This window comes from Perognathus longimembris, chromosome 26 (genome assembly GCF_023159225.1).
Source record: "Perognathus longimembris pacificus isolate PPM17 chromosome 26, ASM2315922v1, whole genome shotgun sequence".
Lineage (NCBI taxonomy): Eukaryota > Metazoa > Chordata > Mammalia > Rodentia > Heteromyidae > Perognathus > Perognathus longimembris.
The window spans coordinates 11851984-11924072 of NC_063186.1; the positions used below are offsets into that span (position 1 = coordinate 11851984).

The 72089-nt window shown below is 40.6% G+C and overlaps 1 protein-coding gene and 1 long non-coding RNA gene across 2 annotated transcripts; both read left to right on the forward strand.

The window, feature by feature from the left end:
- Positions 1-5448: 5448 nt before the first annotated feature.
- Positions 5449-24510, forward strand: LOC125342517. The gene is made up of 3 exons (XR_007209237.1): positions 5449-5577; positions 15948-15951; positions 24500-24510. It is a non-coding gene; the product is annotated as an uncharacterized LOC125342517 (long non-coding RNA).
- A 1672-nt stretch (positions 24511-26182) lies between these two features.
- Positions 26183-31043, forward strand: LOC125342375 (vomeronasal type-2 receptor 116-like; the record flags this gene model as incomplete). Its single annotated transcript, XM_048334492.1, has 4 exons — positions 26183-26353; positions 27117-27344; positions 29116-29239; positions 30271-31043. Coding segments are annotated over 4 exons (1296 nt in total), but the record flags the coding sequence as incomplete, so codon positions are not given.
- Positions 31044-72089: the final 41046 nt, after the last annotated feature.

The following is a 72089-nucleotide window of genomic DNA, read 5'->3' on the forward strand; positions in this document are numbered from 1 at the left end:
CCCCTATGACCGAGCAGGCCCACTTTTGGGTATCTATCCAAAAGCCCACAAACAAAATCCCAGTAATGCCACCAGCACAACAATGTTCATAGCAGCACAATTTGTCATAGCGAGAATCTGGAACCAGCCCAGATGCCCCTCAGTAGACGAATGGATCAGGAAAATGTGGTACATATACACAATGGAATTTTATGCCTCTATCAGAAAGAATGACATTGTCCCATTTGTAAGGAAATGGAAGGACTTGGAAAAAATTATACTAAATGAAGTGAGCCAGACCCAAAGAAACATGGACTCTATGGTCTCCCTTATTGGGAATAATTAGTACAGGTTTAGGCAAGTCATAGCAGAGCATCACAAGGCCCAATAGCTATACCCTTATGAACAAATAGGATTATGCTAAGTGAAATGAACTCCGTGTTATGGAAACAGTTGTAACTACTTTCAACGTCCTATGTGTATCTGTAGCTTCTATTATTGATGATGTTCTTGTATCACCTTCCTGTGGTTGTACCTACACTATCTCTGTAATCTTATCTGAGTATATTGGAAACCGTGTATACTGATATTGGAAGTAGGAAATTGAAAGGGAATACCAAATTTGAGAGACACAGGGTAATAAAAGACAAACAACTACAAAAGCAATACTTACAAAACTGTTTGGTGTAAGTGAATTGAACACCTCCGGGGGGGGGAAGGGAAAGGGGGAGGAGAGAGGGGGGTATGAGGGACAAGGTAACAAACAGTACTAGAAATGTATCCAATTCCTAACGTATGAAACTGTAACCTCTCTGTACATCAGTTTGATAATAAAAATTTGAAAAAAAAAACATTATAAAGAAAACAGAGATCTTTATTTCCTAGTGCCCAAAACTGTTCTAAAACAGAGCAAATACTCTAGTTTGGTACAAGTGTCATGCAGGGCATGACTCTATAACTTCAAAGAATGATTTTTACCCCTGTTCCCTACTGCTTTACAAGTGAGTAGGAGAAAAAAATATCACAACTGCAAGGAAGATCGACACTGCTCCTATCTATAATGAACAGAAACACAGAGAAAAGCACAAAATCTTCTAGTTATTTTGAATAAGGACATTGACTTGTACACAAAAGGCTCAGAATGTTATTTGCCAGACCTGAGGCTTGAACTCAAGGCCTGAGCATAGTCCATGGCATCCTTTTGCTCAAGGCTAGCACACTGCCATTTGAGCCATAGCACCACTTCTGGCTTTTTCTATATATGTGGTGCTGAGGAATTGAATCCAGGGCTTCATGTATGCGATGCGAGCACTCTACCACTAGGCCTTATCCCCAGCCCTAAGGGTAAGAATTATTATGGAAACATGAAGAGATGTTTAAAATTATTGTCAGGGCATTACAAATGGCATGAATGATAGAATATGAATGATAGTCATTGCAAATAAATAGTTTGAACTAGACTTGTGGAAATGAGAGTAGGAACATGAGGAAGGTATAAAAAATACTAACTATGTCTGGTAATATTTGATCATGAGAAATTCATGCTAGTAATTATTGATATGTCATAATTTTCTCTAGGTAGAGATTTCCTAATTTCCTTTGTAGTAGTGAGAAGGGAATAATGGTATTTGACATCCTCACCATACATGGAGCAGTGTGTAAAGTGCCAAGATCATCAGTATGCCAATTCACTGAGAAACCAGTGCCTACAAAGAGATGCAACTTTACTGAATTATGGGGAGCCCCTAGGGATGAACTTGTCCTGCATGGCTCTTGGTTTATTTACACTCAGAGCACTTGCTCTGGGGGTCTTTGTGAAACATCAGAATACCCCTACTGTCAAGGCTAATAACCTGGCTTTCAGCTACATCCTGCTTATCTCCCCCATCTTCTGTTTTCTCTGTTCCTTGCTCTTTATTGGCCATCCCAACACAGTCACCTGCATTCTACAGCAAAGCACATTTGGAGTTGCATTCACTCTAGCTGTTTCTGCTGTGTTGGCCAAAATGGTATCTGTGGTTCTGGCCTTCAGGGTTACTTTTCCAGGGAGAAGTATAAGGTGGCTGCTGGTATCAGGGGCTCCTAACTTCATCATTCCCATTTGTACCCTGATCCAGGTGACTCTTTGTGGACTCTGGCTGGCAACCTCTCCTCCCTTCATTGACATAGACGCACACTTTGAACATGGCCACCTCGTAGTCTTATGTGAAAAGAGGCCCCTCACTGCTTTCTACTGTGTCTTGGGACACCTGAGCTCCCTGGCCCTGGCCAGCTTTTCTGTGGCTTTTTTGGCCAGGAACCTGCCTGACATCTTCAATGAAGCCAAGTTCCTGACCATCAGCATGCTGGTGTTTTGCAGTGTGTTGCTCACCTTTCTGCCTGTCTACCACAATGCCAATGGAAGGTCATGGTGAGTGTGGAGGTCTTCTCCATCTTGGCCTCCAGTGCAGGCCTCCTGGGCTGCATCTTTGCTCCCAAGTGCTACATCATCTTGTTAAAGCCAGATAGAAATTACACCATGGCTTCCAGGACAAAACATGGATGGAAAGAAATAAGCCCTCCAGAGATGAAAATTACATGGTTAACGAAATACATTAAAACTGTAGACTAGGGCTGGGGATATAGCCTAGTGGCAAGAGTGCCTGCCTCGGATACACGAGGCCCTAGGTTCGATTCCCCAGCACCACATATACAGAAAACGGCCAGAAGTGGCGCTGTGGCTCAAGTGGCAGAGTGCTACTAGCCTTGAGCGGGAAGAAGCCAGGGACAGTGCTCAGGCCCTGAGTCCAAGGCCCAGGACTGGCCAAAAAAAAAACAAAAAAAAAAACTGTAGACTAAATATACTACCTTTATTACTTTCAAAGATTAGTTCACATTGGTGGTTTCACTGGTTGAATAAGTAAAGCTTACTCATTTCTCTCAAAAATGTCATCATATCCAGCTAAATTTTAATATTATACAGCATACTTTTGGTTCTTCCTATTTACTCTGCAGTTGTCCCATTATTTACACTTGTATATTTTCACTGTGGGCTTATGTCGTAATTTTTCTTTCTTAATCATGTGCCTTAAGTTTCTTCTTTGGTTCCAGTCTTGGGGATTGAACTTAAAGTCTGAGTACTATCCCTGAGTTTATTATTCAAGCGTAGATCTTTATCACTTCAGCAAGAGAATTACTTTTGGCGCTCTGGTGTTTAACTGGTGATAAGATTCTCTTGGACTTTCCTGTCCAGGTTGGCTTCAAACCATTATCACCAAGTCACAGCCACATGAATAACCAAGATTATGGGGATTAATTCAAAATTTTAACGTACATTAACTTCCTACTGGGAGGTCTAAATTCATAAATCTCATTTTTGTATAACTGAAGGAAGATCTCAAAACCTGGAAGACAATCTTTCACAGAACCCTAAGGGATTTAGGATGGAGAATCTGTAGATGGCTGTCCATCCCATTTCTTTCCATAATGCCTTCCCAGTAGTGTTGCATCCTAGGTACCAGCTCTTGGCACCCTTTATCCAGAGAGTGCAGTTTCTGCTAGCCATGGTAAGGACACGACCCTTAGATTTAAAATATTGTGGGGGGCAGAGCCTTTCCTTTCTATCTTTCTCCTGCTACAGGGGTCCCGTGTGTAGAGAGTTGGCGAAGCTTGGGTGAAAGCCAGGATCAAGAAATCACTGAAGTCTACCTGGGAGGGGAATGGAGACCAGTTTCATATAAGGTGTCTTCAAGCCTGTTATGCATTCTCAAGGAATCTGCTTTTCTGTGTTTGAACTCTCCTTTCTACCACTGCTACCATTTCTGATATCAATATTCTGACTGCATGACAAATACACACGGGTGTGGGGAAGGAAGATGAGAGTGTATCTTGGTCATAGAAGGATGGAGAAGTTCTGTAGGAGTTAAGCCCTGTTTGAATCCTACAGGGCCAGATATAGGGTGACACACAGAGGACAATGAGGGCTTTGTAGATTGGACATCCAGGAAGTGGTGGGACCTGACTTACAACCTGGGTATCCCCGAGGGTAAGAGGAGCTGAAAAACCAAAGACAGAGGTTTTGAAAAACAGACCTGAGTGAACTCACCTGAATGGGGCCAAGACCTCCTCCAGGAGCATCCATCTTCTTTTCACCCTGCAGGAAAGGGTGAGGAGGCTGGATCCTCAGTGTATATGGCAATGATGTAGAGGGTGGGGTTCCTAGAGGGGTGGATCTTCCATTAAAGTGGGTTGTGCTGGCAGGGGAGTGACCAGAGAAAGGGAAGGCCTCTTTGAGATTGGGTGAAGCTTGTGGGACATCGCCAGAGAGAGGTGGAACAGAGGTGAAGAAACAGCTTATGGAGAAATGGGCCTGCTTGTGGGATGTTGAACCAGAGACAGGTAGAACTTCCAGGAAAATGGTGGCACCTGCTCAGGGACAGAGGTAGAGAAGGGTAGTACCTTGGTCAAAATGAAGCATGCTTCAAGGGAGGCTAGTGGAGCCCCCTGTTGGTTGGGCAGGCTGGAGAGGTTTGGGAACCTGATGATAGTGGCAGATGTTGGCTAGCTGGGCCTGTAAGGAGCAAATCACTACCCTAGACAACTGAAGAGTTTCCATTACCAGTAGTTGGCTGTGGAAGTGAAGGCGAGACTGAAGTTCTGGAGACTTTTGTACTGGACTTTAAAAAAAATCACAGATTTAGGAGAACCTCACCGAACAGAAAATGTATAGGACCCCCAGAAAGAAACAGAAAGAAACTACAATAGCCAGAGCCCAACAGGAAGAGCAGCTCAATAAAGACAAGAAGGAAGGGAGAGTTGCAACAGCCTAACAGGAAAATGTAAGGGAAAAAAACACACATATCCATGATCTCTTTGAATATAAATGGTATAAGCTTTCTGATAAAGAGGAGCAGACTAACAGAGTGGATCCATAAACAAAAAGTTGCTATATGCTGTCTTCAAGAGACCCACCTTACAGCAAGGGACAAAAATAGGCTCCAAATGAAATGATGGAGCAAGATCTTCCAAGCAAACCCACCTACCCAAACGGCTGGGGTGCCATCCTGATTTCAGACAAGCTGGACTTCTCATTAAAATCACCTCAAAAAGATGAAAAAGGGCAGTACATTTTAATATAAGGAAAAATCCAGAATCAAGACATCACAGTGAAAAATCTATACTCACCAACCAAAAGAAGGCCTAAATATGTCAAACAAATTCTCCCAGAACTACAGAATAAGATAGACCCAATCGCAATCATAGTGGGAGACTTTAACACTCCACTATCTCCAAGAGACAGATCCAACACACAGAGGATTAGCAAGGTAGCAGAAGACCTAAGTAACACCTTATCCCAAATGGATCTGACAGACCTGTACAGAGTCTTTCACCCTACAGAGACCCAATACACATTCTTCTCAGCAGCCCATGGAACATACTCCAAAATAGATTATGTCATAGTCCACACAAAGAACCTCAGCAAATACAAGCATTTTCGGGGTATGGGCCCGAGAGCTTAAATTAGCTTACCTTACTAGAATTTAGTGTAATTGGTAGCACTAAGAATTTTGAGTTCTTAAGTTAGGTTCGAGTCCTATAATTCTAGAAATAAAAGGGCTAGTACCTTTATACTTTACTCTATTGACTTCATCCCATGTATTATATCTGATCACAGTTGAATCAAGTTAACCCTCAATAACAAAGGATACCACAGAGACTATACAAATACTTGGAAGCTAAACCCCTCACTGTTATCTAACACTTGGGTCACAGAGAAAATTAAGGATGAAATTAACGAATTCATAAGCCACAAAGACAATGAAAATATATCACAAAGAAACCTATGGGATACAGCGAAGGCAGTGCTGAGGGGCAAGATCATTGCACTCAGCACTCACATTAAAAGAATGGAATCAGAGCAGGTGAATAACCTCACGATGAAACTAAAACATTTGGAGGAACAAGAAATAATTGAATCTAAAATGACTAGTACGGGGCTGGGGATACAGCCTAGAGGCAAGAGTGCCTGCCTCGGATACACGAGGCCCTAGGTTCGATTCCCCAGCACCACATATACAGAAAAAACGGCCAGAAGCAGCGATGTGGCTCAAGTGGCAGAGTGCTAGCCTTGAGCGGGAAGAAGCCAGGGACAGTGCTCAGGCCCTGAGTCCAAGGCCCAGGACTGGCCAAAAAAATAAAATAAAATAAAATAAAATAAAATGACTAGTAGGAGAGAGATCATAAAGATTAAAGAAGAGATAAATCAGATTGAAAATAGAAAGAACATTCAACAAATAAATAATACTAAAAGCTGGTTCTTTGAGAAATTAAATAAAATTGACAGACCCCTTGCAAGACTTACAAAAAAAAGAAGAGAAGAGACTCATATCCATAAGATCAGGGACTCCACCAGAAAAATTACAACAAATACACACGATATTCAAACAATCATAAGGAACTATTTCCAGAACCTCTATTCACTAAAGAACAATAATTTTACAGAAATGGATCAATTCTTAGAGAAGTACAAACTGCCCAAACTGAATCAAGAATAAATACATCAACTAAATAAACCAATAACTTACAGCGAGATACAGGGGGGTAATGAAGAGCCTCCCAACATAGAGAAGCCCAGGCCCAGATGGATTCACCAATGAATTCTATAAAACCTTTAGTGAGGAGCTAATACCAATACTCCTCAAACTCTTTCGCGAAATAGAAACAGAGGGAGAAATCCCAAACTCATTCTATGAAGCTAATATTATACTGATCCCCAAAGACCCACCAAAAAGAACTACAGAAAAATATCACTAATGAACACAGATGCAAAGCTCCTCAACAAAATATTAGCTAACAGGATCCAGAAACTGATCAAGAAAATGATACATCATGATCAAGTAGGCTTCATCCCACAGACACAAGGATGGTTTAACATCCGTAAGTCGATAAATGTAATTTACCACATAATCAGAGCTAAGACCAAAAATCACATTGTCATCTCAGTGGATGCCCAAAAAGCCTTTGACAAGATACAACATCCATACATGTTAAAAGCCCTGGAGAGAACAGGAATAGATGGAACATTCTTTAAAACAATAGAAGCCATACACAACAGACCAACTGCTAATATCATATTAAATGGGGAGAAATTAAACCATTCCCCCTAAACTCAGGAATAAGACAAGGGCCCACTGTCCCCACTTCTCTTCAACATAGTGCTAGAATCCCTAGCCATAGCAATAAGGCAAGAGGAGGTAATCAAAGGGATCCACATTGTCAAAGAAGAAATCAAACTATCCCTATCTGCAGATGACATGATCTTATATCTGAAGGACCCAAAAAACTCAGTCTCCACACTCCTACACCTAATAAACCATTTTGGCAAAGTAACAGGATACAAAATCAAACCACAAAAGTCAGAAGCTTTTCTGCACACCAGCAATGTACAAGCAAAAAAGGAAAATATGAAAATAATACCATTTACAATAGCTAAAAAAAGAATAAATTACCTAGGTATCAACCTAACTAAAGACGAGAATGATATATTTAATGAGAATTATAAAAATCTAAAAAGGGAAATCAAAGAGGACACAAGGAGATGGAAAGGCCTTCCATGATCATGGGTAGGCAGAATCAATATTGTGAAAATGGCCATATTGCCCAAATTGTTACACAAATTTAATGCCATCTCCATCAAGATCCAAGCTACATTCTTCACTGAAATAGAGAAAGCAACCCATAAATTCATATGGAACAGCAAAAGACCTAGAATAGCCAAAGCAATTTTAGGCCAAAAAAGCAGTGCAGGAGGTATCACAATATCAGATTTCAACCTCTATTATAGAGCCAACATAACAAAAACAGCCTGGTATTGGTATAAAAATAGACCTGAAGACCAATGGAATAGAATAGAAGACCCAGAAATAAAGCCACATTCTTAGAGTCAGCTGATATTCGGCAAAGGAGCTAAAGACATACAATGGAAAAATCATAGCCTCCTCAACTACTGGTGTTGGGAAAACTGGGCAGCCATATGTAGAAAACTGAAAGTAGACCCTAGCCTATCACCATGCACCAAGATCAACTCAAAATGGATTAAGAACCTAAACATCAGACCTGAATCTATGAAACTACTGAAGGACAGAGTAGTAAAGATGCTAGAACTTATAGGCACAGGTAGGAACTTCCTGAATAGAGTCCTAGGGGCACAACAGATAGGGGAGGGTCTCGACAAATGGGACTACCACAAAATAAAAAGTTTCTAGACAGCTAAAGACATAGCCACCAAACTAGAAAGACAGCCAACCATATGGGAAAGGATCTTCACCAGCACAACAACAGACAAAGGCCTAGTATCCGTCATCTATAGAGAACTCAAAAAACTAACCCCCTCTAAACACAGTATACCAATTAGGGAATGGACAAAGGAGCTAAAGAGAGACTTCACAGGAGAAGAGATAAAAATGGCAAAGAAACACATGAGGAAATGTTCAACATCCCTGGCAGTAAAGGAAATGCAAATAAAAACAACCCTGAGATACCACCTCACTCCAGTTAGAATGGCCTATACTCTGAACTCAGGCAAGAACAAATGCTGGAGGGGATGTGGGGAGAGAGGAACCCTTCTCCACTGTTGGTGGGAGTGAAAACTAGTATGACCACTTTGGAGAACAGTATGGAGGTTCCTCAAAAAGCTCAGCATAGACATCACGAATGACCCAGCCATACCACTCCTAGGCATCTATCCTGAACCACAGGTCTCAGGATATCAAAAAAGACATCTGCACATTCATGTTTATTGCTGCACAACTCACAATAGCCAAAATATGGAAACAACCCAGATGCCCCTCTACAGATGAATGGATTCAAAATATATGCTACCTGTACACAATGGAATACTACATAGTGATTAGAAATGATAAAATATTGGAATTCACAGGGAAATGGTCAGAACACGAACAAATAATGTTGAGCGAGACAAGCCTAGAACACAGAAAACAAAGGGGCATGATCTCCTTGATATATGACTGTTAAGGTGGGGGGGGGGGGACACCAGAGACCAGGTATGTGAAACAAAAAACTTCTTGTCAAATGGTATTTCCTACAGGTTTGGGTCAGCGACCTTAAATTAAGTAACTAAAACAAAACAACTACTAAACATAAAAATGTCTAAAATAGACTTCTCAGTGGATCACAATAACTCAAAAGCTATATATGTGTGATCATATGAGACAAGAATAAACAAGCTCTATTGTTGACATTACATTTAAAGTTCTAGATCAATTTCCTTTGGCGTATGCCATGTGGCTACTGTATGTGTTTTTGGTACACTGGATATTGTATATATGCCTACCTTATCTAGGGAAGGGAAAGAAAAACGAGGTTGTAAGATATAACAAGAAATGTACACACTGCTCTATTATGTAACTGTACCCATTTTGCACAACACCTTGTCAACAAAATTTAATTAATAATTTAAAAAATCACAGATTTGGTGGTTTCAGACCTTATTGAAAGGTCGTACTATGCCTCTGGGTAATAGGCACTCTGAATCTGGTAGTGATCTATACACCATTCATCTGCCCATTGGGGAAGTCCGTTCTTCTGAGAGGGGATTCCCTCAATTGTTTTCCCATTGAGGAGAATGGTCCCAAGAGGAACTGAAAGATTTGGGGCAGAAAAGGATGTGGAGGGGTCTCTCTCTCTCTCTCTCTCTCTCTCTCTCTCTCTCTCTCTCTGTGTGTGTGTGTGTGTACAATATAATAAATAAGGACAAGCACTCCATAATCATCCTATTTATGTAATGAGAGTTGTGCTAATATATAACAACCTAAGGGTGATAGAAAGCTGCTATTTCAAGGACTTATGATCCTGTTCCAAACTCAAAGGGGTGAGAGTTTCGTGGTAGCCTTTGGGGTAGGACAATATACTGGTTGTCTTTTTATATCAAGATCCATTCTAAATTTCTAACTATCTTTTGGACTTCCCCCCAATTTTCTGTGAATGTATTCATGAAATTTTAGTAGTGTATGAGTAAATACCCCAAAACAAAATAACAGCAGGCTTTTCTATTCAGGACTTAGTTTATTCTGGGAGAAACTATTCTAACAGAAAGCTCAGAAAAGGTGAGAGAAAATACCTTATGTCAGAACTATAGTTTTAACTGCTCAGCTTTCAAGTTGAAGGGGTAGCAAGAGGCAGAAGCATCTGAGCAGCCAGGCACTCATAGATTATGCCTATAATCCTAGCTACTCTGAATGTAAGGATGAAAGTTGAAAACCAACCTGGGAAATAATTTCCACACTTATTTCTAATTAACCACCATATACGGAAGTAAAACTGTGGCTCAAAGGTCCAAGTGTCAGCCCTGAGCAAGAAAGCCAAGGGTGAGGATCTAGGCCTTGAGTTTAAGTCCTAGTTTAAGGAGGAAAAGAAAGTCACACAACTATGTTCACTTTGGATCTTTCAGTCCAATTTAGGGTGTGAACATTCTAAACTGCACTTGAAGACTGGGCCTGATGACCACTCCTATTTTATCTATAAATCAAGGCTTCCAAACCTCAGTAAAGAGTGCACACCTCGATAGAAGTCTTTATGAATCTAGGGAGAGGAGAGGCAAGCTGTGTGATTGAAGAAACCTAAGTGTGTAGCCCTTAAAGCACTGGTGGACTGCTGTCTGTTGTACATGTGGCAACCCCTGGCCATAAAGGAATTGTAAATGAAAACACCTCTGAGATTACATCTCACCCCAGTTATGAATGATTTTGCTATCTGTGTAGGATGGAGGCAATGGAAAGGTGAGGTATAAATGGCCATTTTTACAAAAGTCACATAATCAGTGCATGCTTTTAAAACAGAGTCAACCCTTTCATAGCTTTCTTCTTTTATTTCCCTCTCTATCCTCCCATAAGTTATATAGTTCATTTACAACATAGGGTTTACTGAGTATCCTGGTTGCATTTGCTCACCCTTTGTCCCACCATTTTCACCCTTTATCATCCCCCAAACAGATAACGTTATAGTCAATAAAAATTGGCCACAAAATAAAAAGAAAACAAAGGACATAAAAACTCTTGTTTCCATTTCTTTATGTTCATATGTACCTAATTGTCGAGCCTTTGTTGTCCCCTTCTAAAAATATCAAACGTTGGTCTGTGGTGTGAATGTCCGGAGTCCTGCATAATTTATCATATCAAAGTATGTATTTTTGTTTTTTTAACCATCCAGTGTGTATACATCTAGACATACATATTCTATTTACAATAAATGAGGGAAACCATGCTATAAATGTTTCTATAAGTCTGGCTTACTTAGAATGATATAAAAATTTCCATGTTTCCATTTCCTTCCAGACATTGCATAGCATGTTTTTCTGAAGGAAGCTTAAAATTCCATTGTGTATGTATACCCAACTACCAAATTGGAAAATAGTAAAGACACAACTCAGAAACAAAATTATAAGTGTCTAAACAAAACACACAATGACATATTCAACATCCTTAACATACGTGAATGCAAAGCCAAATGGCACTGTATTTTATCTCACTCTAGTGACAATGTCTATCATTAAGAAGACTAATTTAAGAAATGCTGCCAAGTATAAAGGGAAAGGGGACACGTATACACAGGTTCATAGGACTGTAATTCCATGTACCTATTAGGGAAATCGTTATGTAGCTTTAACATATGAAACAGTGAGACTACCTTGTGAGACTGAGGCCCAATACATGCATACATGGACAGATCTAAATAAGCCTGCTGTACAGCTAATACATACTATTAAATTGTCAAATTAAGTGAGAAAAAACCAGGGGCAGTACCATTAGAAAGTTTTTGTCCTCCTGAATATTAAAGTACATTTATGGTTAAGTCCTTCAGCCCTGATTTATATTTTCTAATATCCAGTGCATGATTGTGGGTAAAGGTACCAAAATGCATGTCCAATCCTGCAGCTGTGTACAGAGTAGTTCACTGGCCTGAAGTAGCTCAGCTCTTCAGGGACATTGAGGTCCCTGCTTGGAATTTGGGTCTATTTTGACAAGTAGAAAACAAAGATGTTTGTGCTATTAAGTTTGCGATAGAGAAGAATTTCCTCAAACACCACCTATTCTCAGACAAGCACATCTTGAGAATGACTTGATCTGTGTTACAAAGGTTAGTAAAATTAATCGTTGAAAGGTAAAAGTTTCAAAGTGCAAGTGTATAAGTCCATTTCTGCAATTGACCTTGACTAACTGAGGTGTTACTTGTGGTTTCAGAAGCGCCACTGTTCCCTTAGGCAATTGTAAGTGAGTGCATTTGTAGAGGGCTCTGAACATTGAATTCTTAGTGAAACCTACCTGGATCCACAAGCAATGTTCTATGGCTATTACGTACACTGATTATGTAAATTGATGATGTAGATATGATACACTAATAGCTTCAGATGACATCTCACCAGCATAGAGTTTTTTCCTGTCCATTTCACCATATGCCTAATATGATATGCTCTGATGCAATCCAATTGCATCATCCATATTTGCTTTTGCGCAAATAGTTTCTTGGCACAGATGTTGGACCAAATATATCAGCTATAACTTCATCCCTGGGGCCTCACTATCTGGTCTTGGAGGAAATCATAGCACCTGAGATGAAGAAGAAGAATCTGCAATCATGTTGTCCAACTCATGTTTTCCTCCTGGACACAAGGCCACAGATGCAGAGCCCCAGGGAAGAGTTTTACACATTCTTCCTGGGGATTCGCAAGAGGCTTTCATGAAAGGTGTACAGTGTACATCTATGTCAATAAAAAGATACCTATGTACCCATGTAAAGGTATATGAATATATATACCTTACACTGTGGGCCTCACTTCAACAGAGAATTTTAAATTGGCAGATGTTTCAGGGATGTGTCCTTTGATTTACACACTCTTTCTTGTCCAGTTTCCCCTCCTTGTCGGGTCCTTGGCTGACACTACCTGCTTTTCTACCATGCAGCACCAAGCGCACATGGATGGAGATGTGATGATTGCTGGGTTTTTCCCTCTCTACACTTTGGGAGCAGATCACAATAACAAAGGTGCTTCTGGAGATGAACAAAACAAGCCGTAAGTCACTCCTCATTTTATGTGTAGTTTATCTTTGGTTCTCAGGATGGGCAATGGATGTGGAAACTCTGGCTGCATAGATGAATGCGCTCTGTCTTCTCTCCCCTGACCTGCCATCCCTTGGCACCATAAACAGCTCAGTTTCATTATTTTACCTTGCATCTGGTGTGGAGTTATTTCCTACAATGCTAGTAGGAAAGGACTTTGGTTTCATTCTGTTCCACAGCTGTAACTTCTTCACTTCATTACAACATCCCTGCATCTCCTCCATCCCAGCTGTCATAGCAGAGGATGAAGTGATGATATTACAAACAACCTGAGTCAGTGGCATTAGTTCTGTATTAAAAGGCTGCAGACACATTTCTTATCCTATGCACCAGTAGTCTGAAAATATTATTTTCCCTGACACATTTTGCAGAGATTGATAAAAAAATCTTATTTTAGAATGGGGGCTCATCACTCTAATCCTAACTACTTAGGCACCTGCTATGTGAGGACTGGTGTTTGAAGCCAGTGCAGACACAAAAAGACATGCGATTTTTATCTCTTATGATCAATCAGCAAAAAGCTAGTAAGTGTATCTGTAGCTTACATGGCAGCATGCTAGCCTTGAGCCTAAAATTTCAAGGGTAGTCAGCAGATTCAGATTTCAAGCCATAACATACACACGCACCCACATACACACTCAAACACAGAGTACATATATGAGTTCTCTCTCTCTCACTTTACTGTAGACTAGTAGATATTTTCAAACTAAGCACTATGTCATTATTCCATGTCAGATATACTTCACAATCTGGCTGTTAAAAGAGATTATCATAGATTCCTTATGGGAGAATGTTATTTGTTGAAGAACATCTCTACTTACAGTGTACACATGCCTATCTTTGGTTTTTGGTCTGGATAAAATAGCAGATGATCTCAGTAATAAATGGCTGTAAGAAAATGAAAAGAAAACAGTGTCTATGCAGTATTTCAAGAAACTTTAACCTCCTATTTGATAACCTATTGCAAGAGAAAATGTAACTGCCTATGTCATTTCTACTCTTTTTCAAGTGCTGGTGTGACAAGTGTAGCCTGAGGTAACTGTCCACAGCTGGCAGCCAAGATCCATCTATTGGCTGGTTTGTTTTATACAGAACTAAATCCAGGTAAAATTGTGCATAGATGACTAATAGGGCTATAAGTTATCCACCTATGAGTAGATTCTAAAAGTCATCACTGAAATGAGAAGCATATAGGTCTCCTGGAGTTAATGAGAAGAAATTTACCAAGACAGAATAAGCAATGAAAATATGAACTCATTCTAGCTGCATGGGAAACTTTAATGTAATAAACTTCAGGCTCTTTTCTTACAGCAGATTTTTTTCCTAAAGTGGATGTTGCATATGTTTAATTAAAAAATTAATCAATATATCTGAAGTAGGTACTTCTTCTACCACAAGGGAACAGCACTAAAATGCCTAATTTTAGCATAGATCTCCTGCTCAGACCTTATCTCTTTGAGTATTTATATGCTTGATATCATCATTTAAAAACCCACATTTCTCATGCCCACATTACCATCTTCCAATTAGCAACTGAGACTTCAGCTTAAGTTTCTCTGGCCCTAAATTTTCACTTTGATATTTTGCATTCTTTCACTGACCAGGTCCAGTTTTCAGAACCAATACATCTTCAATTATTTGTCTGGGTTGATAGGTTATTCATTATAGCTTTGACTTGGTTATTCCTGATTATTCAAATGATTATTTTTCCTGTACTGATTTTTCATTTGTATGTTTTAATTTTTAAAGTGTATACTCATGTGTCTTTTCTTTGTTCAGATCTTTTCCTACTGGTATTTACATTTTAGAGTTGTTTTCCACCATGCTGTTAATCCTCTGTGAGATGAGGAACAAGCAAGATTTTCAACCATTCATTTGTCTGTCCCACTTTTTCTTTCATGGTGTTGAATCTTTTCAATTTGATGCAACCATGGCTACTTTACATTTCCAGTGCTGGGGTGAGCCTTGTGAATGAGAGAAAGGGTGTTACTACTTCACCAAGCCAGAGCTTAGCTCTTGCTATTATTATATGAGCTATTTGAATTGTATTAAAATGTATGTATGTTCCCCATCCTTTTCTCTACTGCATACAACCTTACAGTCTTTTATGAACAACTGAACAAATTTGAGGTTTTTTTTTTTTTTTTTTTAAACACAGGTTGAAGGTCTACTAAAATACTGGATAACAGTTGACAGTTGACTAAGGGTGCCATTTTAAGACCATGTATTATTTGTCAACTTCTCTAAGAATAAGATATCTATAGTTTTTCACAATTATTTTTTGATCAGTGTTTCATTGTTCCATGTGCGTTTGCATCCCAGTAAATTTGTCTACTAGAGCGCTGCAGTACAAGAAAAAAAAAACAGGTAGAGTGATACTTGAATGTATAAAGATAGCTGTGGATAATTGTTCATGATTTTTCTTCAGTCTTATCATCCTTTTGTTTATGTACAAATCTGGTCTTTGGTTTGTTGATTATTGCTATTGTGTTTTTGTTCTCTTTTTTATGCTTGATTATTCCATTCCTTTCACTAATTTGGAGTTTGTTTATCTAGTTCCTTGAGATGCAGTGGCGGTTGTTTAGTTCAGTATCTGTCCTCTTTGATCCAAGCAAACACTGTTACAGTTTCTTCCTTTTTGTATATCCATAGATATTTTTTCATTTGTTCCAAGGATCTGTTTCTTCTATGAAATTTTCCTTCAGAAACAATTCAGTTATTCATGTATTAATAATTTAATTAAATCGAGTACTTAATTTAGCTATTACATTATGTAACTAGTTCATTATGATTGAAAATAATTCATTTAATTTTCATGTTATGTACATGTTTCCCTTGTTAATATCTGGCATCAGTACAGTGTCGTCTGCATGTGTACTCAATATACTTACAACATTTAAAAAATCTGGGTGCTTTTATGTTCCATCACATGATCTGTCCTGGAGGACTTTATATTGATGAGAGATGTTTTATTCAGAAGTTGGTTGAAATATTGTGTTGGCGTTTGTGAGGCTCACCGGATTTATGGTGAAATTTAACTCTGATGTCTCAATTTCATTTATGCCTAGATGATTTCTCTATAACATCTCCAGCTGTTATTGTATTGAGGACTCTTTCAAAGGACTGTTTAACATTGTTCATTGTTTGGATCATGTATAAATGTTGATTTGGAATTGCTATTTCCTTTTGTATATTGTATCCCTTCATCATTACACTACAAACTCCCTTTTCATTGCTTGATTCAAGTCAATTTAATGCACTGTGTCATATAGATATTCCTGCTTTCTTTCAGCTTTTATTTGCAAGGACTGTCATTTCTTAAACCCATTGAGAGCCAATGGTGGAAAAGTGAATTTCTTGACATCACCTTATTGATTGCCATTGAGTTTTTATTCACTCGGCCATTCTAGCTCTTATTGGTACAATTTCCTGCATTTCATTTCCCAGTCGTTGTTAACAGATCACTTCTCATTGCTGCCATTGTGTAACAGGTTCTCCAGGTTAACTGAAATTTCTTTCACTCTTTCTCTTCTTTTAGAGACTCAGTGGTTAGGAAGAAAGTTCAATAGTAAGGTGTTTTGATTTCTGGATTATGAATTTCATTTGTCTCTTATACATCATTTGGTAATCAGGTGGGTTTAAATAGATCACAGTGAGATATTTTGGAAAATGAGAACTATCTGGTATAATGAGGATGAAAAGAAATCAGAAAACATACACAGAAGAAACAGAGGATGATGATCAAAGTCCATATGTAAATGTTCAGAAATGATAAATGAAATATTTTCATTTAAATTTTTTTTTTTTTGGCCAGTCCTGGGCCTTGGACTCAGGGCCTGAGCACTGTCCCTGGCTTCTTCCCGCTCAAGGCTAGCACTCTGCCACTTGAGCCACAGCGCCGCTTCTGGCCGTTTTCTGTATATGTGGTGCTGGGGAATCGAACCTAGGGCCTCGTGTATCCGAGGCAGGCACTCTTGCCACTAGGCTATATCCCCAGCCCCTCATTTAATTTTTAATCAAAACTTTTCATTTAATTTTTAAGGTGACATATTAAGGACACACAAATGAAAACTGCAACTGTGTTGTATTCCTCCCACCATTTATAATACTGGATAAACAATTTTATCTTGTTCTACAATAATTACTGGATATAGTTATATTAATATTTTCCCTTTTTATAAAAATTGTGTAAGATTTTCATAGCATGTTTTCAATAATAAACATTTTCATTGTGCTTATATACTCACCTGACCATTAAATTTTATACATTTTTGTATATTTTTCTGTCTTTCAATGTTAAAACATTCTCATTATGCTTCTATAGATGCCTTATAATTTTTATACATTCTTGTATATATTTATTATTCTCTAATGGATCTATCATTTGATCAGAATGCCTTTGTATTTCTTGTAGAACAGGTCAGGGGAGATATATTTTCTTAACAATGCTTGTGTAGAGACATCTGTATCCACACATATGTATGTTTATATGATTTCACTTGTGTAAGCTTGATCATAAGAGAGCTAAATGTACATGTGTAGATGTTATGGTCAAACATTTGATTGAACTCTTGTCTTTAGATATCCTTGTTTTTTTTATTATTGTCAAACTGATATACAGAGCGGTTACAGTTTCATACTTTAGGCATTGAATACATTTCTTGTACTGTTTGTTGCCTCCTCCCTCATTCCCCCCTCCCTCTTCCCCTTTCCTTTTCCTCCCATGACTTGTTTAGTAGATTTACACTAAACAGTTTTGCAAGTATTGATTTTTGAAATCTTTTGTCTTTTTTACCCTGTGTCTCACGTTTTGGTACTCCCTTACAGTTTCCTAGTTCTAATACCTGTATACACGGTTTCCAATGTACTCACATAAGACACAGAGATAGTGAAGGTATGACCACAGGAAAGGCGTACAAGAGGATCATCAATAATAGAAGCTACGGTTTCACATCGCATATTGAAAGTAATTACAACAGTGATATAACAGTCGTTTTCATAACAAGGAGTTCATTTTACTTAGCATCATCTTATGTGTTCATAAGGGTATAGCTATTCGGCTCTTGTGATCCTCTGATGTGACTAGCCTAAACCTGTGCTAATTATTCCCTATAAGGGAGAACATAGAGTTCATGTTTCTTTGAGTCTGGCTCACTTCACTTAGTATAACTTTTTTCCAAGTCTTTCCCTTTCCTTACAAATGAAACAATGTCATTCTTTCTAATAGAGGCATAAAATTTCACTGTGTATATGTACCACATTTTCCTGATCCATTCGTCTACTGAGGGGCATCTGGGTTGGTTCCAAATTCTAGCTATGACCAATTGTGCTGCGATGAACATTGTTGTGCTAGTGGTTTTATTGTGTTCTTGTTTGTGGTCTTTTGGGTAGATGCCCAAAAATGGGGCTGCTGGGTCATAGGGGAGCTCTATGTTTAGCCTTCCGAGGAATCTCCATACTGCTTGCCAGAGTGGCTGAACCAGTTTACATTCCCACAAACAATGAAGTAGGGTCCCTTTTGGCCACATCCCCTCCAACATTTGTCATTGTTAGTTTTCTTGATGTAGAACATTTTTACTGGGGTGAGATGGAATCTCAATGCTGTTTTGATTTGCATTTCTTTTATGGCCAGTGATGTAGAGCACTTTATCATATGTCTCTTGGCCATTCTCATTTCCTCATCAGAGAAGTCTCTTTTTAAGTCTTTAGCCCACTTTTTGATGGGGCTATTGGTTCATTGTGGTTTTGTTTTGGAGGAATGTAATTTTTTATTTAGTTCTGCATATATTTTAGATATGAGGCCTTTGTCCGTTGTATGGCCGGTAAAGATGTTTTCCCAATCTGTGGGCTTTCTGTTTATCTTGCGAGCTATGTCCTTTGCCCTGAAGAAGCTCTGAAGTTTGATGCAGTCCCATTTGTCTATCGTTTTTTTTGATTGTAGGATTTCTGGGTCTTTGTTATTGAAGTTCCGTCCTGTGCCAAGGACAGAAAGTGTTTCTCCTCCTTCCTTTAGTGTTTTCAGGGTATCTGTTTTAATTTCAATGTCTTTGATCCATTTGGAATTGATATTGTTGCAGGGTGATATATAAGGATCTAGTTTTAGTTTGTTGCATGTATTGAACCAGTTTTGCCAGCACCATTTGTTAAAGAGGCTGTCTTTCTTCCATCTTATTTTTTTTAAGCTCCTTTATCAAAGATTAAGTAGGCATAGTTCTGTGGGTTCATTTCTGGGTCTTCAATTCTGTTCCATTGGTCTTCAGGCCTGTTTCTGTGCCAATACCAAGCGGTTTTTATTACTATAGCTTTATAATACAGCTTGAACTTGGGTATTGTAATTACTACAGCACTGTTCTTTCATCTTAGGATTGTTTTTTGCTATTCTGGGTCTTTGGTTGTTCTATATAAATTTCTGGATTGCTTCCTCTATTTCATTAAAAAATGGTGTTGGGACATTTCTGGGTATTGCATTTCATTTTTAGATAGCCTTTGGCAATATTGCCATTTTGATTATATTAATCCTCCCAATCCAGGAGCAGTGGAGGATTTTCCATTTCCTTAGTTCTACCTTAATTTCATTTTTCATGTTTTTAAAGTTCTCATCATAGAGGTCTTTCACTTCTTTGGTTAAGGTTATTTCAAGGTATTTTACGTTTTTGGAGGCTATTGCAAAAGGAGTTGCTTTCCTGATTTCAGCCTCAGCATTCGGGTCATTAGCATTAGGGTTTATTTTATATCCTGCAACTTTGCCAAAGTTTTGGATCAGCTCTAGTAGCTTGGCAGTAGAGTCTATGGGCTTCTTTATGTATACGATCATGTCATCTGTGAAGAGATTAAGTTTAACTTCATTTTTTCCTATTTGGATCCCGTTTATATTTTCTTCTTGCCTAATTGGTCTGACTAAGAATTTTAGTACTATGTTGAAGAGGAGCGGAGAGAGCGGATATCCCTGTCATGCTCCTAATTTTAAAGGGAATGGCTTTAGTTTTTCACCATTTAGAATTATACTTGCTGTTGGTTTGTCATGGACTGCGTTTATTACATTCAGGAGTGTTCCTTGGAATCCCAGTTTTTCCAGGGCTTTTATCGTAAATGGGTGCTGGATTTTATCGAATGCCTTTTCTGAATCCAAAGATATAACCATGTGGTTCTTTACCTTGCTCCGGTTGATGTGCTGGATTATATTAATTGACCTGAGTATATTGAACCAACTTTGCATCCCTGGGATGAATCCAGTTTGATCATGGTGTATGCTATTTTGATGACCTGTTGAAGTTGATTGGCCTGATCTCTGTTGAGAATTTTTGCGTCTATGTTCATCAGGGAAATCGGTCTATAGTTCTCTTTCCGTGATAAATCCTTGCCTGGTTTTGGGGTGAGGGTTATACTGGCTTCAGAGAATGTGTCTGGTAGTGAACTTTATCTTTCAATTTCATTGAAGAGTTTGAGACACATTGGTGTGAGTTCTGTTTTGAAGACCTTGTAGAATTCTGCTGTGATTCCTTCTGGACCTGGGTTTCTTGAATGGGAGATCACTTATTGCCATTTCTATTTCAATGCTGGATATGGGTCTGTTCAGAAGGTTTAAATGTTCATGGTTGAGTTGGGAATATCAATTTTTTTCTAGGAAATCATCCATTTCTTCCAAGTTCTCAAATTTGTTGGCATAAAGGTTTGCAAAATAGTCTCTTATTGTGTTCTGAATTTTGGTTATTTCTGTGGTGATGTTACCTGTTTCATCTCTGATCTTGTTTATCTGGGTTTGCTGCTTTCGTGTTTTGGTCAGGTTTGCTAGGGGTCTGTCTATCTTGTTAATTTATTCAAAGAACCAACTCTTTGTTTTGTTGATTTTTTCTATGGTTATTTTTTGGCTCTAATTCATTTAATTCAGATTTGATTTTAATTGTTTTTTTCCATCTGTTGACTTGGGGTTTGGCTTGTTGTTCTCTTTCAAGGAGATTAACGTGCTTCCTTAAGTTGTTGAGTTGCTGTTTCTCCAGTTTGTTGATATATGTACTCAGAGATATAAATTTTCCTCCGAGTACTGCCTTTGCTGTGTCCCAAAGGAGCTGGTACTTTGTGTTCTCACCTTGGTTGAATTCCATAAACATTTGAATTTCTTTTCTAATTTCTCCAATGACCCACCGATGATTCAGCAGTGTGGTTTTTAGTCTCCATGTATTGTAGAATTTTCTGCGGTGGCTGTTTGAGGTGAGCTCCAATTTTATTCCATTGAGTCTATGTGTGTTTTTAGAGTCAATAGCGTTTGTTTGATGAGGTTGGGTGCTCTTGTATTTGGTGTGTAGATATTTAAGATGCTTATATCTTCCTGTAGGAGAGATACCTTTATTAGTATGTAGTAACCTTCTTTTCCTCTCATTACCGTTTTCTATTTGAAGTCAATTTTATCTGATTGCAATGCCAGCCTGCTTATGGGGGCCATTTGCTTGATAGATTTTTTCCCAGCTTCATTTTGGGCTGGGAATTGGGCTTTCTATGTGATGGGACTGTTTACCTGTCTCGGGAACTGTTTTTTCTCCCATGTGGTTGTCCAGTGCTGCTGGTAGGTGCTGGCCACTTTCGGTTTTAATTAAAAAATTTTGGCGGGCAGTGCGGGGCACCTCTGGCTGAGTTCACACGAGTGTCTAAGCCACAACCCAGGATGAGCCTTCTGCCTTTGCAGGGGGCGTTCTACTGGGTGGAGCTGGCTCTCACTGGTTGGTCCCTCTTGCCCTTTTCAAAGATGGCTTTTTTGTTCTCGCTTTCCCCAGGTCCACTTTAGTTCCAGTCTGGTCTGACCCTATGCCAGTGTCAAAGTTGGCCTTTGCTCTGGCGGTGGGGGAACGGCTACCTTCAAAAAGCTGCTCTGTGGTTGCAAGTGAAAATGTCTTTCGTGGTGTACTCACTCTTTCTTTGCGATTTCGGCCCATCTGTGCTCAGCCTGTGATGCGCATGTGTCTGCCACCCTCTGGATGATTTCTCCCTGGTCACCATTGTGTGCTTTATGTGCGCAGAGTGCGGGGCGCTGTGCCGGTGCCAGCATGGCGGCTGGATGCTGCCCGGAGCTCACACCTGTGTTTTTAGGCCAGCAAAATCGATTTTTTTCCTCTCTGACCAGAATCCCTGTACTTTTATAACTTACTTGGGCTGTCTTTCTAGGAGTAAAAGTTTCTCTGGAGTGGGAAAACTGTGATGTTGGAGGAAGCTCAGCTAGGGCTCTGCTGTTCCTCTGCCGTCTTCCCGGAAGTCTCATTCTTGTTTTTATCATTAGACACGTTGGGCATTTTAAGTTGTATCACTAATTAGAAGAAGAATTTTAACTTTTTGGCATTCAAAACCCACTTACTACCTCCCTCAAACACTAATATTTGCTTTTTAAACACTGTTGCCAGCTTTTGCTCAATTTCTTTCCATGTCTTTGTTCTACTTTCAGGTTACTCCCCCATGTTTGAAAATTCAATTGGGTTTTCTTCATACCATTTACTTCTATTTAGAAGACATCACTAAGCTTCCACAGTGAAATTTCACATATGCATGCCCTATATGTTGTAAGAGTTCATATCTCATGTCTATTTCCATCTTGCCTCCATTGTTTCCTTTTGTAAACAATATGTGTTGATTTCAAATTAATTTCTGTAGGCTGGGGATATGGCCTAGTGGCAAGAGTGCTTGCCTCTTATTCATGAAGCCCTGGGTTCAATTCCACAGCATCACATATATAGAAAATGGCCAGAAGTGGTGCTGTGGCTCAAGTGGCAGAGTGCTAGCCTTGAGCAAAAAGAAGCCAGGGACCATGCTCAGGCCCTGAGTCCAAGGCCCAGGACTGGCAAAAAAATTAATTTCTATAGAATGTGTATATACACACACACACACACACACACCATTGTACATACATATATGAAAGAGAGAAAGAAAAGTATCCCATGTATTATTTATTTTTTGGGATCTCAATCTAAAAATATTGGGAAGATAGTAGTGATTAGTGCATTTTACCATGGTGGCCTTGGAACTTGGGATTTCAATGTGAAGCTTGCTCACAATTCATGCCCTCTCCATTATGAGTTCCTGGGAGTTGAATGCAAACCTTTGCTTTTGTTATATAAATAGGAATAGAATTCCCTTACCTCATATGTAACTTCTTGTTCTGGGTGATGTTGCAGCAAGAGCTGTTCTATATGTTGGGTCTGTGAGCAGAATTGGCTATAGAATCTTCTCTTTTTTTGGTTCAGAGCTTTTAAAAAATTTATTGTTAAACTGATGTAGAGAGAGGTTATAGTTTCATACATTAGGCATTGGATACATTTCTTGTACTGTTTGTTACCTCCTCCCTCATTCCCCTCCCCCTCCCCCTTTCTCTCCCCCCATAGTTATTCAGTTCATTTACACCAAAGAGTTTTGCAAGTATTGCTTTTGTAGTCTCTTGTCTTTTTACCCTCGATTTTAGCATTCCCTTTCAGTTTCCTAGTTCTAATACCAGTATACACGTTTTCCAATGTACTCAGATAAGATACATAGATAGTGCAGGCAGACCACAAGAAGGGGATACAAGAAGATCATCAATAATAGAAGCTACAGTCACACATAGCACGTTGAAAATAGTTACACCAGTGATATAACAATCGTTTCAATAAAATGGAGTTCATTTCACTTAGAATCTTCTCTTAATGCCACTTTGGCTTTGAAAAATGCTATTAGGTGGAAGCCTTGTTAGTTAGCCTGGCTTGATGTATAATCACATGACATAACCTGGGTAACTTAAAATAAAAGATTTTTCACACAGATGGAACTAGCTACTCCAAGATAAATGCAATAGAATACTTAGTGTCTCATGAAAGCCTGTTCAATGTTTTGATGCACACTAGCTTCTTGCCGTGGTGCAAGTGGTAACGAAGACGTATCTAGCTCTTTCTCAGTTAAGTAAGTTCCTGAATCTCATTCATGACAAAATCCCTTCATGTCCTTACTTGTTCCTGGAAACAAGCCTAAGATTCTACATTTGCATTCCATCCCAATTAGGAGTACTGTGTTAACAAATTCACTGGCAGAGAAGCAAACATTCAATCAATGAAAGTCATAAGTTTTGAAATACTCCTAAATTTTTGTGCTTGTCACACAGGTTCACCTTCAATAACTACCAGTTTGTTTTGGCCTTGACTTTTGCCATTGAAAAGATAAACAAAAACCCTGATCTTTTATATAACTTGACTCTGGGATTTGATATCTTTAATGCTCAGTTTGAAGCTGTCGAAGTATTTAAAAATCCCTTCATTATCCTCTTTGGGAAAGACAAAATTCCAAACTACTACTGTATGAGAGACAGCAAGTCTATAGCAGTACTTACAGGACCATATGGATTAATATCTGCCCAGATTGGCATCTTGATGGACCTCTACAAGATTCCACAGGTGAGGATAGGAAGAGTGGGGAGATATTTAAAATGTCTAATTTGGTGCCATTTCAGGTGTTACAAGAGAATGAGAGGAAGGACCTGGATTTAAGAACTCTTCCAATTTTGTGACACCCAAGACTAAGAACTCAATGTAATGGGAAATCTATAGTCCCACCATTTGTAAAAGGGGATGGAAAAGTTGTACCAAGTGATGGGATTATTTGGAGTTTTAAGCCCTATCAATGATTTTCTGTAAAATATCAGAAAATGGAAATTGCCTTTAAAGTGTAAAGATATGTTCAAGTGGGTGCTGGTAGCTCACACCTGTAATCCTAGATACTAAAGAGACATATCTAATTAACCCAGAAGTAATAGGTATTTCAAATGGTACAGTGTTCAACTGGAGGGAAAAAGTCAAAGAAGTACATGAAGCCATTAATTCCTGCCCTTGCACTATCACACACATGCACACACACTCACACACATGCACACATGTGCAAGATCATATGTTGAATGAAGTAATTCAGGCTTAGAATGAGAAAGTGGGAATGTGTTCTCTCATATATGAAAGAAAAATGAAAAATAAGAACATAAAATATGAAATCAATATGAAAAACACATATCCCTTCCCTTTACACATGCACATGGTTTATCTTTAAGCATGATACATATAAGGTTGGGATTCCTGGTATAACCTACCTGATCAACTAACAGACAGTATGAAAAATGAACACCTGAAAACTGAGGCATTAATCATGTGAGAGGGGTAGATGTCAAGGTATGTGCAAATTATTGGTGGGCAAATACAACATATAATTCAGTGCACATCTGTGACTTTGGAACTAGGAAAGCCACAGGAAGGGTGTATTTGATGTAGATGGGAGGAGTTGATGGGAAGAGTGACACAGACCAAGAGACATTGTACAAACAAATTGGTAGGTGTAGAAAACTAAAAACAAAAAGTACCTTACACTGACTTCAACTGGTTTTATATTATACATTATGACTGAGATTTTGATGGAAAGAAAACATATCATTCATGGAACATCCAATTTTCATTCCCTTTAGCTTACCACTGGGCCTTTTGATCAAGCCCTGAGTGACCATAATAACTTTCCTGGTCTCTACCAGATAGCTGCAAAGGACACATCTATAGCCACTGCCATGGTCTCCTTACTGCTTCACTTCAACTGGAACTGGGTGGGATTATTGACCACAAAAGATGATAATAATTTGTGGATTCTTCCTGAATTAAGAGAAGAGATGGAAAAGAACAAAGTCTGTGTAGCCTTTGAGCTAGCAATCCCAAACAATGGCCTGGCATATGTATTAAATGTGATGTCACTTTATAATCAGATTAATAAATCTTCAGCAAATGTCCTCATCATATATGGTGATAATGAATCCATACTTGATTTAATGAGGTGTGTTGAGAACTTTATAATAAAAGGTAAAGTTTGTATCATGAACTCACAGTGGAATTTCAGCACGAGGAGGAGGTATTTTTTACTAGGTTCATTGCATGTACCTCTCATTTTTTCATGCCATTGCCCATATGTTTCCGGATTCACAGATTTTGTCAAGGCAGTGAACCCTTCCAAATACCCAGAAGACTTTTTCCTTTCTAGGCTGTGGCTTCTCTCTTTTAATTGCTCAGATCCTGAGTCTGACTGTGTAACATGGGAGAACTGTCCTCATGATGCCTCCTTGGATTGGTTGCCTCGGCATAACTATGATATGACTATGTCTGTACACAGTTACAATATATACAATGCTGTGTATGCTGTGGCCCAGGCTCTCCATGAGATGCTTCTTCATCAAGCAGAAGTACAAAAAATGGGAAATAGGAAAGGGACAGTGCCTTCCCCTGCACAGGTAAAGCCTTCTGTGTTAGGTAGCAAACACCACAAGCAAATTTACTTCTTAGATGTTTTTTTTGCCATGTGAATTTAATATTTCCGGTATTCCCCTAAAATCCTAGAAATTATACTTGTTTAAATGTCTGTGAAATACTCTAGACATGTGTTCATGTGCTATTAAGGAAAAGCAGGTTCATGACTAGGATAAAATAAATTCAATGCTCTGTAAGTACAAAATAATAAGTACATATAAGTATATATGTATGAATGTATGTATGTATGTACGTATGTGTGCATGCATGTATGCATGTATGTATTATACCCCGAAAATACTCACAGCTGATGTTTGGAAAACTGGAAATTCATCTATTTCCAATGAATTTCTTAATAGCCAGTAATGACCAACTAAACATAATTATCCATATTTTCCATAAGTGGTCCAGTTTTATTCTACTTTAGGTATTATTAGAAATTTAGCACTACCAAACTAAAGATATTCATAAAATCTGTGATATGGCAAACTGTAGCTTGGCAGCTGAGAATGGTGCAATTCATGAGTATTTATATGGAATTAATTTCCCTTGCAAAGAGGCCTTATACTCCTTTGCTGAGTAATCAAGATTCAAAAAGTTTATTATTATTCCTGCATAGATTTTCTTCTTTAATACTCTATTAGAGATTTATTGTATTCTTGAATTCTGAATCAGATATTAAAGACAATCACGTTTTTGGTCTTAACTGTGGGATATACATCACCATACAATTGCATGTCTTTTTAGCTACACCATTTTCTGAAGAACCTCCAATTTGAAAATCCCGCTGGAGGTCAAGTGATTGTGGATGACAAAAGGAAATTGCAAGCAGACTATGACATTGTGAACATATGGAATTTTCCAGATGGTCTTGAATTTGAGGTGAAAGTAGGAAAGTTCTCTCCATATTCTCTACAGGGTCATCAACTGTCTTTACCTAAAGATATGATACAATGGGTTACAGGAAATGCAGAGGTAGGTTGTATTTAATCCTAATGTTTTTAAGTACAGATAAGCAAGCAAAATTCACTCTTAAAATGTAAACCTGGTCAGATGTCAGCAACTTACTCATATAATAATATATACTCAGGTGGCTAGGATCTGAATGGCATGTTTTGAAATCAGTCCAAGCATGGAAGCCTGGGAGACTATTGTCATCATTTAAGCACACAAAAAGCAGGGTTGGGCACTGGTAGCTTATTCCCACAATCCTATCTACTCAGGAGGCTGATATCTTCAGATCTAAGATTTAAACAGCTTAAAGATTGGTCCGGTAGAATCATCTGTGAGACTCATCTCATTACAAAGGTCAGGTAGAGCTCTGACTCAGGTGGTAGAGTGCTATCCTAGAGCAAAGAAAGACCAAGGACAATGCAGAGACCTGACTTCAAGCCCCAGGATCAGAACCCAAAACAAACAACAACAGAAATGAACAGTTTGTTCCTAAATGTTAACTTCAAATAGTGCCATGAAATTTGAATTTTATTTTTCTTATCAGATTTTTAACACTGTGACAAGATACCAGAGGAATCACTTTATGTAGTTGAAAGGTTTATTTTGCTTCCTTCTATGGAAGTTTCATTCAATGGTTCATTGCCCTGCTATTTAGGGCACCTTTGCTGAGAGGAATCATAGCGAGAGCCTGTGTGAGGAGATTCTCACTTCATGGTCACTGGTAAAGTAAAAAGAAAGACAATAGGTATGAGGTTCACATAACTAACTCTATAAAAGAAAGGTCATTGCTTGATCTTGACATTACAGCATGTTAAATCTTCATAGAGGATTCTCCCGTACCCTCTCTTCATCAGTTCACAGACATTTGGAGAAAAAATGTAATGATATGAATTCAAGAAAGCTCCAAAGGGCTAACCTCTAGGACTTACTTTTTTTGTTGTTTTAGAAACCAAACTTTATTTCTTAAGAAACCAAAGAAGAAACTTGTAAACTTTTCATTTACTGTTCCAAAGTGAATGTTTCATCATGATGAAGACTAATCTAACAATATCAAACAATTACACACTCTATGTCATGTTGTCCAAAATACTTATTCAGAATTTCGACTGTAGGACTTACTTTTTGACCATTAATCTCTAACTATTAATGGTATCACATGTCCAAATAGTTAAAGTCTAAAATCAAGGCCAGAGTACATAAGCCTTTTGTGGTCACATTGTTACCAGGTTTGAGGGAGGGGGTTCCCCATCCCTCCAAGAGTCCACCACTCAGAGACAGTCTCAAGCAAAAAGATGAGTTTAGTGGGGAAGCAAAAGCGGACTGACCAGCCAGGGACACAGCACAGACTCGGGAGGTGAAACCGCGACAGTGAAAAGCCGGCTGACAGGCCTGGGACACAGTGCAGACTTGGGAGCTGCCACCTTGATCCCAGGCAGTCCTCAAATTGGGGTTTATAAAGCTAAAAGCATAGCCCAGATGTAGGGGTTTGATGCATGGGGGAGAGCAAGCAACAAACAAATTAAGCAAGCCATTTACAGAAGCAGAATTTTGGGGTTAGGTTGACCTAATCTACTCCCCCCTCCATTTCCTACCATGTTTCCCTAATCAAGATGATGTCATCTGTACTCCCTACAACAACATGATGTGGAATCTGTAACAGTGGTCAATGATCAGATTGGATATACCTTCATAGAAACACTATGCTTAATATTCAAATTCTTTAAAGCAATGTCTTATTTCAGTGTTCAGTAAAAGATTGAAAAGTTACTTACACCTATTTTGTTTTCCTCAGCCTGAACACTCTGTCTGTAGTGACAGTTGTGGTCCTGGATTCAGGAAATCCCCTCAGGAGGGAAAGGCTGCCTGTTGCTTTGATTGCACTCCTTGCTCAGAGAATGAGATGGCTAATGCGACAGGTAAGTTCATGGCTAAGGGTGAAATTCATACTCTCTCCTAGTGTCCCCATCCATGCCATCTAAAGTTGTATATTAGGATTGCATTGCTAAATCCTTTCCTCCTTCCCTTAGTAATTTAACTGAGTCAACAGATGATTCCATTCCTGTATAAAAGCCATGGGCTCTTAATTACTTATGGGATTATCTTTTTTTAGCCAGTAGTATAATGTACATTTAGAATCTGTCCTAATAGTTTCCAAGAGTTTGTGAAAACAAAGTCTTCATCTTCTTCAAAATGGACTTTACACTACAAAGAAAACACAGATCTTGCACATCTTTGTTTCCTAGTGCCCAAAATGGATGTTGCAACAGAACAAGTATTCTGGGTCTGGTCTAAGGAGCAGGCAACAATGCTGTACATAAAAGGACTTTATAGTTTCAAAATGTGATTTTATCCTCTGGTCTCCCTGCTTTACAGATGAGAAGGAAAGACAATATAACACATGCAAGGGAGGGTGACAGTGCTTCTATTTGTATTGCACTGAGACAAACAGGAAAGTGCAAGCTTACTGCCCACAATTTTAAATTAGGAGTTTGAGTTGTTCACACACAATGCAGAAAATTACAATGGCAACACGAACAGGTACAGAATGTTACTGTCTAAATATTAGAAATGGCAAGAAATAATGTGTGATTTTTCCCTGCCAGTAAAGACTTTCAATGAGACTAAAAATATACTGTGGGAATGGATGTAAGGACTTGAAGACATAAAAATAATACTGAAGATGTATGGTAACAGTTATATTTACGTTCAGTTTGTGAGTACTGGTATGTCCCAATTATCTGTATATAGGTAATTTTCCTTTTCCTTGTAAGTACTGGAAATTTGACTTCCTTACCAGATATGGAGCAGTGTGTGAAGTGTCCAGATCATCAGTATGCCAACACACAGAGAAACCAGTGCCTGCTAAGAGTTGCAAGTTTCCTGGCTTATGGAGAGCCATTGGGGATGGCCTTGGCCTGCATGGCTCTTGGTTTAGTTACACTCACAGCACTTGTTCTGGGGGTCTTTGTGAAACATCACAACACCCCTATTGTCAAGGCTAATAACCAGGCTCTCAGCTACATCCTGCTTATCTCCCTCATCTTCTGTTTTCTCTGTTCCTTGCTCTTTATTGGCCCTCCCAACACAGTCACCTGCATTCTACAGCAAAGCACATTTGGAGTTGCATTCACTGTCGCTGTTTCTGCTGTGTTGGCCAAAACTGTAACTGTGGTTCTGGCCTTCAAGGTCACATCTCCAGGGAGAAGAATAAGGTGGATGCTGGTATCAGGGGCTCCTAACTTCATTATTCCCATCTGCACCCTGATCCAAGTGACTCTTTATGGATTGTGGCTAGGAACCTCTCCTCCCTCCATTGATACAGACATACACTCTGAAAACGGCCACCTCCTCATCTTGTGTAACAAGGGCTCCCTCATTGCTTTCTACTGTGTCTTGGGATACTTGGGCTCCCTGGCCCTGGCCAGCTTCACTGTGGCTTTCTTGGCCAGGAACCTGCCCGACACCTTCAATGAAGCCAAATTCCTCACCTTCAGCATGCTGGTTTTCTGCAGTGTGTGGCTTACCTTCTTGCCTGTCTACCACAGTGCCAAGGGCAAGGTCATGGTGGCTGTGGAGGTCTTCTCTATCCTGGCATCCAGTGCAGGGCTCCTGGTCTGTATCTTTGCCCCCAAGTGCTACATCATCTTGTTAAGGCCAGATAGAAATTTACTACATGGATTTCGGGACAGAAAACATCATGGGCAAATTAAGCCCTCTTAAGAGGAAATGTACATATTGTTCAAGTGTGTTTTTTTGCCACTAGATATTAGTTTACATAGTTGAAATCATTTCAATAAATAAGTGACTTTTACTGATTTTTCAAGTAATAACTCAGTCACAAATTGTTGCCAGAGGAAGGTAAATTTGAATTTTATTCCATATATATGTATTTTTTTTTATATTTACTCTGTACTTAGGTACCGTTTTCTGGTGGTTCAAAGACATTTGCAGAAAAAGAAATTATAGCAGCCTTTGGCACACTGTCACTCCTCAGATCCTTGTTTGTCAGGATGCTCAGTTTTAAGGACCACATTTCAAAGCCAGGCCCAGAGGGAAAAATTTCTGAGACTTTGATCTGCAATGGACCCCTCAAAAACCTGGAAGTGGAGCTGTGTCTCAAGTGGTAGAACACTGTCCTTGAACATAAATGCTTAATGGAAATTCTGAGGCCTTATATTCAAGCGCCTGGACAGGCACATACACATACAAAAATATAAGAACTTGTGGTGTAGGGAAGAGGAAGGAGGTCAAGGGGAAGTGGGGTATATAAATTGAGAGAGCAAGGGTGGGCAAATGCATTTCTAAGTTTCAATGCCTATATGTAGAAATGGAACTATGACACATGAGAGGATGGGTGGGTGGGTTGGGAGAGATGGGGTAGAATGATGGAAGTGGTGACATGGATCAAGATGATGCACTCACAAGGTGACAGGTTGAATTGCAGCCTCTCTGTAGATGTGTATTTGTGTGTGTGTGTGTGTGTGTGTGTGTATGTGTGTGTGTGTGTGTGTTCCAGTTCTGAGGCTGGCACTCTGTGCCTGGGTGATGTCCTTGAGCTTCTCTTGTTCAAGCCTAGGGATCTGCCACTTGAGCAACAGCGCCAATTCCAACTTTTTCTGAGTAGAACCTTTCTGCCTGGGCTGGCTTTGAATGTGATCCTCGATTTTGGCTGCCTGAGTAGCTACGAATACAACTGTGAGCTACCCGTGCCCAGTGTAGGTTTTTTAATATAGTATGGCAAGATCCCCCTACCCCAAGAACCACCACCTTTGCCTGTGTCTGGTCAGCTGGGTGTTTTGAGGGTGCCTTCCTTATGAGCCTGATTCATGAGGGCAAAACCCTTAACTAGAGCTCCCTGTCCCATGCCTCTCTGTACCATATCCATCTTCAGGAACACAGATTTGGGGCACCAAAAAAGCCATATGCCAAACCGCATGGAATACACTTCGTATAGATAAAAAATGCATAGGAGCAGAGATTCCTTTCTCAGGTCAGTAGGACTCAACTGGTAAATTCTCGCCTTTATTGTTTTATTGTGGATCTTCCTGAGATCATCCCATCTTCCCTTCATCTCTAGTCCTAGGGACCAAAATGAAGCTGAAGTTAGTGTTAAGGTTGGCAATTGCTTCTACAATCTGAGACAGGACCTGCTTGGTACCCATAATCCCTCTCTCAAATCTGCACAGAGAACACCTGCTTTTGGCTTGGTTTTATTTTCTAGTTGCTTCACTTTGACAATTTTATCCTTTCTGTCACTCTTTTTTCTTCTCTTTCAACATGAATCAAGGGTTGCATAGTGATTCTTCCCTTTTGGCATGATAGTAAAAAACTCACTGACCCCATGCACACTTTAAAATTTGGCCCGGCTAAATAAGGTTGACCTACCAGTGAGGGTTTTACCAGGAAATTCAAAATTGCCATGATAACCAGGAAGAAATATTTATTGAAGAGATTTGCATATTATGCAAGTAGGGTGGAGATGAGCACACAGCTCTATGGAAAGGATTCATCCTGCCTGGGGTGCCTAACGTCAATGTCACACAGTGGAACTCACAGATGGTTAAAAATTAGATGAAATAAATGAACAAATCATAAATAAGCTGGGTAGAAAGTAGAACGTGGATGAGCTATAGCCCAGAGGGGAAAACTGCAATTTGTAGTCAGCTTCCTTCACTTCCAAATTCTAAGAAGAGATGATTTCACAGAGAAGATGGTGCCCTACACCATAAAACTGCACACACCTCTGACCCGGATGTAGACTCTAGGATGGCAGACAGCTATTGACTCCACTCCAGGAGAGTCAGGAGACCTAATGTGAGCTACACTGGACCTGTTTACCTGCTTTTTCAGAGCCTAGGAGCTACTGTTTCTGTTCTACTATCTAAATCCCATGGAGCTGGAGGTCATTTTGAACAAGAGAATTCTGGGATATGTAGTTCTGGATCAGCAAAGAGGGAAAGGCCTGAAACCACATTAGTGCAGACCTCAAATGCCTGTCAGTGTCACTGCTGCTCACAATGTCCACATGTAAGAAACACTTCTCAGCACCTGATTGTAATCTGATGGAGAAAGTTGGCTAATTCCGACCATCAGAGGCTGCAAAAGCCCTTCTAGTTCTTACTGTTCTCTTCCTACCACATTAGTCACTAATTTTAGCCCTGGAATTTCTCCACCCACAGCAGAAGAGGGATGAGTGAAAAGCAAACTTATGAGCTAAGTCAATAAAATCAATCAAAGTGCTTGTTCATCTTGGTTTTAATTCAATACATGAAATTGGAATGTGTGAACAAAAATAAACTTCTCTAGTAGAGTCAGTTATGTACCAACTGGCAGGAACTGGACCACATTAAAATACTGAAAGAGAAATAGAAGATGGCAGGAGGGGGAACCATATCTGGATATTAATAACCCCCAACAAAATTCATTTGCTGGAATCCTAGGCATGAAAGTGATGAGAGGGGAATGGATAGAGACAAACACAGACAGAGAGACAAAGGGACAGAATGACAGAGACACAGACACAGAGAGAGAGGATGACAGGCTGACAGAGATAGAGAACCAAAAGAAGCAGACAAAGAGCTAGAGAGACATTGATAGAGTGAGACCGAGAAAAGCACACAGAAAGGCAGACAGAGAGACAGAGACAAAGAGAAAGAGAGATGAAAGAGATAGACAGACACAGATAAGAGAGAGAGAACGGAAAAGATGACATTTGAACAGTTGAACAGGAATTCAGAATTTCCTCTTTGGCCTCGAAGATGACTCACAGAGGAGCCAGTAAAGCAACAGCAAGTGTGAAAGCGAGTTAACAGAGGGCACAAATGTGCTGTACACATCTGTCTTTGGCCATTGCACAGAGCATGCTTCCTTTCCAATGCACAACTTTCAGTGAGCAACACCGTGCATTGTCCAAGGTCTCCATCCCGGGCCAGAGGGGAACCATGGAAGATTGAGCACAGGAAGTGGAACATGGCGATCTGTGGCTTGGGTGCCTGAGATGGACCAGGGGCAGATGGGTTGTGTTGGAAAGAAAGAGGGGTCCACAGAGAGGATAGAGGCCATGGAGGCTATTGCAATGATTCTTTTTAAAAAAACCCACACAGAAACCTGGACCAGTGTGGCAGTGATGGTGAGAGAATGTGGACAGATCCATGAGCACCAAGGAATTAGAGTCTAGAGTTTCAGGACAATAAAGAAGAGTTTCGATGGTTATATTAGGATCCTAATTTTGGTGGGAGGGGCAGAAAGAGAGAGAGAGAGAGAGAGCATTAACAAGACAGATATATTCCTAAGAGTTAGTATATTCAAGGCACCTGTAGCTCACACCTGTAATCCCAACTACTGAGGTGGCTGAGAACTGGTATTTGAGGTTTGAAGCTAGCCCAGGCAGGGAAATTTTTGAGACTCCTATCGCTGACTAACTATGAGCGCTCACACACACACACACACACACACACACACACACACACACACACACACACACACACAGAGAGAGAGAGAGAGAGAGAGAAATGTATTAGCCCAATATGATACAGAGTCTCATAAAGATGCTGCATGATTGGACATCCGCCAGTAGCAGCTTCTTTAGGAAGCTTAAGCTGAAGTCCTGGTTTCTGAGAGGGTGGTGAGGCCATTTCTCCCCAGCCACATGCACAGTGTTTGACAGAAGAACTAAACACATTTGGACCACAGCACTGAGAATAAACTTGGCCAGGAGACAGAAGGTCAGATGACAACTCCACAATGGCAGGAGGTGGTGAGAGAATTCAGACAGGAAGGGAGGCAACTCCTTCATAGCTGATTGGCAACTGTTAGCTCTCGATAAAGGTTCAAAACTCTGTCTTTGGTTTTCTTTCCCTTCCTCCCTCCCTCCCTCCCTCTCTCCCTCCCTCCCTCCCTCTCTCCCTCCCTCCCTCCCTCCCTCCCTCCCTCCCTCCCTCCCTCCCTCCCTCCCTCCCCTCCCTTCCTTCCTTCCTTCCTTCCTTCCTTCCTTCCTTCCTTCCTTCCTTCCTTCCTTCCTTCCTTCCTTCCTTCCTTTTTGCCTTCATTCTGTACTTCCTTTCTTGTCATTTTCCCTTTCTACCTCCCTCCCTCTATCCCTCTGTTACTTCCTGGCTGCCTTCTGCCCTTCACTTCTTCCTTCCTGTCTTTTTTTATATTGTGCTGAAAAATGATATCTTTCTACTCATGCTTTTCTTTTTAGTTTTTTATTTATTGAGACAGTAAATTACAGATAGTAATGGGTTGTCCCACAACTTAGAGGTTTGCTTACAACCATTAATAAAGTTAGATTGCATTCGAATTCTTTCCAGGCTGAATTCATTCTAGATTCCTGATGGGGTGTGCCTAGGACACATGTACCCAAAAAGCACTGAAACTCCTAGGGAACTGGAGCCACAGTTGAACTGAAAATTCAGGACCAGATGTCCTGTTTCTTCCAACTTTGTAATTTGTTCCTCCCTAGAGATTGTACTTCTGTCCTGGCATTCATTTCTGAGGCTGAGAAGAGATTCAAGCAGAGAGGGGCGAGACAACAGAGGCAGAGCAGAAGAAAGGCCAGGAAGCCCCTCCGTTGTGACCACACAGTAACCATCAAGCCCCAGAGTGTAAAACTGGCACTTGTTCTGATAATGACAAAAATTGATACAGATCTGGACTTTCTGGGTTCTGCCCATTTCTCTCCATGACTGTTTCAAGCCAGCCTGAAGCTGGACAAATCTCTCAGGGTCATCTTTTCCTAGCCATCATTCTGCAGGGAGGTAGCTCTCCAGAGGGACAGAATAGAGCCCTCTTTTCAAATGGCCCATCCTGGCCATTTGGCTCAAGAGGTTCTGCAGGGCGGCCATGGAGATATAGTTTCCATAGACACTGAAGAAGCTGAGCTGGGAACATTGACTCAGGGTGGGGAGGAGGGCTGAGAGTAGGGGATCAATGATGTAACAGGCCTCCAGGACCAGGATCTCCACATTGCCAGCCACTCCCTGGGGATCGGGACTGAAGATGTCCCTGAACAAATGCCTCAGATGCAGGTGCTTGAGCTGCCTGGTGCAAGGACACTGGGACAAAATCCTCAGGTCAGCTTCCTGCAGCTCACATGAACCCAGAGACAAGGCCTTAAAAGGCAGCAGGCTCCTGAAGATCACGTACAGTCAGCTGTCTGTAAGGGAACCTGGTATTATGCACATGAGCTCCTGAAGATGCTGCAGCTGCCCCACATGTACTCCCTAATTCACATGAGTACCAGGAATTCTTGAGGCTCACAGCTTCAATGGTAGGTACTGTGAGGATCATCGGAGGCTGCTCTTCAGCCATTGTTCTAGAGTAACTCGCTATTGTCATGTCAGTAAGTGAAGAGTTAAAGTAAACCCCATTTTCAGGCAGCCCCTGTTTTGTTGTCTGTTTAAACTTTAAGCAACCCAGGCCACCAATTATCCTGGCTATCAGGACAAGCTTATTAGGGCCCAGCCAGTCAGGAGACTCCCTGCTTAATTCTAATGGCCTGGGAATGCTTAACTCTAACCTCCCTGGAATGCCTCGAGCCCTGAGCCAATCAGATTTGTACCCGTATCCTAATCTTGCTTGAACACCTGATTGCACTAACTTTGGTTTTTTTTGCCTTTATAAGCTCTGTGAAATCTCAGCTCGGGGCCTTCCTCCTAACCTCCGCTGTGTCGGTGGGTAGGACGAGGATCTGAAGCTCGCCTGAATAAAGCCTTGCTTTTGCATTTCAGAATGTTTGGCTCTCGGTGGTCTTCTTGGTGGTCTTCTCACAACTTGGGCATAACATAAAGATTTCTGGATCAGGTATTCTGGCTATGAAGGGCTACCCCTGTATCCAGAAGTTCAGGGGCTCATTCTGCACATCAAACACTTGTAGTTTCCACTCCCTGGAGCACTCCTTCTGGGAAAGTATCAGATCGAGCCTATCCAGGACCGCCTTGAAGGTTTCCAGGTCTGGGGACTCTGCTAGGTCCCCCAGGGGGAGGCAGAGGAAGGGCCAGGCCTGTACTGTGGCCTTCAGCACTTCTCTGTGCCCCCCAGTGTTGACTTCCATAAAGAGTGAAGGGAACAGGAGCACCGGCACATTGTCCAGGGCAGAGATGGCCAGAGCCTGGTTGCTCAACAGTCTCTACATGGCGAGACACTGGAGCAAGAGTGGGGTCCCAGTGCTCATCTTTCTGGATGAGATGTAGATCAGGTGTGCAAGGCTTTCCCAGCAGAGCCAGGCACTGACTGCAGGCTCTAGGGCTCTGCCGCTTCTCTCAGATTCTTGATTAGAGTGTTATGCCCAGTTTTCGGGTCCCCAAAAACCACCAAGGAGCCGATTCCAATGCAAATGCATGAAAGTCTTTATTGGAAGCTCGAGCCTGGACTCTCAACTGTCCCCAACACAGGGGATCTAGATTGAGAGCCCCAACCCTTATATAGGCAGGGTTTTTATTGTGATTACAACAGAGGCAGGGTATTTCCAACTTGGCAGATACTTGATTGGATGGCATTTAGCAAGCAAGTCTTGCCCTATTTCTACTGGCTATTTACCCTTTCAGTTACCTATTTTGGCTTTGATAATGGGAACTAGCCTTGGTATCAGGAACTGACAGCAGGTAGTCATGTAGCACTGATGCAGGTGGTTAATGCAGGGATTAGAGCAATTCACAAATGGGTTAAGCAAGATGATTACAGAATCAGAATTTTGTGCTCAGCTGACCTAGTACCAACTTTATTTTAAAAATTGCTACCATGTTTTCCCATTACCACTAAGCAAGAATGAGTGGGCCAGAACAATGCAGTACTCAATCCTAAGTAAACAATCTCAACAGTTACCATGGCATTTCTAGAACCTTTATGGTTATTTATATAGTCTGTGACTATGATTATTTTTTACTGTCCATTACCATGATTACAACATAGGTACAGAAGAGAACAAGGGCTCCCTATATTTCTAAATGTCAAACTACAAGAAACTAGTCTCATGGGTGTGGATGCAGCCCTCTAGCATGGAGTCATCACCAGGTTTTAGAAGCTTTTATAATTTTAACACTAAAACTTATAGTCTCTCAGGTTCTCAGGTTAGCCCTTACAAGATGTGGATCAGGTGTGAAGGGCTCTCTGAATCCCAGCAGGGGCAGGCACTGAGTGCAGGCTGCAGGACTGTGCTGCTGTTCTCAGATTCTTCATCAGAGAGCAGCTTCTGATGGGACTAGTGAGCCACACTCAGCACACCTAGACAGGTTGTCGCTCTCCTAGACAGGGTGTCACTCTACTAGACAGGGTGTCATACTCTGGATTAATTGGAACTGTGCTTCCAATACAAAATGATAGGATTAAGGGCTCCAACCACACTGCCCAGCTTCTCTTTGAAATGCAAAATACAATAAAAAAAGACTTTCCATTCTTATACCTTAAATCTCTTCAAAATTTCCACAGACATTCCACTGACCCTGAAAAAAAAAAAGAGTAACTAGCCCAAATTTATAGCATCCACAAGACGTCAGGAAATTCCAACTCTGTGTCTTTCCCAGCCTCCTTTCCTCCCTCTCTTCCTCCTTGCCCCCTCTCCCTTTCTTCCTTGTTTTGGTGTACCTGGGTAGATAGGAAGCAAATATTTCTTATAGACGAGCAATTGATGTATTGCCTGCATTTTCATCAAATCTCAACAACGACTGCGTAAACTAGGGAGGAATGTCAACCTAAAATGTGTTCTCTTGCTCTCATGGGAAGTCCTTTCATATTTGAAAATAATACCCTGCCCCTCCACACACACATTTTCTCCAACATTTGATCTAGTAATCTTGTCTTTGGAAATGTGTCATTGTTGGGTTTTTAATTTTGAGCCAGCCTTGGTGACGGAATTCAAGGCTTGGGTGCTGTCCATGAGCTTTTGTGGGCAATGACCACACTCTAGTACCTAAGCCATGAATCTACTTTTGGAAAGAAAGGAAGGAAGGAAGGAAGAAAGAAAGAAAGAAAGAAAGAAAGAAAGAAAGAAAGAAAGAAAGAAAGAAAGAAAGGAAGAAAGAAAGAAAGGAAGAAAGGAAGGAAGATGTTATGCCAAGTCGCGAAACGACCACCAAGAAGGCCACTGAGACTCAGACATTCCAAAATGCAATAGCAAGGCAAGACTTTATTCAAGCGAGCTGCAGCTCGGACCATGTCCTACCCACTGATACAGCGGAGGTTAGGAGGAAGCCCCGAGCTGTGATTACACAGGGCTTATAAAGGCAAAAACAAAGTTACAGCAGTCAGATGTTCAAGCAAGCAAGATTAGGACACAGGTACAAATCTGATTGGCTCAGGGCTCGAGGCATTCTAGGGGTGGGTAGAGTTAAGCATTCCCAGGGGTTAGAGTTCTAGACTGACTGGGCCCTAATGGGCTTGTCCTAGGTTTGCTCACAGGGTCTGCTTATCTCAGGTTCACGTGGTAAAGTGGGGTTTATGTGGTAAAGTGGGGCCTGACTTCAAAGTCTGGCACTTCATTTCCCCCTTTTTCTTTTTGGTACCTTGGGAGCCAATCATGGCTCCATTCTGTCCATTTCAATGGCTTGCATGTCTAGGGGATGATATAGAGGTAAGGCATGGGCCAGTAGGGCCCAAAGTAGTAACCAAAAATAACTCTGGTCCCTCAGTTTTAAAGGGGGGCTGATGGGTGAAGATCATCCATCTTCTGTAACTTCTTCAGGCTGACTCAGGGGCGTTGACCTTACCTAGCCAGGAATCTATAACCTTACCAAGGGACTGCAGGATTACTGCAAACTGAAAATTAACTTTCAGCTATACAGACTTACCGTTAGCTGTATAGTGTTTAGTATCCAAATGTAAGCAACAAAATAATACATAAACTTCTCAGCTGTGCTCTAAGGGTCAGGTGGCTATGCCCGTATTCCTTAGCAAGCCCAAAACTACCTAAAATAAGGGGGTCACCTCACTTTGGAGTGAGCTGCCAAAATAACATCAACACTAGCCAGGGTAGTAAGGAAAGAAGGCAAAAAGAAAATTATAACAATGTTCAGTTTAACTTTCTTTTCTTGAGGCAAAGGCGAAGCGACTGATTTGGGTGCTTGGAGACCTCCCATGTTCCATCACGGTAGTCGTTGTCCAGGGCAAAGGGGTCAGATAGCCTGGCGTGGGAGCAATGGACCCAAGTGGCAATGCCATCTAGGGTCCCTTCCACCGTGGTTCTAATGATTTGGGGTTATGCCTTCGGACGAACACCCAGTCCCCTGGTCTGAATAAATGGGGGGTAAGGACAGAAGAAGAATTATATAATGCTTTAAGTTGGGGTCACATATTCTTGTGCATGAGCTGCAAATAATCGAGTTTACACAAAAATTCAGCATCATCCAAATCAGCAAGCAATTCAGTCTGAAGGCTAGGGATAATGGGCGGGGGGTACCCATACATTATTTCAAAAGGAGTAAAGCCAAGCTGATAGGGAGAATTTCTTACTCTAAGCAGAGCAAAAGGAAGGAGTGACACCCAGTCTGTGCCAGTCTCTAAGGCCTATTTAGTTAAGGTCTCTTTTAGAGTCCGATTCATTCTCTCTACCTGTCCTGAACTCTGGGGTCTATAAGCACAATGAAATTTCCAATCTGTCCCCAATGCAGCGGCTATTCCCTGACTTACTTTTGAGACGAAGGCCGGCTTCTCTGTAGGCCTGCTGGAATCTGTTACCAAAAAAACCTACAAAGAAGCTGGAATGGCAATTAAACGTTTTGGTAGCCATAATTCTCCTTTTATCACTTTTGCAATAATTATTTAGGACAATTTTACTTCCAAATTTCTTATCTAGAAATGTATTCTTGATTTCCAAAGCCTTTTTACTAACCCAACACTTTAGCTTTTATCTGCATTGGAAAAACTGAAGCTCACAGGCATTCTGAAACCAGGTGCCACCCTTTGCCTACGGGCTGCTTGTTTCAAAAGAGCCTCTTTTTTTTTCAGTCCCAGTTACTGCATGGCATGAAGACCTTTGAACTCAAATGACATTTTTTCCTTAATGCAAGAATTACAATTAGAAATACTTATCCATTCAGCTTTCCAATATATTAGTGAGAAACATTGGCCCATTTTGCCATTTCTTCCTACATACATAGAGTTAATGAGAGTTTATTTCTATCCCCATTAGTTTAATATATATCCTTTTAAATCCAAATTTCTGACACTTATCTCTGATTAAACATTTTTTAACTATAGTTCCTCTTTAAAACAATGCAATAATCCTTTAAAGCATTTGGTAATGCCAAAACTTGATGACCATTTGAATTTAAACTTAAACTCACTCAATTTTACATCATATTAACAGTCTTGAACATGTTTACACTCATACATGAACACACACACATACATACACACACACATACATATTTAAAAGATCTTAAGGCGCGCAAAATAAACATTGGCCGTACATTTTCCAGTGGCAAGAGATATTTTTGCCACTCTTACTCCTGCAACACGCAGGACCTTTAACAAGACAAGAACCTTTAACAAATGATTTTAGCATTCTCCAGCCTCATTTTCCAGGGCTTGATAGTTTTAGTAAAACATTTTTAGTCTTAGTAAAACATTTTAGCACACCAAATAATTTTCTGCTTAAGAAGGCTGGGTGGGGTCCACTCAGAGTTCTTTTTGTGGACACTCACACTCTGATTGTGAACCATCGCCAGTACATCTTTCCAATGAGCTATGCAGGTTTGACACAAAAGAGACTGTTAGACTTACAAACACAGACAACAGCGCTGCGCGGTGGGGTCACTCCCCACCGCCTGCGGTGGCTTGGGCTGGCCCCTTGTCTGTCACTGTCGGCAGCGGCTGCGACGCCTCCGTGCCCTGGGCTGCTGGCGCCAGGAATGTCCAGGACCATCCAGAGCGGAGGGCACAGCTGAAACATTTTAAGAAAGGCCGAACCCAAGCTGGAGTGTCCCTGTCAACTAGTTCTTTTTCAGCATCAGAAATAAAATCCAGGACAGAAGTTCATTCTTCAGGGACCTAAACTCCAAAGTTCAGTGCAGCTGCAAGAGATAGCTTGTTTGGTCTTTAGCTTTTCAATACTAGCTCTGGAGCCCTAGTTTCTGTGTGCTTGTATGGTACATGTGTTCTGTGCACACCCCATCAGGAATCTGGAGTGAATTCAACCTGGGATACAAAGAACTGGAATACAATCTTCTTTCTCTGAATGGTTGTAGGCAAACTCAGTTGTGGGGCAATCACTTACTGTCTATAATTTACTGTATCAATCAATCAAAAAATAAAAACAATCATAAAGCGTGCATATAAAAATATCATTTTTAGGCACCAAAGAATGATAGTGTTGGGAATACAGGAGGTTGTGTTTAGGTTTTCAGCATCCGTTTGTTCAGAGATGTTAGGGTTCAAGGGTCTTCATTTGACAAGAATTGGAGCTCAAAGCAGAGACACCCTAAGAGCAGAACTGTCCAACTCTGGGAATGGTTGTCTCTTTGGCTCACGGTTCTGGCCTCTCCTGGGATTCCATCTGTTCGTTGACCTCTGACAACAGATCAATGGGAGGGTACTTTCTCCTTGCCTTTGTCACATTGTGTGTTGTGTGAGTGTGTGTGTGTGTGTGTGTGTGTGTGTGTGTGTGTGAGTATAGGGCCCCATGCACTTATGTATGATCCTGGGCATAAAAAGAGATCATATTCAATATCCCTGATTTTATTTTTTTGCTCCAGGCTTAAATCTAGAGGTCCATAACCAGCTTGTTGCTGGTTCATTGGACATAAAATTCTCGTGGACTTTCCTGTTTGAGCTGGCTTTGAACCACAATACTCAGATTTTAGCCTCACGAATATCTGGGATGACAGTTGTGATTCACCAGTTCTTCGTACCCTTGTTACACTTTTAAGCTCATCTATTTGATTCTTTGTGTGTTGTGTTTATTTTTTTTAATAACAGTGTGACTTGAGCTATAGGTTTTATGCTTACTAATGAGGCAGGTGTTTGACCACTTGAGCCCTTTTTGCTCCAGTTGCTTTTGAAACAGGAACAGGTTTTTGTACAGATAAAAGAATTATGATCCTCCTATTTTCAAGTCCAACCAAGGCCCAGATGAGAGGCATGTGTCACCAGACACAGATTTTTCTGTTGAGACAGGTAAGTGTGGTCACATGATTTATTTTTAATTTAAATTTTTATTTTACCAAGCCTGACCAGGTACAACAGTTTTCTCAATCTAAGCCACTTTTGTGGTTGGGATGACAGACAGGCATATACCACCATATAAAATTGTTGTTGATATGGGATCTCCTCATGGACTTCTTGCTCAGGTTGGCCTTGAACTGCTTCTCAGCAACCTCTGTTTCCTAAGTGGAATACATGGTTGAGCCATTGGAATCTGGCTTTGTATGACTCTTGATGACAGCTTCATCCTGAAATCAGAGTAATGTCACCAAAAATTTTAGTTATGATTTGATACCATAATACTTCCTTAGTAGAAAAAATGTCAAGCTTAATAAAGGCTATAAGAAGGTACTGAATAGGTGTTTGTTCTGTGCAATCCCAGCATAGAAAATAACTATAATGTGTATTAAAAGCAAGCAAATAAATATTGACAATCTCCCATTTAGGGGAAATTCTAATTAAGAGACAGAAATTGGGCCCTGAGTTCAAGCCCCAGTACTGGCATACAGACACACACACACACACACACACACACACACACACACACATACACACACATGCAGTGAGAGTGAGAGAGAGAGAGAGAGAGAGAGAGAGAGAAAGAGAGAGGGGGGAGTGAGAGAGAAATGCTTCAAAGCCATGGCTTTTACTGGTCTTTATTTATAAGCTGAAACACAGTTCTAAGACCTTACCACTTGGGTTACTACCTCCTCAAGCTGGTCACATAACTGGAATGCAACTGCTTGTGCCTGAATGCAAATGAATTCTGTTAGTGCTCAGCACAGAAGACATCCTTGCTTAACTGGCTAAGAACAGGTTTTAAGGCAGGTACAGGTGAAGATAGTAGAAGACTTGGAGGGAAAAGCTGCTAATAATCCCCAGGCAAGAATTCTTTAAGAGACTGTGTATTTGTTAAGATACTCTGAAGCTGCGTGTGACAACTAAGGCCTGTATTCCAAGCTTCTCAGGGAACTGAAATTTAAAGATCACAGTTGAGAAACCAATATAATCAAGAAAGTCCATGAGAATCTTATCTTCAGTGAACCAGCAAAATGGCAGAAGTGGAGCTGTGGCTCAAGGAGTAGAGGGCCAATCTTGAGCAGAAAAAGCTCAGAGACAGCTCCCAGGCCTTGAGTTCAGTCCCCAATACTGGCACCAAAAATATAAACAATACAGTGAGTAATTAGTGGGAATGTCTCAAAGTGCCCGGAAATAGTGAGAAAGTTATGAACGTGGAGTTCCTTGCATCTTATACCCATGCCATAAACACATTTTGAATCATGATAGTTGTGCTTAAGTAACTATTTTTATTTATCATCTTCCTGTGGTTGCAGGAGGTGGAAGAACCAAGAAATTCATTAAATTCACTAGGCAAAGGCAGTATTTCAGTTGCATACCAAAAAACTTTCAAGATGGCCACTAATGACTCCCAACTATAACCCTAGCTACTCAGGATGCTGACATCTGAGGACCGAGGTTCAAAGCCAGCCTGAGAAGAATAGTTCATGAGACTATTATTTCCAATTAACCACCAAAACTCAGAAGTACAGCTGTGGCTCAAGTGGTAAAACACCATCCTTTAGCAGAAAAAGCTAAGGGACAGCACCAAGGCCCTGAGTTCAATATTTTGAAAACAGATAATTGGGTGAAAATGGCCCCAAAATGACATACAATGGCCCATTTCTCTGAGGCCATTGAGGTCTCTGCATGGGATTCTGATCTAATATATTTTGATGAGTGAAAGCGTAGAGTTGTTTTTGATATTGATTAAGGCTTAGGATAGAGAAGAATGACATGATTACCACATGTTCTCAGACAGGTGCATCATGAAAATAACTTGATCTATATTAGAAACTTTAAGTAACAAATTACGTGCTTGAAGGTGACCGTTCAGAATGGAATTGTGAGGCTCAATTTTGGCATTGATTACTGGCTCCAGCAGCATCCTTGCTTCCTATGGCAATATAAAATGAGTGTATTTGTAGAGGCCTCTGCATATGGAATACCTGCTGAAACCTGCTTGCGTCAGCCAGCAATGCTCTGTGGCTCTAACAGACATAGTGTGTATGATATCACCCTATGGGTATGATACCCTCATATCTTTGGTTGTCATCTCATTGGCACATGTTTTTTTTTCAAGTTTTTATTATCAAACTGATGTACAGAGAGGTTACAGTTTCATAGGTTAGGCATTGAATACATTTCTTGTACTGTTTGTTACCTTGTCCCTCATACCCCCCTCTCTCCTCCCCCTTACTCTTTCCCCCCTGAGGTGCTGGAAATGGAAGGACATGGAAAAAATTATAGTAAGTGAAGTGAGACAGACCCAAAGAAACATGGACTCTATGGTCTCCCTTATTGGGAATAATTGGTACAGGTTTAGGCAAGTCATAGCAGAGCATCACAAGAGCCCAATAGCTATATCCTTATGAACACATAAGATGATGCTAAGTGAAATAAACTCCATGTTATGGAAATGATTGTTATATCACAGTTGTGACTACTTTCAATGTCACATGTGTATCTGTAGCTTCTATTATTGATGATGTTCTTGTACCACCTTCTGGTGGGTGTACCTACACTATCTCTGTAATCTTATCTGAGTATATTGGAAAGCGTGTATACTGTTATTAGAAGTAGGAAATTGAAAGGGAATACCAAAATTGAGAGACACAGGGTACAAAAAGACAAACAACTACAAAAGCAATACTTGCAAAACTGTTTGGTGAAAGTGAACTGAACACCTCAGGGGGGGAAAGGGAAAGGGGGAGGAGAGAGGGGGGCACGAGGGACAAGGTAACAAACAGTACAAGAAATGTATCCAATGCCTAACGTATGAAACTGTAACCTCTCTGTACATCAGTTTGATAATAAAAATTTGAAAAAAATACAACCACAAAAAAAGAATTAACAAAACAAAGAGTTGGTTCTTTGAATAAATTAACAAGATAGACAGAGCCCTAGCAAAGCTGACCAAAAAACGAAAGCAGCACACCGAAATAAACAAGATCAGAGATGGAACAGGTAACATCACCACAGAAATAACAAAAATTCAGAACACAATAAGGGACTATTTTGCAAACCTTTATGCTAACAAATTCGAGAACCTGGAAGAAAGGGATGATTTCCTAGAAAAAATTGATATCCCCAAACTCAACCATGAAGATTTAAACCTTCTGAACAAACCCATATCCAGCATTGAAATAGAAACGGCATATAAGTGATCTCCCATCCAAGAAAAGCCCAGGTCCAGACGGATTCACTGCAGAATTCTACAAGGCCTTCAAAACATAACCCACACCAATATTTCTCACACTCTCAATGAAATTGAAAGAGAAAGTTCACTACCAGACACATTCTATGAAGTCAGTACAACCCTCATCCCAAAACCAGGCAAGAACTCATCACAGAAGGACAATTATAGACCGATTTCTCTGATGAACATTGATGCAAAAATTCTCAAGAACATTCTGGCCAATTGAATTCAACATGTCATCAAAAAAAGTCATACACCACGATCAACCTGGATTCATCCCAGGGATGCAATGTTCGTTCAATATACGCAAGTCAATTAATGTAATCCACCACATCAACCGGAGCAAGGTAAAGAACCACATGGTTATATCTCTGGATGCGAAAAAGGCATTCGAAAAAAATCCAGCACCCATTTATGCTAAAACCCCTGGGAAAATTGTGATTCCAGGGAACATTCCTGAATATAATCAAGTCAGTTTATCACAAACCAATAGCAAGTACAACTCTAAATGTTGAAAAACTAAAACCATTCCCTTTAAAATCAGGAGCAAGACAGGGATGTCGGCTCTCTCCCCTTCTCCTCAACATAGTATTAGAATTCCAAGCCAGAGCAATTGGGCAAGAAGAAAATATAAAGGGGATCCAAATAGGAAAATATGGAGTTAAGCTTTCTCTCTTAGCAGATGACATGATCCTATACCTAAAGAACCCCATTGACTCCACTCCCAAGCTACTAGAGCTGATCCAAAACGTTGGCAAAGTTGCAGGATATAAAATAAACCCTCAAAAATCAATGGCATTTCTATATGCTAATGACCCAAATGCTGAGGCTGAAATCCGTAATGCAACTCCTTTTGCAATGGCCTCAAAAAAACATAAAATACCTAGGAATAACCTTAACCAAAGAAATTAAAGATCTCTATGATGAGAACTTTAAAAACATGAAAAACGAAATTAAGGCAGAACTAAGGAAATGGAAAAACCTCCCATGCTCCTGGATTGGGAGGATTAATATAGTCAAAATGGCAATATTGCCAAAGCTATCTACAAATTCAATGCAATACCCATTAATATCCCAACACCATTTTTTTTAATGAAATAGAGCAATGCAGAAGCAATCCAGAAATTCATATGGAACAATAGAAAACCCTGAATTGCAAAAACAATCCTAAGCAGTAAGAACAGTGCTGGAGGAATTATACTACCCACCTTCAAGTTGTATTATAAAGCTAAAGTAATAAAAACAGCTTGGTATTGGCACTGGAACTGGCCTGGCGACCAATGGAACAGAATTGAAGATCCAGAAATGAACCCACAGAACTACGCCTACTTAATCTTTGATAAAGGAGCTAAAAAAATAGGATTGAGGAAAGACAGCCTCTTTAATAAATGCCGCTGGCAAAACTGGTTCAACACATGCAACAAACTAAAACTAGATCCCTATATATCACCGTGCACCAACATCAATTCCAAATGGATCAAAGACCTCAAAATTAATACGGATTACCTGAAAACACTAAAGGAAGGAGTAGGAGAAAAATTTGGACTCCTTGGTACAGAATGGACCTTCCTTAACAAAGACCCCAAATGCTACAAATCAAAGGATATAGCTTGCAAGATAAAAAGAAAGCCCACAGATTGGGAGAAGATCTTTACCAGCCAGCCATACAATGGACAAAGACCTCATATCTAAAATATATGCAGAACTAAAAAAATACATTTCACCAAAACAAAACCGCAAAGAACCAATAGCCCTCTCAAGAAGTGGGCTAAAGTCTTAAAAAGAGACTTCTCTGATGAGGAAATGAGAATGGCCAAGAGACATATAAAAGTGCTCTACATCACTGTCCATAAAAGAAATGCAAATCAAAACAAGATTGAGATTCCAGCTCACCCCCATAAGAATGTCCTATATGAAGAATACTAACAGTAACAAAGTGTAGAGGGGTTGTGGCCAAAAGGGAACCCTACTTCACTGTTGGTGGGACTGTAAACAGGTTCAGCCACTCTGGAGAGTGATATGGAGATTACTCAGAAGGCTAAACATAGAGCTACACTATGACCCAGCAGCCCCACTTTTGGGCGTCTACCCAAAAGACCACAAACAGGAACACACTAAAGCCACCAGCACAACAATTTTTATCGCAGCACTATTTGTCATAGCTAGAAATTGGAACCAACCGAGATGCCACTCAGTAGACGAATGGATCAGGAAAATGTGGTACATATACACAATGGAATTTTATGCCTCTATCAGAAAGAATGACATTGTCCCATTTGTAAGGAAATGGAAGGATATGGAAAAAATTATACTAAGTAAAGTGAGCCAGACCCAAAGAAACATGGACTCTATGGTCTCCCTCATAGGGAATAATTAGCACAGGTTTTGGCTAGTCACAGCAGAGGATCACAACAGCCCAATAGCCCTTATGAACACATATGATGATTCCAAGTGTGTCGGGAGCCGAGCTAGCAGCTAGGTTCATTATCACCTCTGGCTGTGCTGTTACCGCCAGGATATGCTAAAGGCAAAGATATTTGTCCACAGCCACTGTCCGGAATTGCTTTGTTACCTTGTGTTTACTGTAATCAAATGTTGCAAACTTCTAAGCCTCTTTGTGTTCTGGAATTTTAACAACCCTATGCTATTCCCTGGTTCCAAAACTGCATATAAGCTGGGAGTTGAAAATAAACTGTCGCTGCAGTCTTGAGTCTCAATCTCGAGATGCAGACCTCCCGTACCCCATCTTTGCCTCTTGTCTTTTTTCTCTTGTCTTGTATTTTTCCTTTTCCTTAATCCTCGCCGCCCTCAGTCAGGATTCCCATTCACTGCCGGCTGGCTCGGCAGGTGTGGCGCCTTGGAACAGGGACCTGAAGCCTGGGATGATGGCCGAGGACCCCTGCTCAGGTAATGACGTCTGATTACTTGGGAAGGAGAGCGGAAGGAGAGAGTATTGTCAGGAGTAAGAAATTATGGGATAAAGTATAGGCTGCATGCTATATGTGCAGGCCCCCAAAGGCATGCTTAATGCCTGGGCAGTGAAAGTTGGCCAAAGTAACTTAGAACGTTTCTTTTACTTTATTGAGGAAGCATGCCCCCAGTTCCTGGAGGAAGGAACCAATAACTTAGAAACTTGCTAGAAAATTGAAAAGAAAAAAAAAAGGGAACATTATGATGCAACTGGCCCTGAGAAAACCTCAGTGGATGCTATTATTCTTTGGTATCTGGTCCAAGATTGCTTAGATCTTAGACATGAACAGATTAAATTCGATCAGTCGATTGGAGAAACTGAACAGGGACCTGAACAGTGTTGCCCAGCCCCGGGAGCGTATTCTGCTGCTGCCCAGGAAGAGCTGAGAAAATTAACAAGACCTGAACCCACTGAGCTAGACATTAAGGAAGACTCAGATGGCTCAGACACTGAGGAGAAATTATGCAATGAGCCTACTAAAGATAGACTGACCTATGTTGAGAAGATGTTGAAATCAGTTATAGCTCTATTGTCACAGCTTCATCCAGAACAACAAACTCCTTTAAAGGGAGTCCTGGCAGATTTACAGCTCTCCTAGGTGCAGGCTGCTAGCTGGGGGAAGGGACCTGAGGCTAGGGAAATGCTAACACCACAAAGGTAACTTCTCCTGACTGCGCGCTCTATTTCCATCCACCATGACAGATTTGAAACCCCAACCAGGGTGAGTGACCATTAGACTGGAGCTTACATTTTCCATAAATCCACTGGGCTAGGTCAAGGAGATCAGCAATTGTGGGTGTTTGGAGACAACTGATCTCTAGTTCAGCTCAGCTGGTTGCTCATCAAGTCTAAATTGCTTCAGGAAAGCTGCTCAAGTTTGAGCCCAATCATATATATTTGGAATATATTGCAGGACTTACCTAACTTCTATGAGCGCTCAGGCAGATGAAGTTCCCTCTGTCTCTTTTTCTGCCTCCCTCTAAACTCTGCCTGCCTGCCTGTGACATAGGATGGGTATCAATATTTGTTTAACATCTGCTTTAAAAGACTCAAAGAAAGGTTTTCTATTCTTGTTATTAATGTTAAGTTTTCAAGACTCAGTTAAATTCTGCTTGTTTGGCTAAATCATAAGCTTTCTCTAGCATTGAGCACATGGTAGACAATAGGATTGGTTAGAGTGAAAGCCTGCCCATCCCCCAGGTGACAAGCATGCCAAATTCCTGGAGGCTGGACAGGGACTTGGAGTCCTGTGGCCTTGCATTTCAAAGGTGCCTTACAATTCAAATGCTGGAAGATGAAGGTGTCTTACTGTGAGCTCACTGTCTGTGTTCATATCCTGTCTCCCATATGCTCCCTTTGTGAGCTAAACTGGTTTCTCAAAATGTGGCTTCTTGGATGATCTGAAAATTTTGGTTTGCGTTTTTTTTTTTTTGTTTACTATCTAACCACATGGTTCTAGAATATAGGCAAAATAATATCATTTGCCACTGGAATTCCAGAAAAACTTACATGGCCAATTAAAGAACAATTCTAAGCTTGCCCCAAAACGTGTGCACATTGTCTGTATGTGTATGTATGTCTATGTCTGTCTGTTGGGAAAACCTAAAAATAAAAACAAAAAACAGGTTTCAAACCCAAACTGATCATGTTTGGGAGCAAACAAATGTGTCTAAGAAAAACTCCAAAAGGTTCTAATATACAGCATGTGATATAAGTACAATAATGTACAACCAGTGTGTTATTCTTTATGTCTATCTATGCTAAGAGTCAAGTGTACATCTAATCCTGACAATTCTTTGGTATAGACTAAGATTTTGCTTCTCCATTTTTTTTCTCTTTTTTCGCGGTGCTCTCATAAACTCTTTAAGATCAAGGGACCAGAGTCATTTTGAAATAACTGCACAGATGTGACTATTAACCTAAATTTTCCTGACCCCAAATTAACATTTTGCTTTATAGGATACAGGTTGACATGTGTGCTAGCTGAGTGGACCGTGGCAGTCTATGGCTACAGAAAGCTGCCTCCACAGTCGGCTCCAAAACTGGGAGTTGTTTGTGACTCAGAAACTGCCCTGGCTGCTACAGAGAGCAGACTTGGTTGGCCTTCAATCTGTGTGGATTTTGTGACTAGAAAGATGGTTAAAGGCCCAAGCCTTCTAAAATCTGTTTAAAAATGCCCTTAACCAGTCTGTGTAGAAATTTACAGGCAACAAGCAGGAAATGTGACAGCCTATACAGGGAACTCTACTAAAGAATTATCCAGATGCAAACCATCTCTCCTGCTGGCCTGCTAATTTGGTATGGAAGACACAGCCACTTCAGATCCACTAAAGCTGAGACTTTTGTTGTTATTCGTTGGTTTTCTCTTTCATGTGCCAGTAAGGTCAGGTTAAATAATATGATTTGATTTAATGGCACATGGATCCCATTCAGTCTGCTGTTCTTTAACTGTTACAGCAAAACTCTGGCAACTACTTGTTGGTCAATTCTTAGCAACTTACAGCTAAACTCTATTCCTTTTGTTCCCCTGTTGCATTAATTGGAAATAAAAGGGGCTTTATTGGATAAGACTCCTTGGACAGTTCAAAGCCAGCCCAGGCAGAGAAAAATAAAAATCTCTCTTGGTCATATTTTGGGTCCTTATTATTTTACTAGTCAGAAATTATAGGCTAAGACTTCTCATTTGCATACTTTCCATGATTTTCAAAAATTTCTGGGAGATATTAATTGGCTTCGCACTTATCTTAAATTATCAACAACTGAATTAAAACCCATATTAGATCTATTAAAGGGGGACATTGACCCTACATCTCCCAGAGAAATGACAACTAAAGCAGCCAAAGCCTTAAGCATTGTAAATTCTGCCATATCTTCCCAACATGTAAATTATATTGATTACTCAGCCCCTTGGGAAGCATATATTTTAACTACACCTCATTCTCTAACAGCGGTCCTCTGGCAAAAGGGACCCCTTGTATGGCTTTCCTTGCGTGCTACTACTTCAAGAGTATTATCTCCCTATTATAAATTGGTAGCCACCTTAGTGCCATATGTGCTGTGTGGAATCTTGTAAGTATCTTGGACGAGACCCACAGGTTATTTATATCCCCTATACTTTACAGCAGCAAGAATGGCTTTATATTCATTGTGATTCCTGGGCCATTGCTTGGGCCAATTTTGTGGGCATAATTTCACATCATTGTCCCTCCAACAAATTACTTCATTTTGCCTCTTCTTACCATTAAGAGAGGGCAATGCTATTACAGATGAGGCTACCCAAATTTTTCTCACTCAAATTGACTTAGCAAAGCAATCACATGCTGCCCACCATCAAAACAGTCATGCCTTATGTCATCAATTTCATATCACACGTGAGGTGGCTCGTCAAATTGTAAAAACTTGTCCTAACTGTGCTACCTTCCTACCTGTGCCCTCCAATGACATTAACCCCCGAGGCTTAGTGGCCAACCATGTGTGGCAAATGGATGTTACCCACATTCCCTCTTTTGTACAGCTCCACTTTGTCCATGTTACCATAGACACTTACTCTAATTTTATTATGGCTACTCCTCTTAGCAGGAAAGCTGGCATACATTGTATCTCCCATGCCTTACGCTGCTTTGCTACTATGGGACTTCCAAAACAAATTAAAACTGATAATGATCCGGGATATGTTGGACGAGCTTTTCAAACTTTTTGCAAATCTTACCAAATTGTTCACTCTACCAGAATTCCCTATAATCCTCATGGTCAAGGAATTGTCGCACGGGCCAATGGTTTGTTAAAACACCAAATTTCTAAATTGAAAAGGGGGTTAACTATACCCCTTCTCTCCTGTTAATGTACTTTCTCATATTTATTCGTAATAATTTTTTTAAATTTGGACTGCAATGGCCACTCTGCAGCACACCGGTTCTGGGAAAAGAGCTTTTGCCCAAGTTAAGTGGAAAGATCCTTTAACAAGTGCTTGGCACGGGCCTGATCCGTTATTGACATGGGGTCGAGGACATGTCTGTGTTGTTTCACAGGATGAAAATGATGCCCGCTGGCTACCTGAGCGTTGTGTTCAGATTGTGGAAACTCATCAGAATGGCACAAGCGCTGACCCACTGGGCTTACGTGCCAGATCCACCGATTGTGCACCCTGCGACATGGGAGGGAGCTGAGGTGTTCGTCCACGTCAACAGATCAGCGTACGGTACAGCTCCAAACCCTTTTGTCCAGCACGTTAAGATGGGAGATTTTGCAGCTTCTGGCGTTGGAACCCCTTTATGCTTTACAACTGACTCCAACAGTTATATTCCAGGCTGTACTGTAATGCAATCCATAAATCATAGAATTTGGATTCCTGATAATAGTCAAGTATATAATATATGAATTACTTCATTGCCTACTGGATTTCCTGTACATGCTAATTCTACCTCGTCCTTCATGATACCTCACTGCATCAACTCTTCTCAAAATGTAAAGTCCAGGGGAGAACTGTTCCCCATAAAGTGTAGACATGATCACTCTTTTATAACCAATATTTCAGCAACTAATTCTCAGCTGATAGACTGGTCCAAATAGAATCTCACCAACAAGTACAACCCAGGTCTGTGGTGGATGAATGGATACTCTCAACTTCATGTCTGGATGTTAGTGGCTGCCCTGAACATTATCTCCTGGCCCACTTCTACTTCTTAAAAAAATATTATGAGTTGTGTAACACCCCCTTATGCTATCATGTATGGACCTTTTAATATTTCTATAGGAGCCATGTATTTCAATGTTACTTGCACTCACTGTTCGTTTACAAAATGCTTGTATAGTGGTCTTATTGATTCTGTAATTATTATTAAGCAACCACCATTTGTTATGCTTCCTGTAAACTTATCTGAAGCTTGGTATGAAGAAACAGGTATTCAAGTGTTAAAATATTTAAAAGAGCTTATGCGCCCTAGACGATTTGTAGGGCGATTAATAGCAGGCATTGTAGCCTTTATTTCCTTAGCTGCCTCTGCTGCAGTGGCCACTGTGGCTCTGACACAAAATGTGCAAACAGCTCACTATGTTAATCAGCTTGCTCATAATACCACGCAAGCCCTGCACTTTCAAGGCAGGATTGATGATAAGGTAGAACAAAAATTAGAAGCATTGTATGAATCTGTGTTGTCACTGGGAGCACAAATTCGTGCCTTACAAGCTTTGCAACGGGTGCGCTGTCATGCTGGGTTTGACTTTATTTGTGTGACCCTCCATAAATATAATGGGTCAAGCTATCCTTGGGAACAAGTTGTAGCACATCTAAATGGTATTTGGCACCATAATAACTTGTCCTTAGATCTCTTTCAACTCCATAGACAAATGGCCGGACTAGAACAAGCTCCACCTCGGGACTCTAAAGTGGCAGAAACAGCAAAAGAACTGTTTGAACAACTTCAACAGTATGTCCCTTCCTTAACTAACGTTAAGGGGTTGCTAATGACATTGCTCGGCACAGGGATACTTTTGCTGATGGCTCTCCTATGCCTTCCTTGCATTGTACGCATATTGCAAAACTCTTTCATGAGTTTAGCCAGCCAGCTGCATAAGGTCAAGCTCCAAATAAATGAATTTCCCCTGAGAGGAACCGCAGCCAGTGATGGGTATGAGGCGGTACCAGCCTTAACCGCCCTAAGACATGGGGCTTCAGCAATGCTCTGAAGTTGTTCCCTGAGACGGGTAAGGCAGGCTGGGGTACCCACCCCACCTAAGACAGGCAGGTTCGCTTCTTTTAATAAAAAGACGGGGGAACTGTTGGGAGCTGAGCTAGCAGCTAAACTCATCCTGACCTCTGGCTGTGCTGAAATCGCCAGAATGTCCAGAGCAAAACTTGCAGCTAGATTCATTCTCACTTCTGGCTATGCTGTTACCACCAGGATATGCTAGATGCAAGGATATTTGTTCACAGCCACTATCCGGCATTGCTTTGCTATTGTCCGCACCTTGCTATGTCCGCTGGAGTACATTCCTATGTTAATCAATCTTATCCTGTGTTATCCTCTGTAATCAAATGTTGTAAACTTCTAAGCCTCTTTCTGTTCTTAAATTTTAACAACCCTATGCTATTCCCTGGTTCCAAAACTGCATATAACCTGGAAGTTAAGAATAAATGTGGCTGCAGTCTTGAGGTTCAATCTCGAGATGCAGACCTCCCGTACCCCATCTTTGCCTCTTGTCTTTTTTCTCTTGTCTTATATTTTTCCTTTTCTTTAATCCTCGCCCCCCTCATTCAGGATTCCCTTTTCGCTGCCGGCTGGCTTGGCAGGGATATCAGTGGAAAGTATTACCCCCAAGGGATGGTCAATAGCCCTACCCTATGTCAGAAATTTGTAGCCCAAATTGTTGATCCTTTTAGAGAACTAGAACCTTCAATTTATATCATTCATTATATGGACGACATTTTATTGGCAGGTCCAGAAGTCACTCAGTTACTCAAGTTGTCTCAACAAATGTCTCTGGCTTTCACAAGAGCTGGGCTACAAATAGCCCCTGATAAAGTACAATTAAAGCCACCTTATTTGTTTTTAGGATTCGAATTATACCTTCACAAAATAGCATCTCAAAAAATCCAAATGTGCACCTCCCACCTTAATACTCTCAATGATTTCCAAAAACTTTTAGGAGATATTAACTGGCTTAGACCTTACTTAAAATTAACCACTGGTGAACTAAAGCCACTATTTGATATATTAAAAGGAGATTCTGACCCCCTTTCACGATGATCCTTAACCCCTTCTGCTCAAAATGCCCCTCCTAAGGTGGAACAAGCTATTGCACTACAACATATCTCCTTTTTAGACTATAATATGCCACTCCAATTCGTTATTTGTGCCACAAAGTTTATGCCAACGGTGGTGTTTTGGCAAAAGGACACCTTTACTGGCTTCATTTACCAGCATCGCCCACCAAGGTCCTGACGCCTTACCCTACATGCGTCAGAGAACTAATAACAATGGGACACGAGCAGAGCTGTAAGCTTTTTCATAAAGACCCAGATAAGATAATTATACCCTACACTCCTTCACAGGTGCAATGGCTAACACAAAATGATGCCACATCGGCCATTTCTTGTACCTCCTTTTCTGGTAGCTTTGATAATCATTACCCTGCTGACAAACTCTTACAGTTTGTACAACATCAATCCTTTATTTTCCCCACTTTAACTGCACAAACCCCTCTACCAAATGCCGTTTTAGCCTTTACAGATGGCTCCTCTAATGGAAAAGCAGCTCTTTCCATACAGGGCAGACCACCTCCCCAAATACACCCTACACCTCTGCACAACTGGTAGAGCTTTTTGCTGTTCTTCAAGTTTTCGCACAGCTTCCCTCTACACCTTTTAGCCTATATACAGATAGCGCTTATATTGCTCATTCTATTCCCTTACTTGAGACTGTTCCCTACATTAAGCCCTGTACTAGTGCCTCACCACTTTTCTCTCTTATCCAATCATACATCCACCAAAGGCGACAACCATTTTTTATTGGACATATTCGTGCCCATACTGAACTTCCTGGACCTCTTACTACAGGGAACAGATTAACTGATCTAGCTACTAGACTAATATTTTACACTCAACTAGACTCCTTGACACAAGCTTGACAGGCTCACGCCTTACGTCACTTAAATTCACAAACCCTCCACCTTATGTTTAAAATCACTAGAGACCAAGCAAGACAAATTGTTAAGCAATGCCAAAACTCTGTTACTTTCTTACCAGTACCTCATTTGGGTGTCAACCCCCGAGGGCTTGTTCCTAACAACCTTTGGCAGATGGATGTTACTCATATCCCCTCTTTTGGCAACCTTAAATATTTACATGTTAACATAGATACTTTTAGTGGATTTATTTTTGCCAGTCTTCATACTGGGGAAGCCTCAAAAAACATTATAGCCCATGTCCTTAATTGCCTAGTGGTAATGGGAAAACCCAAAATTATCAAAACTGATAATGGCCCTGGATATACAGGAAAAACTTTCAACAATTCTGTCACCAATTACAAATAAAACACATAAAAAAAAACCACACACACACACACAAAACAAATAAAACACATCACTGACATCCCTTATAATCCTCAAGGCCAAGGTATTGTCGAGCGAGCCCATCAAACAGTTAAAAATGCCCTACAAAAATTAAAGACAGGGGACTTTTACCCCACAAAAAGATCCCCCAAAAACATTCTCCATCATGCCTTGTTTGTCATTAGTTTTCTTACTTTAGATGCTAATGGGAAATCTGCAACCCCTGACTCAGACTCAGGCAGCGCGACCACCTCTGATAAATTATTGCCACTTAAGGCCTCCTCATTTCTTCAGGCCATGACTCACCCATCAATTAATCCTTCAAGGATAATGCTCGTGCTGGAAACCAACCAGGTGGAAATGTTGTGGAGAATTACGCTTTCATTTTCTACTTAAAATTAAGAGGCCTAAGAAAGGGTTTTGGCTTGGGAAAGAGCCCCCCCATAAAGACAGGCTCTATCAGAAGCCTCAGTGCTGAGGATTGAGGGATCTGCTGCCAAGGACAACATGGAAAGCAGAGACGAGAGCAGGCAGCCGGTCCGGGGATCAGGGCTTTCATCTCATGGGACTGAGGCTTGAGGACCACAGGGTCAAAGCCAGTCCAGGCAGAAAATTCCATGAAACTCTATCTCCAATTCACCACTTAAAAGCAAGAAGCAGATCTGTGGCTCAAATGGTAGAGCACCTGCCCTGATAGTTCTAGCTGTACGCCCACCAGCAAATACACACACACACACACACACACACACACACACACACAAAGGTAAAATAACTTTTAAATTATTTAAATGGACAATTTCTTGGTTTAACTACCTGTACTCTCCCTGTATTGTCATCATTGGAAACAGAGTGATTGTGAACTTTACTTTCCTCATACTTTTTTTTAAAGTTTTTATTATCAAACTGATGTACAGAGAGGTTACAGTTTCATATGTTAAGCATTGGATACATTTCTTGTACTGTTTGTTACCTTGTCCCTCATACCCCCCTCCCTCCTCCCCCTTACCCTTTCCCCCCTGAGGTGTTCAGTTCACTTACACCAAACAGTTTTGCAAGTATTGCTTTTGTAGTTGTTTCTCTTTTTTTTTTTACCTGTGTCTCTCAATTTTGGTATTCCCTTTCAATTTCCTAGTTCTAATACCAGTATCCACGGTTTCCAATATACTCAGATAAGATTACAGAGATAGTGTAGATACAATCATAAGAAGGATATACAAGAACATCATCAATAGTAGAAGCTACAGATACACATAGGATGTTGAAAGTAGTTACAACTGTGATATAACAATCATTTCCATAAAATGGAGTTCATTTCACTTAGCATCATCTTATGTGATCATAAGGGTATAGCTATTGGGCTCTTGTGATCCTCTGCTGTGACTTGCCTAAACCTGTGCTAATTATTCCCAATAAGGGAGACCATAGAGTCCATGTTTCTTTGGGTCTGGCTCACTTCACTTAGTATAATTTTTTCCAAGTCCTTCCATTTCCTCACAAATGGGGCAATATCATTCTTTCTGATAGAGGCATAAAATTCCATTGTGTATATGTACCACATTTTCCTGATCCATTCGTCTACGGAGGGGCATCTGGGTTGGTTCCAGATTCTCGCTATGACAAATTGTGATGCATTGAACATTGTTGTGCTGGTGGCTTTACTGTGAATTTGTTTGCAGTTTTTTGGATAGATACCCAAAAGTGGGGTTGCTGGGTCATAGGGGAGTTCTACATTGAGCCTTCTGAGGAATCTCCATACTGCTTGCCAGAGTGGCTGAACCAGTTTACATTCCCACCAACAATGAAGTAGGGTTCCCTTTTGGCCACATCCCCTCCAACAACTGTTATTGTTAGTTTTCTTGATATATGACATTCTTACTGGGGAGAGACGGAATCTCAATGTTGTTTTGATTTGCATTTCTTTTATGGCCAGTGATGTAGAGCACTTTTTCATATGTCTCATTCTCATTTCCTCATCAGAGAAGTCTCTTTGTAAGTCTTTAGCCCACCTGATGAGTGGGCTATTGGTTCTTTGCGGTTTTGTTTTGGAGGAAGGTAATTTTTTTAGTTCTGCATATATTTTAGATATGAGGCCTTTGTCTGATGAATGGCCGGTAAAGATCTTCTCCCAGTCTGTGGGCTTTCTGTTTATCTTGCGAGCTATGTCCTTTGCCTTGCAGAAGCTCTGCAGTTTGATGCAGTCCCATTTGTCCAACCTTTCTTTAATTTGTAGCCTTTCTGGGTCTTTGTTAAGGAAGTTCCGTCCTGTGCCAAGGAGCCCAAGTGTTTCTCCTACTCCTGCCTTTAGTGGTTTCAGGGTGTCTGTTTTGATTTCGAGGTCTTTACTCCATTTGGAATTGATTTTGGTGCAGAGTGATATATAAGGATCTAGTTTTAGTTTGTTGCATGTGTTGAGCCAGTTTTTCCAGCACAATTTGTTAAAGAGGCTATCTTTCTTCCAAACTATTGTTTTAGCCCCTTTATCAAAGATTAAGTAGGTGTAGTTCTGTGGGTTCATTCCCGGGTCTTCAATTCTGTTCCATTGGTCTTCAGGCCTGTTCTGGTGCCAATACCAAGCTGTTTTTATTACTATAGCTTTATAATACAACTTGAAGTTGGGTATTGTAATTCCTCCAGCACTGTTCTTTCTCCTTAGGATTGTTTTTGCTATTCTAGGTCTTTTATTGTTCCATATGAATTTCTGGATTGCTTCCTCTATTTCATCAAAAAATGGTGTTGGGATATTAATGGGTATTGCATTGAATTTGTAGATAGCCTTTGGCAATATTGCCATTTTGATTATATTAATCCTCCCAATCCAGGAGCATGGGAGGTTTTTCCATTTCCTTAGTTCTGACTTAATTTTGTTTTTGCTTTCCTGATATCAGCCTCGGTCTTTGGGTTGTTAGCATAGAGAAAGGCCGTTGATTTTTGAAGGCTTATTTTATATCCTGCAACTTTGCAAAAGTTTTGGATCAGCTTAGTAGCTTGGGGGTAGTGTCTATGGTATTCTTTAGGTATACGATTATGTCATCTGCGAAGAGAGAAAGTTTAACTTCATCTCTACCTACTTGGATCCCCTTTATATTTTCTTCTTGGCTGATTGCTCTGGCTAGGAATTCTAGTACTATGTTGAAGAGCAGGGGAGAGAGTGGACATCCCTGCCTTGTTCCTGATTTTAAAGGGAATGGCTTTAGTTTTTCACCATTTAGAGTTATGCTTGCTGTTGGTTTGTCATAAACTGCCTTGATTATATTCAGGAATGTTCCCTGGATTCCCAGTTTTTCCAGGGGTTTTAGCATAAATGGGTGCTGGATTTTATCAAACGCTTTTTCCGCATCCAGTGATAAAACCATGTGGTTCTTTAGCTTGCACTGGTTGATGTGGTGGATTACATTAATTGACTTGTGTATATTAAACCAACTTTACATCCCTGGGATGAATACAGTTTGATCATGGTGTATGATTTTTTTGATGACCTGTTGAAGTCGATTGGCCAGAATTTTGTTGAGAATTTTTGCGTCTATGTTCATCAGGGAGATCGGTCTATAGTCCTCTTTCTGTGATGAGTCCCTGCCTGGTTTTGTGATGAAGGTTATACTGGCTTCATAGAATGAGTCTGGAAGTGAACGTTCTCTTTCAATTTCATTGAAGAGTTTGAGAAATATTGGTGTGCGTTATGTTTTGAAGGCCTTGTAAAATTCTGCAGTGAAACCGTCTGGACCTGTGCTTTTCGTAGATAGGAGATCACTTATTGCCATTTCTAATTCAATACTGGATATGGGTCTGTTTAGAAGGTTTAAATCTTCATGGTTGAGTGTGGGGATATCAGTATTTTTCTAGGAAATCATCCATTTCTTCCAAGTTCTCAAATTTGTTGGCATAAAGTTTTGCAAAATAGTCCCTTATTATATTCTGAATTTTGGTTATTTCTGTGGTGATGTCACCTGTTTCATATCTTATCTTGTTTATTTGGGTGTGCTGCCTTTGTTTTTTGGTCAGGTTTGCCAGGGGTCTGTCTTGTTGATTTTTTCAAAGAACCAACTCTTTGTTTTGTTGATTCTTTCGATGGTTTTTTTCGTCTCTAATTGATTTAATTCTGATTTGATTTTAATTATTTGCTTCCGTCTATTGGTTTGGGGTTTGGCTTGTTGTTCTCTCTCAAGGAAGTTAAGGTGCTTCCTTAAATTATTGAGTTGCTGTTTCTCCAGTTTGTTGATGTATGCACTCAGAGATATAAATTTTCCTCTGAATACTGCCTTTGTTGTGTCCCAAAGGAGCTGGCACTTTGTGTCCTCAACTTGGTTGAATTCCATAAACATTTGAATTTTCGTTTTAATTTCTTCAATGACCCTCTGATGGTTCAGCAGTGTGTTGTTTAGTCTCCTTGAATTGTAGCGATTTCTGTGGTGGCTGTTTGAGTTGAGCTCTAATTTTATTCCATTGTGGTCTGAGAGAATGCAGGTAATGGTTTTGATACTTCTGAATTTGTACAGATTTTCTTTGTGCCCTAAGATGCGATCTATTTTGGAGAATGTTCCATGTGCTGCCGAAAAGAATGTGTATTCTGTCCTTGCTGGATGGAAGATTCTGTAGATGTCGATTAAGTCTAGTTGGTCTATGCAATTGTTTATTTCTGTGGTTTCTTTGTTCAGTTTTTGGCATGTTGATCTGTCCAGAGGTGATAGTGGAGTGTTAAAATCCCCAACTATCAACGTGTTTGGGTCTATGAGCGTTTTTAGAGTCAGTAGTGTTTGTTTGATGAAGTTGGGTGCTCCTACATTTGGTGTGTAGATATTTAGAATGGTTATTTCTTCCTGTAGGAGAGATCCCTTTACTAGTATGTAGTAACCTTCTTTGTCTCTTCTTACCTTTTTTAATTTGAAGTCAATTTTGACTGATACTAGGATTGCAACTACAGCCTGCTTATGGGGGGCCATTTGCTTGATAGATTTGTTTCCAGCCTTTCACTTTTAGAAGATATTTACTTTTTCTGGATAGATGTGTCTCTTGGAGGCAGCAGAAAGATAGATCTTGATTTTTGATCCAACTTATGAGCCTACGTCATTTGATTGGAGAATTAAGTCCATTAATGTTGAGAGTTAGGATTGAGAGATGATCATTTGTTCCATTCATTATCACTAGCTTGTTTAAAGCTGTGTCTTCCCATTTCTTAATCTGATGTTTACTAATTAGTGTTCAATTCTCTGTCTGTATTGGGGTCTTGATTATTATCCCTGTATAGTACATCTTTGAAGACTTTCTGTAAAGCTGGTTTGGTGGAGATATATTGTTTCAGTTTTTCCTTACTGTGGAAGACTTTTATTTGACCTTCGGCTATGAAGGAGAGTTTGGCTGGGTACAGAATTCTTGGTTGATAGTTATTTTTATTTAGAGTTTGGTATACCTCATTCTAGGCTCTTCTTGCTTTCATGGTCTCTGCTGCTAAGTCTGGGGTAATTCTGATTGCTTTTCCTTTATATGTGATTGTTTTCTTTTCCCTAACAGCTTTGAGTATTTTTTCCTTGCACTCTACTGAACCTGTTTTGATCACAATTTGTCGGTTGGAAGTCCTATTCTGGTCTGGTCGATTTGGGATTCTAAATGATTCTTGTATCTGTATAGGCCTTTCCTTCTGGATATTTGGGAAGTTCTCAGCTAATATTCTGTTAAATAGGTTGCCTATCCCATTAACCTCTTTCTCCAAGTTTTCCTCAATACCTATTATCCTTAAATTGGGCTTCGTGATCATGTCTTGAATCTCCTGTAGCCATCTGTTCTGTTGATTGGACTGGATTTGCATTGATTTTTGATCTTTCTCCATAGAATCTAAGGAATCTTCAGCTCCTGAGATTCGATCCTCTGCTTCAGTTAGTCAGGAATGTAGGCTAGTTACTTGATTTCGAATCTCTTTTGCTTCTGACTGGTCTTTCCTGATAATTTCCATGTCATTTCTTAGGTCTTGTATGGACTTCTTTACTTCATTCACTTCATTACTTTGGTTTTGCTTGTTGTCTCTCAAATCTTTAAGCTGGTTAGCTATCTTTTCATTTGACTCTTGAAGTTCATTTATCTTTCTATTTGTGGATGCCATGAAATTCTCCATTAATTTTTGCTTAGCCTCCTCATGCTCTAGAATAATTGATTTATCAGTAGACTTTGTAGAGCATTTTGGGGGTTCTCTTCTATGTCTTTGATTGACTGCTCTGCTTCCTGCTTGTTTTGAGTGGGGGATAAGACTTCATTGTTTGCCATCTTTCTTGTGTTTCTTCTGCCCATTTGAATTGGGGATGCCAGTCTACCAGCACTCTTTTTCTGGGATTTCAGGTCATCCGTGCTCAGCTGCCGACTGGTCTCCGCTGTGTGCTTTACCTGCGTGGAGTGCGGGTTGCTGTGCCAGGCGCTGTGCCCAGCGCTGGCACTGGCGTGGCGGTGGGATAACGCCCAGAGCTCGAATCTGTATTTTCAGACGAGCAAAGTTGATTTTTCTTTCCTTTCCACAATCCCTGTACTGTAACAACTTACACTGGTTGTCTTTCTAGTGGTAAAAGTTTCTATGGGGTGAGAAAATTGCGATGCTGGAGGGAGCTGAGCTAGTGCACTGCAGCTCCTCTGCTGTCTTCCCGGAAGTTCCTCTTGACATACATTTTTATAAAATCCTTTGAGACCTTTGAAAAACTGCAAAGAAAGCATAAGAAATCACTTTTCATCACATTCTCTCATGTGATAAATTGTTCTTCTCACTCTGCATAGTAGTTTATGATTGGTAAATAAGGCAGCTAAAAGCCCAAGTGAAATAACAAGAAAATAAAACTCTTTATTTAATGGAAAGTTTTTGTTTGCATGACATCCATCACCCATGATGCATTATTGATGTCCATGTTGGTTAGCTAAGGTTCAGCTCTCTGACATAATTTTCTTAGCAAAGACAAAATGCACAGGATGGGTGGTGACAGGCTGGGAGAAAAAGACGGTTTAGCAGTCTTGATCGTCTTTTATCTTTTCGTTGTGTTGATGCTGGAGCTTAATCTCTAGGCCTTAGTCCCTCACCTGGCACTCTACCCCCTGAGCCATACTTCCAGATCTGGAGTTTTGCCCGTTAAATAGAGATAAGGGTCTCGTTGACTTTCCTGCCCAAGCTGTCTTTTAACTGCAGTCCTTAGATCTCAGCTTCCCAAGTAACTAGGATTAAAGGTTTATGCTGTGACTATCCACCTGTCAGGTTGGAATGGACAGGGGAATGCACATGGTGAGAGTGAAACATTCTAGAACAAAACTAGAACATAATTTCTATTCATCAGGTTTCCTGAAAGGACAGAAAAGTGAAGTAACTGAAGAGAAAGACAAGAGATTTTTTTAAAAATTCTTCAGAAAAAAATCAAATTTAAGACCACACTTTCAATCAAAATAGTCTGTATTTAATGTGAAGTGAACTTGATCAAGAGAGTACCATATAACTTTAATGTGCTGTTTAAAGCATTGCACACACAGGAACAGTGAACATTACACCTGCCAAGGAAGTAAAACTCAGATGAATCCAAAGGCTGGCTTATGCTAACACACACTGCTGGGTTCCCAATAAGAATGACAGTAAAACTTTTATAAAGCCTAAATATTAGAAACTCCCATGAAGCAGTATGTTTTCACTCTATAAAATAGGACACCAGTTGTATTTATTGATACTGGATCTATAAACTATGTTGATATTTTTGTTACTATTTGCATGGCAGAGACATGATATAGATCTGGTCTTTGATTAATAAGGAATCACAATAATTGCAACCTAAAGTATTTTTAAATGCCATTCAGTTTACACATTCGGATACAGAACAAGATGTTCATTCTGTATGATTTGACTGAAGTAAAAGGGGATTTTTAGTGAGAACTTTCCATTTTTTCAGCAATTATCTGGAGGACCCCCTCCCCCTCAATACCAAGCTTAGCACAAAACCTGAGCAAATTCCTTTAACACTGGAGGCCTGGGTAGCAGCTAGGCGAGTGTCATGCAATGTGCTCTTTCATTTGCATGCAGGTTTCACGCTTGGCTCACCTCACTCCGGGTTCTCAATGCAGAATTCCGTGGGGTCGAACCAAGTAACTCAGAGCACGGAGGAAAGCGATGGTCTTCATGGGGAATGAGGAATGAGGTGGTAGCTGAGATATGTGGAGCTCATGTTCAAACCCGCAAGGGCGGGCAGGCAGCAGGCAGCCCAGGCCACACTGGGGGACACGGCATTCTCCTCGACTGTCAGAGGCTCGGGGACGGGAGCGGGGACCACCGGGCAAGGCCACAAGCGGGGCTGCCCCTGAAATCTCATGGATCTGGGTGGCGGAGATGGGAGGGTCGCCGAGAGCCTAGGCCTGCTGCTCACCAGGCTCATCTGGAGCTCTGGACCCAAGTTCAAGCCTCGCCACAGTGCCCAGGGACAGGAGGGTTGCTGGTCCTCCCCAGAGGCCAGGATTGAGCAGCTGCTGGGTCCTCCCCAGAGGCCAGGGTGGAGCAGGGAAGGAGGAAGGGACAGAGGGACGAGCACCTCCTCTCCCGTGTTCCTTGGCAGGCAGCTGGGTGAGGCGCCTAGGGTGCAGGCTTGCTTGCTGGCGTGGGGTGTGTGCGCATCCGACCTTGCACGGGTAAGGAAGGAAAGCACCCCATGCTCACGCCACGCGGGGCGGCGCTGGGTTTGCACGGCCGCCGTCGGATACCAGCTTTTGAGGACGCTAGGGCCACGCGCAGGCAACACGCGTGCCAACTCAGCGCTGTCGACACCGCTGCCTCCGCTCTGTCCCTGCAGGTGTCCCTGCTTCTCGCCTCCTGAGGCCAGCCGCGCCTTCCATCCCCATCCCTGCGCCCCGCGTGCGCCCCACCCGTCCTGGTGCACAGCGTCCAGCGCCCACATGCACAGGGACCACGGGCAGAAGGACGGTGGGCATCGCAGGTGAAGGATCTCAGAGCAGCCTTGAATCTCGGAATATGTAAAACATCAGCGAGGAGGCGGCAAAGATTAAAACTCGACCCGAATCCTTGAGTCCAGTCCACATCCCAGAGTGCAAGAATGGCGACCCCGGGCACACCCGGGAATCCAGGCGCCCCAAGGCTGAGAGCCAAGGAAGGATTGCCATGTGCAGGCCCTTACCCACCCCCCACCCCTGCCGCCGCCTGTAGCCCAGCGCAGAGCCAGAGCAGAGCTGCGGCTGAAACACAAGCGCCCCAGCCCGCAGGGGCAAAGCAGAGAGGTCGTGCCTAGGCCCCGAGTTCAAGTCCCAGTACCGATGACAACAACAACAACAACAACAACAACAACAACAACAACAACAAAACAAAAAACCTGCAACAGTAACCAAACCAAACAAACCACTGCTGCCAGGGGAGAAAGACGTGGTCAGTGCCCAGTGCAAAAAAGCGCCGCAGGGGGCAAATAGGAGACCAGGGGTGGGGCACCTGCCCAGGACGCACCGGGGTGGGGTGCGGGCGAGATTGGGACCGTGGATCCAAGGGCCCACAAGGACAGAAGCCATAAAGGTCAGGAGCCAGGCACCCTTTGTTTCTATGGATCTGGCTTACTTCACTTAATATTCAGTTTTCCAAACCTTTCCATTTTGTTCCAAATGGAATGTCTGTTTTTCTGATAGAAGCTTAGAATTCCTATATATACATGGATAGATACAGATGATAGTTAGATAAGTAGATAGGATAGATAATCTGTTTTCTTGATCCATTTGGAGGGTAATGTCCTGCTTCAAAGTATCACTCAGAAACCAGTAGAAGAAGCTCCGATGACCGAGCCTTCCTGCGCTTTCAAATGTCCCTTCTAGTATTTGCCATTATGAATACACAAACAACATAAAATTGCCATCCAAACAGAAAATGAAAATATTTTGTAGATTCAAGGGCAATAATAAAAACAACTAAGAAAAAGGCAAAGAAATGGTCCAGAAATTAATTCAGGTGCAAAGCATGGAGAAACACCTGCGAAAGACTCAGTAATGAAGTGAAAAAATCTGTAGTCATGTGGTTTAATTTAATCTTATAAATAAACCTTATGTAGAGTTAAGAGGTTAATGTTTTTTATTCTGAAGTATGTAAAGCAACTTTGACAATGGTTTTGGGAGTAGACTATTCCACATCTTAAGAATCTTGTGTTCATTTGAGATATTCACTGTGGTAGAATGTGTATTTTTTTTTCTTTTGAGTATAGACTCTATTTAGAAAATATAGGATGATAATCTCATTTTGTTCTCCCTCAAGTGAATTAAAAATCATTTGCAATTATTTTCACTGGATTCTCGCATAAGGTTCTCCCTGAGGCAAGCCAGCTTTGTTAAAATGAAGGAGTCAATAAGAAGAAAAGAGGATTACATTGTGAATGTGTATGTAAGCCAGCTACTTTATTTGGAGAATTGGCTCTCCTAAGTGATATTCCTTGACATCACAATGATTCCAGACTTCTCATGCTTTCTATGTTTTCTTTTTTTCTATTTTACATATCCTTCACCTCAAACTTTTACCACTTCCATCATTTCATAAAGATATTTTGCTTCGAATCGGCCACATATTTTCCCAGCTACTTCCATTGGCAATCACACTCTAATTATTTCACATATAGACACTCTCTACCTAACATCTTCCTCAGTTTACTTTAGGTCCCCGAGATGTTGCATTTTTGTTAATCCATTAATTTTGAGCTCCCTAAAATTTGAAAGGAGCTTTGTAACCAGTCATTGGTGGCTCATGCTTCCAATCCTAGCTACTCAGGAGACTGAAAGCTGAGGGGTGTGGTTGGAAGTCAGCCCAGGCAGGAAAGTCCATGAGATGCTTATCTCCTATTAGCCACCAGAAAGCTAGACATGGACCTGTGGCCCAGGTAGAAGAGCACCAGCTACGAGTGATTGAGGCCTTGCATTCAAGAAAATTAGACTTATTTTCAAGAATGTAAGGCTTTTGCCATTTAACTATGTTCTTGGGACAAGCATTTAACTCATAATTAAAAGACACTAAGTACTTTGGTGGTTTTTGTGTTTTTGTGTACTTTTCTTATTATCTTTAAGTAGTTGTACAAAGGAGTTGCCACTTAACAAAGCAATTTGTGAAGACAATTTTTGTAATTTTTAGTTTAGGTATTGCGTTTTTTTGCCATTTAACAAAGCAGTTAAAGTATATAATGCATCTTGATCTGTGTCATCCCTTCAAAATCTCAACCTCCATTTGACACCTCCCTTTCCTTTCAGTTTCCACTTCTGCAGCATGAATTCCCCCATTCCCCTTCATTCTTCCACCTCTCTTCCCAAGGCCCCACCTTACATATGTTTTGGCACTTATTTTGTTGGGCTTTGAATTAGTGTTCTAAAGAATTGTACTGTTGGAGCTTTCTGTAGAGTGTATTACAGTCCATTTAATTAATATTCAATCGCCTGCATACCATCCATTGTTTTTTACTTGTAGAATTATAGGCACATTCTAGCAACTACAAAGGACAGAGCCCATGCAACCTCAGTTTTCCAAATCTTTCCATTTTGTTCCAAATGGAATATCTATCTTTCTCATAGAAGCTTAGAATTCATATATATACAGATGATAGTTCCTATATAGATACAGATGATAGTTAGATAGTAGATAGATAGGATAGATAGATATATAATCCATTTTTTTGATCCATTCGACCTCTGAAGGGCATCTGGTTTTACTCCATATCTTGGCTACAGTAATTCTTCAATGAACATGATTGTGCTGGTAGCTTTAGTGTGGCCTTGTTTATGGTAAATGCCTGGGAGTGGAGTTACTGGGTCATAGGGGAGCTTTTGTGTAGTGTTTTGAATAACCTCCATACTGCTTTCCAGAGTGGTTGAACAAGTGGTTGAACACTCCCACCAAGAGTGTAGTAGCATCCCTGCTTGGCCACATCCCAACCAGCATCTTTTATTTGCTTTCTTGATAATTCCATTCTAACTGGAGTGAGGTAGAATGTCAATGTTGTTTTGATTTGCATTTTTTTTTTTTTTTGCCAGTCCTGGGCCTTGGACTCAGGGCCTGAGCACTGTCCCTGGCTTCTTTTTGCTCAAGGCTAGCACTCTGCCACTAGAGCCACAGCGCCCCTTCTGGACATTTTCTGTATATGTGGTGCTGGGGAATCGAACCAAGGGCTTCATGTATACGAGGCAAGAGCTCTTGCCACTAGGCCATATCCCCAGCCCCGATTTGCATTTCTTTTATGGCCAGAAATGTTGAATTATTTATCAGAAACAGAAGATGATTTTAAAAAAAGTATTCACAGAAATCCCTACCCAGCTGGTGAGACTTCATTGGCCTTGGTCCCATCATAAATGTTGGAGGGGAGGGGCCTTAGAGAATCTGGGATCAACAAGCTAATTGATTCTGCTTTCTACATGATGTCTCTCCCCTCCATCTTCTGATACTTAAGAAAGTAACATGGGGAAAAAAAAGAATGTATATATACATATATATATAGAAAAGACCACAGAAAGTAAAAAATGAATTTTTAAAGTTGTAATTATCTCTGCCTGCAATTTTTGTTTTGTTTTTTATTCTAGAGTAGTTGAAAGGGGATCATTGACATTTGGTTTTCATCATTGTTTTTTTCTTTTCAAATAATCTTATTTATTTAGAAACTTGTTGTGAGAAATGTTTTATCAATTAGTCACTAAAAGTGTTTGTATTCTTTCAAATGAATTTTGAACATCATAATTAAAAGAAAAACCTTACAAGAAAAAATTTGGTCTCCTTGAAACTTTAAGTCACTAAATATTTGAGATTGGCAAAGAAGCAAAGGAAAAGAAAAAGAAAAGGAAATAGAAGAGTCTGTTAAGAATGATGCTACGAGCCAAAATCTGGGAGCTAACACTTGATAATCCTGACTCTTCAGGAGGGTGAGGTCTGAGGATTCTGGTTCAAGACTAGCACAGAAAAGTTCACAATACTCTCATATCTAGTCAAAAAGGGGCAACATTGACCAAGACACATTGTATTCAGAAACTGATATGTTGAATTGATTGCTTTTTTTTGTACAACTACTTAAACATTTTTTTTTAATTCAGAGCTATGGCTCAAATGATTCTGCATCAGCCTTGAAAGAAAATGTCAAATGAGAACAGGAAGCCCTGAGTTTAAATTCCAGTAGTAGAGGGGGAAAAATGTCTCAGAGATAGACAGCACACATGTAAAAAAATAATGCCTTAGAAATAAGCTTAAGAAAAGCTTAAGAAATAAATACCTATTTTCAGATGATGGAATATTATATCATACTTTACTAAAATAGGCCAGAAATTTGAGACAAAGAGGAGAATAAATGTTTTCATATATTCTGAAATTTCCTAACATGTGACTGATACAACTTGACAAAATGCCAAACACGCTCGCATTCTGTCAGATGACTTTTATTTCAATCCTAGGAATATAAACTGGGCCACTTGTACCATCTTCTGTGCAGGTTTCTTCACAGCGCAGGCCCATGGAGACATCTCTGCCTTCCTGTCAGGATGGAGCCCCAGAACATAGATGCACCATTGGCTCTAAGACACTTGGGTCAGCTTTGCACCGAATTCAACTCATAGCTAAAAATAAGAAGAAGAACAAAAACCTTTCATATTGTTTGCTAATTTTTGTTTGCAAAATATACATCAGTGATATTAAATGTGGCAAAACAAATTAGGTCACTGTTTAGATGCCAGAAGCATCATGAGTTATGAGCAGAAGTCAAAGAAAAACTGGTGGCTCACACTTGCTCAGGAGGCTGAGATCTGAGATTCATGGCTCAAAGTGAGCCCAGGCAGAAAAGTATGTGATACTCTTAACTCCAACCAACCAACAAAAGCTGAAAGGGAATTTGTGTCTCGAGGGGGAGAGTGCTGGCCTTGAGTAAGAGTGTGAAGAGATAGTGTCCTGGCTCTGAGTTCAAGCCCTAGGACCAGCAAAAACAACAACAACAACAAAAATAATTTAAAAGAAGTCAGTTTTATTGAAAAATCTGGGAACACAAAAAGTTTGGAAGTGGTATGGCCAAAAGAAATCTGTTTACCATCCTTGCTGGTAGGCATTAATGTGTAAGTGGATGCATGGACTGAAAGACAAAAGATACGTGCTTTCTCTCATATGTGGAAGTTAGAGCTGATTTAGAAATGTGTGTGTGTGTGTGTGTGTGTGTGTGTGTGTACACATTTATAGGGTTACACAGACATATTAACTGAAGTATCTTATGCCCAGGGAGGATTCCAATGGTGACTCCTTTGAATCACTAACTCACACTGTAACAGAAGGAATACCAGAAAGCTGGAGCAGGAGGTGTCAGATGGGCTGAGGTCAAGGTGAGGGGAGAGAGGAATAGAGAGAGGAAGGGTGGGAGAA